The 72,089-nt window shown below is 39.4% G+C and overlaps 2 protein-coding genes and 2 long non-coding RNA genes across 4 annotated transcripts in view; 2 read left to right on the top strand and 2 right to left on the bottom strand.

Moving 5' to 3' along the window:
• The window catches only part of LOC125376989, a 12,629-nt gene extending 8,975 nt beyond the window's left edge, over window positions 1-3,654 (top strand). The window contains exons 2-3 of the mRNA XM_048389746.1: window positions 1-198; window positions 2,828-3,654. The exon at window positions 1-198 is cut by the window's left edge and continues 1,760 nt beyond it. Coding sequence (XP_048245703.1) covers window positions 1-198; window positions 2,828-3,654 — 1,025 coding nt within the window. The remainder of the gene's footprint in view (window positions 199-2,827) is intronic.
• A 22,139-nt stretch (window positions 3,655-25,793) lies between these two features.
• On the bottom strand, window positions 25,794-26,196 carry LOC125376949. The gene is made up of 2 exons (XR_007219418.1): window positions 26,107-26,196; window positions 25,794-25,890 (listed from the first exon to the last, which is right to left on the bottom strand). It is a non-coding gene; the product is annotated as an uncharacterized LOC125376949 (long non-coding RNA).
• An 11-nt stretch (window positions 26,197-26,207) lies between these two features.
• LOC124139341 (galactose-specific lectin nattectin-like) lies at window positions 26,208-30,072 on the bottom strand (the record flags this gene model as incomplete). The annotated part of the gene is made up of 4 exons (XM_046506345.2): window positions 29,995-30,072; window positions 29,112-29,197; window positions 28,089-28,179; window positions 26,208-26,332 (listed from the first exon to the last, which is right to left on the bottom strand). Coding segments are annotated over exons 1-4 (351 nt in total), but the record flags the coding sequence as incomplete, so codon positions are not given.
• A 27,145-nt stretch (window positions 30,073-57,217) lies between these two features.
• LOC125376863 lies at window positions 57,218-59,761 on the top strand. Its single transcript, XR_007219360.1, has 3 exons — window positions 57,218-57,343; window positions 57,980-58,122; window positions 59,643-59,761. It is a non-coding gene; the product is annotated as an uncharacterized LOC125376863 (long non-coding RNA).
• Window positions 59,762-72,089: the final 12,328 nt, after the last annotated feature.

The raw sequence follows: 72,089 nt of genomic DNA, 5'->3' as shown, positions 1-72,089 counted from the left end.
CTTGCATTCATGCAGTCAGGAAGCGCCTTCGTTCTTCAGTCATGACTAAACTGGATTCCTTGACTAAAAAGTGTCGTCATAAAGGTAGCATGGATTTCCGAAAACAGAAGTTTATATCTCAGCTGAGAGTGTCGGAAATGGAAGTGAAAGAACAAACAAAAGATCAATCCAGCCTGTCAGAAATAGACTTTAAACAAGGTCAATCAAGGGGTTTAATGTATGTTGCCGACAGTACCTTCAATTTCTTCTTAAAACTCCACAAATCTGTGCAGTCCAATATCACTGTGAACATACTCCATCTACGTCATGATGATATTCATCGTTGTACAAAGGAGGCAGTACTCTCTGATCCTGAACTATTCAGTGACTGGCTAAAACTGTTTGAAATTGATGACACCAAATCAGAAGATGATGACTATGTTCCAGTTTTTCATTCTCTTTTACACGACCTATTTGTTGATATTTGTGACCACTACTTGAAGATTAATCTTGTAGACTCTGTGAAATTATTTAAAGCATTATTGCCGAGGAAGAAGAAACAACCATTAAGATCAAAGATAGCTGCATTCTCTGATAAACCAGGCCCATCTACATCAAGGAAAAGGAAATCCGAGAATGACACTACACATTAGAATGAGAACTATTGATGTGTCAATTGAACCCGTGACAAAGTCTTTGTGAGAGGTTGTCAATGTGTAATGACTTTCATTTCTCTATGATGGTGTTCTCTTACAGATCATCGCTTGTGGAGATTTCAAGCAACTTCCTCCAGTTCCTGACCACTTTCATAATGATCCAGGACTTTTCTGCTTTCAGTCATGTGTGTTCAAACATGTATTTCCTCACCACCTAAATTTCCAAGATTTGATTGTTGCCATCAATGAACTCTGTAATGGACGCCCATCGGAGGAAACTCATACACTAATGAAGAATCTCAATAGACCACTCAACACAAACAAAAGACCAACCTTGCTCTTTGGGACAAATTTTGATGTAGAATATGAAAATCAGATGGCACTACATGAAGATGGGGAAAACATAAGATGTTATAGAGCGCTGGACTCGGGTGAGACACTGTTGCTGCAGCGATGTCAAGCGAAGAAGAACTTACAGTTGAAAGTGGGAGCACCTGTTATCCTCATAAGAAATGTGAAACATTCTTTGGTGAATGGTTCAAAAGGAACTGTTCTTTCTTTCACAGACAAGGGTCCAGTTGTTGATTTTGATGGCCTATGTGTACTTGTTGAACCCCTAAACTTTGAAATTTATGACTCTAACCAAAAGAAAGTGCGAGCCAACAGAAAACAGGATTTGGGAGGAGAGACGCTGCATCACTGGGCTGGGCTGTTTGATTGAAGATTTTCCAAGGAGGAGGTCCTTACTAACGTACTCAGCAATGATGCATATGGGAATTGCCTCAAAAACATAACCATTTCAGAAGTTCTCATCATTGATGAAATAGGAATGCTCAGCGCTAAACTGTTTGAGGTTCTTGAATATGTATGCAGTCATTGCCGCAGTAAAGAACATTGGTTTGGTGGCTAACAGATCATTGCTTGTGGAGATTTCAAGCAACTTCCTCCAGTTCCTGACCACTTTCATAATGATCCAGCACTTTTCTGCTTTCAGTCATGTGTGTTCAAACATATATTTCCTCACCACCTAAATTTCCAAGATTTGATTGTCGCCATCAATGAACTCTGTAATGGACGCCCATCGGAGGAAACTCATACACTAATGAAGAATCTCAATAGACCACTCAACACAAACAAAAGACCAACCTTGCTCTTTGGGACAAATTTTGATGTAGAATATGAAAATCAGATGGCACTGCATGAAGATGGGGAAAACATAATATGATATAGAGCGCTGGACTCGGGTGAGACACTGTTGCTGCAGCGATGTCAAGCGAAGAAGAACTTACAGTTGAAAGTGGGAGCACCTGTTATCCTCATAAGAAATGTGAAACATTCTTTGGTGAATGGTTCAAAAGGAACTGTTCTTTCTTTCACAGACAAGGGTCCAGTTGTTGATTTTGATGGCCTATGTGTACTTGTTGAACCCCTAAACTTTGAAATTTATGACTCTAACCAAAAGAAAGTGCGAGCCAACAGAAAACAGGATTTGGGAGGAGAGACGCTGCATCACTGGGCTGGGGTTTTTGATGGAAGATTTTCCAAGGAGGAGGTCCTTACTAACGTACTCAGCAATGATGCATATGGGAATTGCCTCAAAAACATAACCATTTCAGAAGTTCTCATCATTGATGAAATAGGAATGCTCAGCGCTAAACTGTTTGAGGTTCTTGAATATGTATGCAGTCATTGCCGCAGTAAAGAACATTGGTTTGGTGGCTAACAGATCATTGCTTGTGGAGATTTCAAGCAACTTCCTCCAGTTCCTGACCACTTTCATAATGATCCAGGACTTTTCTGCTTTCAGTCATGTGTGTTCAAACATATATTTCCTCACCACCTAAATTTCCAAGATTTGATTGTCGCCATCAATGAACTCTGTAATGGACGCCCATCGGAGGAAACTCATACACTAATGAAGAATCTCAATAGACCACTCAACACAAACAAAAGACCAACCTTGCTCTTTGGGACAAATTTTGATGTAGAATATGAAAATCAGATGGCACTGCATGAAGATGGGGAAAACATAATATGATATAGAGCGCTGGACTCGGGTGAGACACTGTTGCTGCAGCGATGTCAAGCGAAGAAGAACTTACAGTTGAAAGTGGGAGCACCTGTTATCCTCATAAGAAATGTGAAACATTCTTTGGTGAATGGTTCAAAAGGAACTGTTCTTTCTTTCACAGACAAGGGTCCAGTTGTTGATTTTGATGGCCTATGTGTACTTGTTGAACCCCTCAACTTTGAAATTTATTACTCTAACAAGAAGAAAGTGCAAGCCAACAGAAAACAGATCCCTTTACGCCTGGCCTTTGCTTTGACAGTACATCGAGCTCAGGGTATGACCATCGACCCTCTCATAGTTGATTGTGAAAGCTATTTCCTTCCGGGACAACTTGGTGTAGCTGTAGGGAGATGCATCAGCAAAGAGGGTCTACAGGTGAAGAATTACAAGGAAGATGTTGCATCAAAACAACACACAGATGAAGTCTATCATTTCTATGATGCACCCTTTTTTCCAACAATGACTGACCTAACATGCTGCAAGAAGGACAGAAACTACAATGAAATGAAGGAAACCGAAAGTGGAGATGATAGTGATGGTGACGATAGGGATGTGGATGATGCTGCTGAAGATGAAGCTGAACCATTAGTTGCGCAGGCACCTGCTGTAGAAGTTCCGGAACTGGCGGAAGATGATAAGACAAGAACTCATCTGCTGCTGGTTGACTTTTTGAAGAAAAGAGATAAGCAGAAAATTATTCTGAATCCATTGGCAGCAAATCTTCAACAGCACTTTGTTGTTTTGGAACATCAAGTCAATAAGCTCCTCAGTCAGCGGTCAGGTACGATTATTGACAAAGCTTCTCAGTGGCAGGAGGCCATCACCAAGTTAACTACTTTTCTAAATTCTCCAGGGCACCTGTCATTGAGTAAAAACCTCAGTCATTGTGATGAAATAACTGTTGAGAAGAAAATATCCTCAAAGTTGACAATGTGGATTATTGAGTGAGAGGTGGAAAAAGAGCAAGCATTATCACTTCTGAACAAAGAGAGAGAAATGTGGTCGATGTTGAAAAAATAACTGTTGAGAAGAAAATATCCTCAAAGTTGACAATGTGGATTATTGAGTGAGAGGTGGAAAAGCGAGCAAGCATTATCACTTCTGAACAAAGAGAGAGAAATGTGGTCGATGTTGAAAAAATAACTGTTGAGAAGAAAATATCCTCAAAGTTGACAATGTGGATTATTGAGTGAGAGGTGGAAAAACGAGCAAGCATTATCACTTCTGAACAAAGAGAGAGAAATGTGGTCGATGTTGAAAAAATAACTGTTGAGAAGAAAATATCCTCAAAGTTGACAATGTGGATTATTGAGTGAGAGGTGGAAAAACGAGCAAGCATTATCACTTCTGAACAAAGAGAGAGAAATGTGGTCGATGTTGAAAAAATAACTGTTGAGAAGAAAATATCCTCAAAGTTGACAATGTGGATTATTGAGTGAGAGGTGGAAAAAGAGCAAGCATTATCACTTCTGAACAAAGGAATGTGGTCGATGTTGAAGATACGACATGGTTGGAAAGAGGTGGAATTCAGATGGTGCAAGGTCAGGAGAGTGAGGAGGATGTGGAAGGATTTCATAGCCACAGGACCGCGCTTCTGTCTGGGCAACATGAGAGTTGTGTCCTGGAGCATTGTCTTGCAGGAGACGGACACCCTTGGTCAGCATGCCACACCTCTTAAGCTTGATAGCGTCCCGCTATTTCCGCAGCAGTGAAGCATAATAAGCTCCTGTAATTGTGGTACCCTTTGCCAAGAAATCCATCATCACTACTCTGTGCTGGTCCCAAAACACCGCGAGAATGAACTTGCCTGCAGAGGGTTGGACACGTGCCTTCTTTGGGGGTGGTTGACTCCACATGCTTCCATTGCATTGACTGAACTTTAGTCTAAGGATCATAGTGATAAACCCATGTTTCATCCTGTGTGATAAGTCTGTCAAAAAAGTTTGCCTGGGTTTTTTTGGCACATGTCCAAAAGATCCTTTGAGCAATTGACTCGTTCCTGCTTTTGGAAAGGTGTGAGCAACCTGGGAATCCATCGTGCAGACACCTTATGCATGTTCAAATTGTCATGGATTATTTTTCCACAGACCCTACACTGATCTTGACATCTTGTGCTTACTGGCGAACAGTTATACGTCGGTCTGCCAAAATGGCGGTCTCCACTTGATGGATAGCGTCCTCATCAATGGCTGAATGGGGGCGACCAGGAATGGCAGCTGTTTCCACAGATGTCCGACCACACTTGAACTGGCGATGCCAGTGTTTAACAACGTCATATGATTGGGCATCTTCCCCATAAGTTGCTTTCATTTCATCGAAAGTTTCTTTTGGTGTGCGACCTTTCAAATATAAAAACCTAATCACTGCTCTGTATTCTACTGGCTCTATTGTCACACCCTACTCGATCATAACACCTGTAGGGGGGCACGGGTGGCCCAGTCGTCTAAAGCGCCGCGATTCGCTGTGCAGAGTTGCGCCCCTTGGCACGCCAGAAACCTATTATTGTGGGTTCGAATCCCGGTTCGCCCCGATTGTGTTTCTAGGTTTGTCAGCACCATACCCGTGCTCGTGGGTTTCACCGAAGTGGTAAACGTCTGAGACCTGCATCACTTCGGGCTTTCCTCCCACATTAAGCTGACACGCTGCGATATAACTGGAATACTGTTAAAAGCGGCGTTAAACCCAACTCACTCACTCACTCATAACACCTGTAAAAGTGGTAAGATTAATAGTTTGGTGCTGCAAATTAAGACATAACCCATAGATACATGTATCATTACACATGTGAAATTTCAACCAAATATGATAACCCTAAGTGGTTAAGGGGAAATCTTTAATGAACACCCCTCGTAAGTACTGAATATAGATATATTTATTCAGGTGTAAATTATTCCCTCAGTTCGCCTTGTATTGTCAACTTTACATAAGAAATTAGCAATTGGGCTATAGCTTGGATAGTGTTGCATCAGCTTAATACATTTTTTGAATTTGGGATTTAAATAGAAATGCTGGTGAAGATATGTTTTCCAAAGATTGTTGTATCTCACAACATAGAAGCATATGATATTCATTCTCAACAAATACGTTTGTTTTCGTTGAACAAAATTAACATATTTGCAAAGTGGAATATTGCTATGTCTCAATAGTACTTAGTAATCAATTAGTAAGTTGAAATTATTACCAATCATGAATTATGCTTGATTAGGAAGTCTTGAATAGTCTAAATGTATGTTCTTCACTAGTATTTCACTGCTTTAGTCGTATTTATTACATTAACTGTGTACTGTTTTCATGATTGAAGAGTTATTCGCCCTCATATGGCTTAATATACAGGGTACCAATGTTGCAGCTAAAGTAATTTAATAATCCACTTTCTGTTCTCACACAAGCTGATAACTTGTTGTACATGTCACCTAGTATGTTCAGTATCTTTCCCATTAAGAATGTTTTCAGTTGATTTAATGCCACATCCATTATGATGATGTGATGTGTTTTCTCATTCAATTCATTGTTTATTATCGATAAGGGTGGTCGGGTAGCCTGGTGGTTAAAGCGTTCGCTCGTCACGCCTAAGACCCGGGTTTGATTCCCGACATGGGTACAGTGTGTGAAGCCCATTTCTGGTGTACCCCGCCGTGATATTGCTGGAATATTGCAAAAAGCGGCATAAAATCAAACTCACTCACTCAATTATTATCAATAAAGATTCATAATTTGAACATTTTTTTTGACAGTGTATACATGAATAATAATTATGCACAATGCATGAAAGCGTAGCCCCACTGAAGAAGGATGCTATTATTAGTTGTGAAACAGACATAAATGTTTTGGCCAGATATGATGTATGATACTTTGATTAATGCAATTCACAACATTACTTAAGTCATGATCAAAGGCAGTATTTTTTGGAAATGATTACAAAATAACCATTATTGTATTCTTGAATAAACATTTGTCTGTTGAACTTTAATTTTTTGTTTGTTTCTTTGCAGTTTACATAAAATCTCAGAATACTGTATCTATACAGTCGGTTCAGCTAGTTTGACTTCAGTGCCGTTATGTTCTATTTGGACATGTAAATGTTGCATTGCATTGCCAGTAAGGAAAGTATGATAGTAAATTGGGCCAGCACAGACATTTAGCTTGTTTAAATACTACCTGGTATACAGTATACTGTAAAATAACAGATTTGCATGAATAATTTGTATAATAATGTGAAAGGGGAAACTTAATAAGGGTTAGTAAAGGGGTGTGTATATAGAGACAGAAAACATACATATTTTGGGTATTTATGTGAGAATAACACTGCTGACTTAAATGTTCAATTATTTCCAACTGTCAAGCTGTGAACGTAGCCTACTGTAGTTGTTGTGGCATGTTTTGTTCGGAACCACAACTCCATTTGAAAGAAGATATAGAAGATCTTATGAGCGTGAAAATAACGTCAGTCATTATTTGTTTCCAAAAGATCAACTCATACATTGTCATCGTATTGTATCGTGTAAAATATTGGAATCAAACAGGCCTGTCCGAGTCCCTGTGTGTATGTGTTACAGTGCTGTCGGGTAAGCACCTAAGCCTGATAAAACTGATTTTATTCCCAAAATTGAGACAAAATCCCAATCTTTTTGGATAAAATATTTAAATAGCATCTGGTTGATAGCATTATAACAATTTACAAGTATCTTTATGTGTAGAATTTGCGAAATCTCCAACTAAACGGGGGCAACCCCCCTGTTTTCGTGATCGCCGGAAGTGTCAAGATCAACGAAATATTGCCTGCTACTTCGTAGTTACTTCAAATAACTGGTCCATGTTGTATTATTTCAAAGAAGGAAACATTCATGGGTAGATAACTGATGTTCAATAATTTTTTGGATTTTTTTTTATTTGCGTAAGCGGCCTTTCTCGTAACCCCCCTTATCGCCACTAAGCAAAACCAAGTTCGACGTTCTATCAGATCGCAATTTTATCCATCCGATTTTCCTTTTTAGTGAAATAAACCTTGTTACAATACAAAAAGATATTGTCAGATGATTTTACTTGTAATTCATTTTTAACGCGAAAATATCAAAACGCAGCATTACCCGACACGGCTGTAAGTCAGTGGTACAGAGAAAAATATTCTTTGCGATTGAAACAAAATGATGTCTTGACATCACATGCAATACGCTAGTAGTGTATTGAAATGAATTCTAGTGTAACATTTTGTCACTTACCAACTAATGACATTAGTGTTTTCAACCATTTACAAGAAATAGACATCGATAACGTCATTTTCACATTACGCGGACTTTTCGTAGATCCAGTACAGAGTTGCCTCCCTTAGTAGCGGTGAATTATATATTTAAAAAAATATATCCAGATATTTGCTGTTGCCATCAATAATTCTTATGACATGAAAAAATAATTTATTTCATTTTGTAGAAGAATATATTTTTTAGATGTAAAATTCACTCACCTTCAAATTGTCTCTTCATTCAGTCCGTATCATTCCGGAAGTCGTGCAAGTATGAAAGACGGACTCAGCTTCGTGTCCGATGCTTGTATATATTTTAATTAAATTGTGATGTATAGGTGGGTGTTTTTAACGTACCAAACTGGCGAAAATGCCGTTCACAAGTTAGAAAAGCAATCGGTAACTGTAGTGTCAGTGTGGGTATAATCTATCGTTCGTAGTAATTTGTTGAAAAATCGAGTCGGGCCCTGCAGTAGTTTTCTGTTGCATTCCTTCTCGCCCTTCGGGCTCGCGTGTGGAGATGGTCATGAATATGCATGAGGGCGTCTATTTTTAGATACGGACTCCTGTGATCGGTGTAATACAGCTGTATGTTTATTAAACGGGTGATCTCTTCACGGGCAAGTAATAAACTACCATAGAGGGTACATCAACCCATAACATCAACAAACATAGAGGGTACATCAACCCATAACATCAACAAACATAGAGGGTACATCAACCCATAACATCAACAAACATAGAGGGAACATCAACCCATAACATAAACTAACATAGAGGGTACATCAACCATGACATAAACTAACATAGAGGGTACATCAACCATGACATAAACTAACATAGAGGGTACATCAACCATGACATAAAGTAACATAGAGGGTACATCAACCCATAACATACACTAACATAGAGGGTACATCAACCCATAACATAAACTAACATAGAGGGTACATCAACAAACATAGAGGGTACATCAACCCATAACATAAACTAACATAGAGGGTACATCAACCCATAACATAAACTAACATAGAGGGTACATCAACCCATAACATACACTAGCATAGAGGGTACATCAACTATGACATAAACTAACATAGAGGGTACATCAACCCATAACATACACTAGCATAGAGGGTACATCAACCCATAACATACACTAGCATAGAGGGTACATCAACTATGACATAAACTAACATAGAGGGTACATCAACCATGACATAAAGTAACATAGAGGGTACATCAACCCATAACATAAACTAACATAGAGGGTACATCAACCATGACATAAAGTACATTGTAACATAGAGGGTACATCAACCCATAACATACACTAACATAGAGGGTACATCAACCCATAACATAAACTAACATAGAGGGTACATCAACCCATAACATAAACTAACATAGAGGGTACATCAACCCATAACATACACTAGCATAGAGGGTACATTAACTATGACATAAACTAACATAGAGGGTACATCAACCCATAACATACACTAGCATAGAGGGTACATCAACCCATAACATACACTAGCATAGAGGGTACATCAACTTTGACATAAACTAACATAGAGGGTACATCAACCATGACATAAAGTAACATAGAGAATACATCAACCCATAACATAAACTAACATAGAGGGTACATCAACCATGACATAAACTGACACAGAGGGTACATCAACCCATAACATCAACAAACATAGAGGGTACATCAACCAATAACATAAACTAACATAGAGGGTACATCAACCCATAACATAAACTAACATAGAGGCTACATCAACCCATAACATACACTAGCATAGAGGGTACATCAACTATGACATAAACTAACATAGAGGGTACATCAACCATGACATAAAGTAACATAGAGGGTACATCAACCATGACATAAACTAACATAGAGGGTACATCAACCCATAACATACACTAACGTAGAGGGTACATCAACCATAACATAAACTAACATAGAGGTTACATCAACCATGACATAAACTAACATAGAGGGTACATCAACCCATAACATAAACTAACATAGAGGGTACATCAACCATGACATAAACTAACATAGAGGGTACATCAACCCATAACATGAACTAACATAGAGGGTACATCAACCATGACATAAACTCACATAGAGGGTACATCAACCATGACATAAAGTAACATAGATTGTACATCAACCACAACATAAAATAACATAGAGGGTACATCAACCCATAACATACACTAGCAAATAGGGTACATCAACTCATAAGATAAACTAATATTATATATTTGAATGGGTATGGTACGGTGCAGGCGGTAGATACCAAAAGCAAGCATAACTGATTCTGCCAATGTAAGTCTTCGGCGTGATCAGACAACACTTCACTTCTTGGGCCATCCCACCGTACGACCAATTGAAATCCGGGTTTAAATAGGTCTTCAGCAACCCATGCTTGCCGCAAAAGGCGACGATGCTTGTCGTAAGAGGTCTGGCTCGCTGACTTGGTTGATGCATGTCATCGATCCCAATTGCGTGGATCGATTCTCATGGTATCTCATGATATCAATCACTGGATTGTCTGGTCCAGACTTATTTACAGACCGCCGTCGTATAGCTGGAGCATTGCTGAGTGCGGCGTAAAGCAACAAACAAACCAACCAACCAACCAACCCGACCGTACAACATATGCACTGTGCTTGCCTCTATTGGTATCCAGTTACTGTAGTTACCTTCATCAAACTTGCTGCTGGATTTGATTTTAATATAAATAAATCCAGCGATGACATTGAATGTACGCTTAATGTGTGTACTACATGTGAAGGTTTGATCTTGAACAATTATTGCACATTCGCATGAAGAAGACACTTTACTCGTAGCCGTCATGAATGTATACACTGCCATGCTTGACACAGTCTCCCAATGGGCGTCATGAATATATACCTCAAACCAACATGCATTACACAAAACAATTCTTGAAAGAAAGAGATTCTAAGATTGAGTATTGACCGAAATGGTAACTTAAAGTCTTGATGATATTCAGTATTAAATAAATCCGCCCACATGTCGATATGATTTAGCTTTTGTTGTTCCTGTTGCAACAACTTTGCGATTTATATTCCAAAGACGTTGTTACAAAAATGTTCACGCCCTAAATGCGAGTTAGACAATGACGTAAAGAAGATTTAGCTTATGAGTAATTTAACTTCATGTAGGACGATGTATCGTTGAATAGAAACGAATATCGTCGACAGGAGGAATTATGTTCAAGTTGAATCCAATTAAAGACTCTGGTCAATGCAAGTCGAGTGTACTGAAGGACCTAAATCCATACAGGGATTTAGTTTTGACACAGTACATGTAGGTACGACTCGATCCCCTTTCTCCAGGAAACAAGAGTACTTGATTCAGAAAGCTGCCTAAAATGTCCTCTATGTATCCATAGCTTCATATCTAACATTTCAGATATTTTCCAAGAAATCAGACTTCGCAAATTTGATCAGCCGTACGCATATTCCTGTACCGGGGTAAAAAATGTAACGGGATGCAGAAGCAACTAAAATAATTCATCAATGGGAAAGGAGTTATAGTTTAGAATCTATCTTGAGGGTAACGTTATTTTTCAAGAACTTTGTACTATTGGGGTCAGTCATCAAAAATGTAAGTAACTAGTGGTGTACGCCAGGGATGTATTTTAAATTCAGTTTTGTTTAATTTTTGCATGAATGAGCTCGTGACAGAGGATATTAGAGATTTAATATTACTTCTATTTGCTGATGATATTATCATGTTTTAGTACTATGTCAATGGTCTACAGAAACAATTGAATGACTTTTTGTATTACAATTATTTTGCAGTAGATGGGGATTGGAAGTTTTTGTCAAAAACAAATGTAATTGTTTTTAGAAACGGAGGTATCATTGCCAAAAATGAAAAATGGACATATAGTAATATCGCCTTAAAATTGTTACTTACTATAAATATTTAGGCTTGACGCTATCATCTAAACTATCATGGTCAGTTGCGTGCAAACAACTAGCATCCTAAACATCAAAAGCAATTATACCTATCTATTATTTTTTCAAGCAACATATACTTGTATCCTTTTCTACAGCTTGCACTATATTTGACGGCAAAATCGCACCAATCTTGCTATATTGAGCAGAAATATGGGGCGCAAAATATAATGACGCTGTTGGAAAAGTAAATGCTTCCTACTTTAAGCGCTTTTCAATGGTTGGAAAATATGTTTCGAACAAAGCTATTTGAGGTGAAACAGGACGTTATCCCATTCATGTATTAAGTCAACTTCGAATGACAAAATATTGGTTAAAATTACTGAGGATGGATCCGCAAAGATACCCTTACCAGTGCTATAAACTACTTAATGCTCTTGATGGCAAAGGCAAAACGAATTGGGTCTCCAATGTCAGATATTTCTTATTTTCTTGTGGCTATTTCTTTGTGTGGATATCCCAAGATGTAGGGGATACAAATTTGTTCTTATGCTCTTTTAAACAAAGATTACAGGATATGTATACTTAGTCAAAACTGGCATGATAGTATATCTTCTTCTCGTTTCCTTAGCCATTACAATGATATCAAGTCTGCTATAGACCCAGAGAGGTATATAAGTATGTTAGATGATAAATCGCTTGTTAGGGCATTATGTAAATGCAGAGGGTCATTACACAGTTTCAAGTAAATTTTAGACGTAGATGTGAAAAAGGGACAGTGAAATGGGTATCTGTAAAAACTGCCAATTAGGAGAAATTGAGGAATGAATTTCATGTTTTATGAGTGTTTGGTAAGTATGAACATCTTAGAGAAAAGTATAATCTGATGTTTAACAATAGGCATAAAAAACAAGATGTTAATTATCAGTCTTATAAAATCCAACAACTCGGCTGTATCCGTTCATTCGCCATATTGTTGAAACGTATATTCTGTATGTCACTTGACTAAACAAATGAAACTGAAAATGTCAAATGTACAAGAATCTATGACAGGAGAGCCACATTATCTAGGTGTTAAGGATAGCTGTCTCGCAATAGACGCAAGTGAACTGCTAAAGGGACCGTTAGTGGAATAATTATGGTTTTGGTATTTATAAAGTTTTGCATATACATGTATATAAAGGAGGGATCTTGATTATTTGTTTGTTTGTCGGATCTATCTATCTATCTATCTATCTATCTATCTATCTATCTATCTACCTCCGCACTACGATTAAACTGCTGTTCAAAACAAATAAAAATCTATCATTGCACTTATAGGCGGATAGCATTTCTTTCCATTAGAATTGAGACAAGCTTTTTTTCTTCACCCTTGTTCCAGTGAAATACAGGTTTGTGAAGGTTAATCATCATTTATTTCGCTAGATTGCGTTTACTGTGACTATGGCTACTTGGTCATACCAGCCAATCAGCAATGAACTTAGCTCCAAAGAGCAAAGGTAAAGGGGAATGTGCATGTCACAATCTAAGTCGCGTGAACGAGCCACTTTTGCGGTTTTTAAGCAAGTTGGAATACGACTTTATCACTACCTGTTCACAAGTGATAATTAATTCTGTGGTATTTTTGTGTGTCGTTGGTTGATGTCATGGTATCCCGATTGTGTGGATCGATGCTTATGATGTCAATCACTGGATTGTCTGGTCAAGACTCAATTATTTACATACCGCCGTCATATAGCTTGATTATTGCTGGGTGCGGCGTTAAACTACAAACAAACAAACATACATGGACGTCGCTTCTAAGTGCAATTATCTTGAACGCGACGTTAACCTACATTTCACCTCACCACACTCAGGCGTATCGGCGTTACGTAAGCCTTGCGTAGGCCAAACTTAACGTTGCCAGGCGAACCAAATGTGCTACCATCTTTCAAATGATAATGCCCCCGGCTTGACCAAACTGACCGCTACAATCCCTCTGTCTTTATCTAAGTATCTCCTCTAGATGTTAATCAATGCATCATTTTGTCGTGATTGGCGCTTTAGTGATAGAAGTAATCCTGTTACTTCTACAAAGAGTACGCATAAAAAACGGCTTAGCTAAACATAAGATACCGAAGCGAAGTCGTGACCCGACCTCGGCATTCACTTTGACGGGACTGGTTATGCCAGCTGCTACAGGTAGTTTCTTGTATTGGTGGATGGTAGTGAAAAGAAAACTGAACTATTTTGTTTTCAAAGATCAGCGTATTTTACATACCATCATTAGAAGTTTACTCCACTCTACTGTCAAGGAATGCTTGCCGGAAGGAAACATGCTCATGCTCTGACTTGATCTAGAAAGAGTGTGTGAGTATTGTTTTACGCCGCTTTTTGCAAATTCCAGCAATATCACGGCGAGGGACACCAGAAATGGGCTTTACGCTGTGTACTTACCCATTTGGGCGATTCGAGCGAACGGTTCAACCACTAGGCTAACCCACCGCCCCTCATTGGTAAAGACATTTTAGTTGTTTTGTTAAGTGTGGAATTTCTGTCTTATCTGTCAGTAATACACTTGGGTACTTTGGGTGATTTATGTTTCAATAACATGGCACATTGAACCACCGAAAGTGAATTGTAACATCAAGTTTGGATCAAATCATGTCTTGTGTTCGATAGTGATGAAATATACAGTAAAACATACTGTGATATTCATACGTATTTCTCTTTCGAAAGATGTCATGTAGGTTTTTCACCCTGCCTGACGCTTGGCATTAAGGGGATAAAACAAGGACTGGCACGGTATCTCAGTGGGTGAGCACTATAGAAGGTCAGTACAAGCAGGCACATACACAGGAGCATTCACGGTGCTATATACACTTCCGGACAAGATATAGAATACAACCATGTTTGATGAATAAAATGAAACAAAAAGAAATGGTTATTCGATGGTGATGTATTTGATACGGGTTTCACAGTTGTGTTTTGAACCCTAAGTTTGCAGTGTTTCGGCGACTGTTTTCAGCCCATTTTCGTTTTGACAACGTTTGTAATTGTTTTTATCAAATCCAATTTTCAAATGTATCGAGTCTGGACCAGACAATCGGACGCATTAGGTGTCGTATTCCTCTGGTATCTGTCGCGCGCAGTGCCGTGAGATTTGCTGATAAGCCAGTTTTAGGATATGTAGCATGTTAATGGAATTCAACTACGCGCCAAGAAGTCAAACCAAACCATGTTACCAAGTTTATTGTGATAACCACATATCCCTCCGCTGTGCAAAGTAACCTCTATAGGATTAAGTGTTATAACAGTAACTAATTTTTTAATGTGAAGTTTACAAGATATACAGCTATTCCATTGGTACGAATTCATACAGAAGCTTTGTTTCTCATCATTAAGACCCTTTAATTGTTGACTTAGCGTCTAAGCTTGCTCTGGGATAAGTCAGAGAGTTTGGTTGCATGCCCGTTCAAGGATACCCTCGCTACAACCCATCCTAGATATTTCCAAGCGATGGGTAATGAGAATTCTGCCCTAAAAGAACAAGTTTCATACTTGACACGTAAAATAAATAACATGGAGAGCCAAAGTAAAAGAAATAACATTATTTTTTATAATGTGGAAGAAACTACGAGAGAAACTTATGACCAAACTGATGAAAAAATAAATGAAATTATAATAAACAAATTGAAACCTTCTGATGAAAATGTAGGAGTGCTTTCAGCAAGAAGACTGACGACTAAAACCCCGGGACCCAGACCAGTCCTCGTGACGTTCACACACCCAAAACACAAATCTCAGGTGATGGGTTCTTCCCGAAATTTGAAAGGTAGTAAGATACATATCTCCCATGACTTCACGGAGGAAGAACGCAAGGTCAGAAATAAACTTAAACCTTTTATGAATGAGGCTCGACAGAACAATAAATTCTCTATGCTGAGATACACCAAACTCCAAATTGACGACGACCTCTTCAAGCTGGACGATACAGACTCGTCTAAACTTCAACTCGTGAAACACATCAAACGTCGCCCTCCTCTGCCCAGCTCTGCTTATTGTGGAGATGAAGACTCACTTTCTGAACAATAGCAGACTGGCCAAGGCCCTTCCGACAAGGAGACGGACATTAGATTCATGTGCTGGAATATAGAGGGTCTGAAATCAAAACTAAATGTGCCATCATTCAAACAATACATTGCCAAATTTCATATTGTTGGCCTCGTGGAAACTTGGGCTGATGAGACAGATGTATTTGTGTTTAATGCCTTTTCTCAATTCCAGAAATTGAGACGTAAACATCGTAATGCTATCAGGAATTCTGGAGGACTTCTGTATCTGGTGAGTGATGACATAAGTGAATTTTGCTCTGTATTCCAAACTGATTCCGAAAATATCCTATGGCTTAAATTCGAAACACGTTGTGAAACTTTATTCCTTGCACTCATATATTACTCTCCACCTAACTCTAGTGTTTACTCTCTTGAAAATATCTTTGACACCCTTGATAATGATATCAGCAATTTAAAAACTGATTCCCCAAATTGTCATATCTATATTATGGGAGACTTCAATGCCCGGACAGGTTGTGCTCATGATTATATTGAAAACGATGACACTACCCATTTGCCCATAGATGAAGATGTACTCTATGTGGAGGATAGTAATTTCATACCACGACACTCTCAAGATAACGTCTTAAATAAAAGAGGACAACACCTACTTGATCTCTGTAAAACTACAGGTCTCAGAATCTGTAATGGTCGTGTTGGTGGGAATGCTGGGGTGGGCAATCATACTTGCTTTGCTGACAATGGTCAAAGTGTTATTGACTATGTACTGACATTTGAAACCTCGTTCCCGATGATATCATCTTTTCAAATCGGAGATCAAGTTGACTCCACTCACCTACCAATTGCATTTTCTCTCAAAGTAAAAACTTCATCAAGTGCCAATTCCCGTGGTCTTTTATCAACAAGGACCATATACAAATGGAGAGATGAAAATCAATCGACGTATGTTGACAACTGGTATAACCAATCGACAGAGATACATTCAGCATTCGACGATGCAGTAGCCTGTAACAAGGTAAACAGTGCAACTGATTTGTTTACAAACATGTTATCAAAATGTGCCAGCCATTGTGAAACTAATCCGTCCACATCAATCAACTGTCAATCAAACAGGAGACGTAACTGGTTTGATCCTGACTGTGAAAGTGCACGTGCTAGTGCGTGGCGATGGCTTCGTGCATTTCATGTCTCCGGTAGCCAAGCTGACAGACTGCAATATACATCGGCTTGGCGAGAGTATAAAGACTTGTGCTCATACAAAGCTCGTTGTTACCAGAATAATTTTGCCAACAATTTGGTAAATTATTTGATTAATAATGACAATAAGAGATTTTGGCGTACTTTGCGAAATAAATCGTTTGTGATTTCAAAAGACATTACTTCCTATGAATGGATGAGTTATTTTGAATTTGTATTTCATGGAAACCGTGAATGGAAAGATTTTATTGAATTTTATAAATCTGTTGATGATTTTGTGAACTCTATTTCAGCTGAAGTGATTGATAGAACTGTTGATATAGAAAGTGAGCTAGATGAAGTTATCAGTATAAACGAGTTGTTATCAGCACTAGGCAGTATGAAGCCAGGTAAAGCACCAGGTCTCTCAGGTATATCAGTCGAGTTCTTTCAGAACGCTCCACCGGTTTGTCTGAACATGCTGTTGGATTTATTTAATCAAGTTTTGTCTACTGGTATATTCCCCGATCAGTGGTCCTTTGGTATTATTCTTCCAATCTTTAAGAAAGGTAGTTCACGTGACCCCCAAAACTATAGGCCTATAACACTCCTTGACGTAGCTGGTAAGATTTTTGCAAAAATTCTCTGTAACAGGTTGAATAACTGGGCGTTTCAGGAACGTTGTATCGTTGGAGAACAATCTGGCTTCAGAAAGGGCTTTCAGACCACGGATAACATCTTTGTTGTTGAGACATTGATCAGTAAATATCTTTCCTACAAAAAAGATCGACTATACTGTGCTTTCATCGATCTAAAAGGGGCATTTGATTCTGTGTATAGAAATGGTTTATTTTTCAAACTATGGAAGGGTGGTATCAAGGGACGAGTATTTAGAGTTCTTAAAATATGTATAAATCTGTCAAATCTTGTGTTTCATTAGACTGTGGTCTTACAGATTTCTTTGATTGTATGTCAGGTGTTAGACAGGGATGTCAGCTGTCTCCATTTTTATTCTCATTTTTTATTAATGACATTGTCGAGGAGTTAGAGTGTGATGCTCATGGTGTTACCTTACATACTCTAGAACTGTTCATCTTGTTGTTCGCCGATGACATTATTTTAATGGACGTGTCAGTTGTTGGTCTTCAAAAGCGACTTGATAAACTATCTTTATATTGTGATAAATGGAAACTTACTATTAATACTGATAAAAGTAAAGTTGTCATTTTTAGAAATGGCAGAAAACTTAGAAATCAGGACAAATTTAGGATAGGAAATGATGATGTCACCACAGTATCGAATTATAAGTATCTCGGTGTCCAGTTATCCTCTTCTGGCTCGTGGAGTTTAACTCAGAAGACATTAGCCCAGCAAGCTTGGAAGATGATTCAAATCCTCCAGTCTAGACTAGGTAAATTCTCATATCTGCCACCAGATGTCTGTTTCAAAATTTTTGATGTAAAAGTGTTACCAATTTCGACATATGCATCGGAAGTTTGGGGATTCCATGCATCACCTGACATTGAAAATGTGCACAGTAAATTCTATAAATTGACTTTGGGTTTGAGTAGAAACACACCAAATAGCTTTGTAAAATCTGTCTTGATGAGAAACTCCGTCAAAGTGTCACATTATTTAAAAATTATAAAATTTTGGCTTCGACTATTGATACAAGATAATAATTTGATTTTGAAAAAAACATATAGTTTTCAATATAAAAGGGCAGAGAATGGCAACGCTTGCTAGGCACTCAAGGTTAAATCATTGCTGTTTTCTTACGGATTTGCAGAGGTATGGCTACAACAGGGTGTTGGTAGATCTGACTTATTCTTACATCAGTTTAGGCAAAGGAGCGTAGACATTGAAAATCAAGTGTTGCACAATAATTGTGAATCTTGTTCTAAGCTTGAATTGTTCTCTGCAGTAAGGGATAAATTTTCATATAATAACTGGATACGATTAATTGATGTAACATTATTTCGAATTAATATCTTGAATTTTGTCGGATCCAATCATCGTCTTATGGTTGAAACAGGCAGATATCATAATATACCAAGACATGAACGTTTCTGTCCCCTCTGTGTTGTAAGTGCTATCGAAGATGAGTTCCACTTTTGTATGGTGTGTCCGTTCTATCTTGATCTGCGGTCTAATCTCATACCCAATTATTATCACATGTTTCCAAGTCGTGAGAAAATGTTCTTATTATTCAGCTCGACTAATCAAAGGATTTGCAACAATTTAGCAAAATATGTATTTCTTGCTGGTAAGAAACGTAATTCCATTTTCAAGGGAATACCTGTGTCATATAATTAACTCCAATATTAACAGTTTGAACACTGCATTGTAAATCTTATAATTCAGCGCTCTTTCACATTTGTATGCCATCATGCTCTGCACGTGTATAATGGGCCGGTGGCCTCATTACCTAAATAAAAGCATCACTCACTCACCCATCCTAGATGAAAAACCCCAAATAAAATCCAAACTATCGTAGTGACAATCAACAGAAATCTATGAATTTACCTTAGTATCTATTTGACACATCTTTTACAATCACCTTTCAAAGATCGGCCAATTGATCAGTGATGACAAAGGCTTTAAAAAAGCCACAGGTTAATTAATAACTTCGGAAATATCTCCCGTCACGTTTATCGTGTCGGCCATTTTTACGTATTGTACTTGATGTATGTGTATTATGACGCTCTGTCATTGTGATTGACTTTTTGGGTAATTCTTTAACAGATCTTCTCATCTAATGGGGATATTGTTTGGAATACATTTCTTGTAAACATACTAAAACAGATGTTCCTTGCTTTTTGGGGAACTATTTTATTCCTGGATGGCCTATTAAAGCTATCAGTAAGTCAAGGCACCATGCGTGTATATGATCTGTTATTATATGTGTTTAAATAACGGTTTTGGGCGTCAATAAAATACACTGACGAAAGTATATTCTAATCTAATTATTATTGAATATGCTTTCTTTTACAAATTACATAACATCACCACACAAAATTTGGACAGTTGCAGTAACACACTACGGTGATCCCATTAAACACCACTTTGAACAGTATTTCAGTTATATCACGGTGTATCAGACTGATGTGGGATAAAAATTCCGAAGTGGTTCGGGCCATCCAACGTGTGTTCGGAAAAAGGTGAGCGTATCCTGCCACGCAAGTGGTACCCGCAACAAACACATGCAAGGACAAGTCAATTGTTCACCTGAACAAAGCACGGAAACACATAATGATGCCCGTCCTCACTAATAGCGTTGATGGTTCACTTTTTGTGGACGATTTCAACATTTCTTGTCGTGGTAAGAATATGAATACAATAGAAAGACAGCTACAGCTCTGTCTTAACAAAATTCAAAATTGGCCAACGAAAACGGCTACAAATTTTCTAAATCCAAAACAAACTATATTCACTTTTGTCGTAAATACAAACCTCACAGGGATCCAGATTTATTTTTAGATGGTACTCCTATCAAGGTAGTAGAGGAGGCCAAATTCCTGGGACTCATATTTGACCGTCATCTCACATTCTTACCATACATTAAATATCTCAAGGCAAAGTGCCTGAAGGCTCTCGACTTGCTAAAAGTCGTTTCAAATTCCGAGTGGGGAGGGGATCAGACCACCCTCCTTCACTTGTACAGATCGTTAATACGCTCCTAACTGGACTGTGGTTCCATTGTCTATGGTGGAGCCTGCAAAAGCAATTTAGAAAAATTGGACACTGTACACAATCAAGGCCTAAGACTCTATCTTGGAGCTTTTAGGACCTCTCCCGTGGACAGTTTGTATGTGGAGGCCGATGAACCTTCACTCGAACTGCGCTGCATTAAACTTTCACTGCAATATATCACTAAATTGCACTCAAATAAATCTAATCCAGCATACAATTGTGTGTTCCACCCTCAATATGAAATCCTGTTTCAAAATCTATCAAACCTGGTTCCACCATTTAGAATCAGAATTCAACCACACATCACTACAGCTAAATTGGATTTAAATATTATTTCACCTCACCGTCTTCTGTATTCTCCTCCCTGGCAGATGGTGAAGCCAGAAGTAGACCTCACTCTAACCAATCTAAAAAAGTCGGATACCAATCCTTTGTTATATCAACAATCATATAACCTATTACGCTCCAAATATAGTTCTCACAGGTCCATTTTTACAGACGGGTCCAAGGATGGTGGCAAAGTTGCAAGTGCCACCGGCATTGGATCCAGAACTGTCTCCTCAAGAATACCAGATACCAGTTCAATTTTTACTGCTGAGGCCAAAGCTATCTTTACAGCTTTGACCTATATCAAACATCAAAACCAATCCAAAAATTTCATCATTTTCTCCGATTCATTATCATGCCTTCGGGCACTTAAAAGTATCCCCTCAAATCATCCTATAATCCTTGACATTTTAGAACTCTATAATGATCTTTCTACTGGCCAATATGACATCGTCTTCTGCTGGTTACCAAGTCATGTAGGCATAACAGGTAACTCAAAAGCCGATACTGCAGCTAAAGCAGCTCTTGACAAACAGTTGTCTCCACTCTTTATCCCGTACAGTGATTTCAAACCAACCATCAGATCTTATACTCGGGATCTCATGCAAAAGAGGTGGGACACCCAAGTAGGAAGCAATAAACTACACGAATTGAAACCAACAATCGGTCATACCTACTTGGGTTGTCAGTCAAGACATGACGAGGTCGTTTTACGACGGTGTCGTATTGGCCACAGTCGGTTTACACACGAATATCTGCTTAAGACAGATGAGGACGAACCTCCTAAGTGTATCCCTTGTGATGAAAGGTTCACCGTCAAGCATATATTGCTTGACTGTGAGGACTTTGCAATCGCAAGGGATTCACATTATCAAAGTGTAAATCTAAAAGATCTCTTTTCCCGTGTCAGCGGGCATTTCATCATAAATTACTTGAAAGAAATTGGTCTGTATAATAAATTTTAAATATGTATGTGAATTTGGTGTGATGTTGTTAGCACCTGACATTATTAAAGGCTCTGTTCATCAATTTACATCAATTGTTTTTAAATATGACATTGCATAAATAACTAAATTGTGTATATATTAGCTTGGTCTCGTTGCTATATGGCTGAAATAATGCCGATGCGACGTTAAATTTTAACTCACTCTCTCACTTTACCCAGCATGTAAATTATCTTGTCCATCAAAAACATCGACGAGTATAAAGAATATGTTCCCTCAGGTAATACATGTCATACATTTGACAAAATGTATTTACTTATTATTGTTAATCACAGCGTATAGAATCGGCATGCAGTTGAACTCATCACCCATCCCATTATTGATAATTCTTCTTGAAGATCTATGAAATCAGAAGCTGCAATAGCGCATTTTTACACTTGATCTTTGAATTGGCATGTTAGACTTCTATTTCATAACTCAGTTTTATTTGCATGGATCACTATGGAATGGACATTGTCAAGTTGTCGTATTGTCGCATTGACGCCCCTACAAAAACAAGCAAAACGTGTCAAAATAGAAAAAAGCGACAACGCGACATTTTGGCCATTTGCCGCATTGTCGCTCTTTGAATAACCTTTTTCTTTATTTTACAAAAGGGCGACGATGCCGTAACGCGACATTTTCAAGGTCAAAATATGTCTCGTTGTCGCCCCATCACAAATGTGTATAAAAGGCGTACATTTCAGTTAATGTTACAGTTAGGAAGCGGTAACCAAGTTATACCTGTCGTTGAAGTTCATCCTGATACATGTACGTCTTGAAATGAAAACACAAGTCCGTCCGCGAGTCCATAACGTTTTATTGTGAGCTCTTCTCCACAAGTGCTTAGTGTTTAACTCCCAGTTCCAAACACGTAGTACCTCATCAACAATCCACGTACCTCTAGTGCAGTGATCGTCCGGAAGATCTTACTCTTGACCGTATCAGACAACTGACGAGTGCACGCCTAACCTGTGACCTCGTTACAACCCCAATGAGGTGTTTGCCGAAGGGAGAGGGGTAGGAAATGTGTGCTCCATCCCAAGATTCAAGATTCAATTGGCAATTATTTCGTATACAACAGACCGCCGTCATATATCACTGGAATACTGCTGTGAGCGGCGTTAAAACAATTTGTTTTCATAATGGAATGCTGCAGTTATTTAAAATAGAACCGTATACGTATGTAGTACCAACTTACTCACTCTGTTTCGAATATTCAGCAGAAAATATATTACTAACCAGGTCTTTGGGGAGAGATATGAGATCAGATAGCAGTCAAATAGGGATGATAAAGAACCCCTCACTGATTAGGTTCTTGTTTACTTAAGAGCAGAGTTGACCATGTTAGATGATATAACCAAAATCCAGGAGCTCCGGCGGGGGGCAAACTGGTCATGTTATTGTGTGGAATGAGCTGTGACGTAGACCCAAGAGAATAATGTAAAAACTCAACTCAGCTCAAGTCTATAACGATTTGGAAAGTCTAGACTTCAACAGCTCTTGCCTGAAATTAAGAATTGTTCTGTGCTCCTTTTTAATTGTAATATTTTCATTTTGTAGACATGGATAGACCAACCAGGAAAGAAACTGATGGAATATTAATATTACATGTTACCACTGATCCAGTTAAATTCATCACACAATGATATAGTAGTATTTGATATCACGGCATTTGATTATCAGGGCATGATCATGTACATGTTCACTGTAGTAATGTACATAGTAGTCAACTTGATTATAATTTTTATTATAGTGTAGCGCGGCATTAACGATTACTTTATGATATCCTCACTTGTCATCGATGTATTGACATCGAACAATGGACGACAATTCGAAATTCTTATTCGAGCTATAAATAGCTTCAATAGGGACAGTGCCGGTGTCAGTAAAATTTTCGTTGTTAAATATATATATCTACAAAATACAATCAATCTGAAGCAGCCAAGAATAATACTTTTTATCAATGCTTACTTTCATGGATAGAATTGAGGCAATCTAGGCTTGCCGAAACGTTCTTGACTTGAGATGGATTCCTTTTAAATTTATTCTCTATGGTCTGGGAGACGTCCAAGGGCGTCATTACGGCATGGAGAATTGTGTCAGCCTGGTTCAGTGTAATCGGATATGTTGTGGAGTTTCGGGTTTGGGCTGTTTGCTGAATAGAACAAGGGTTCACGAACAAGGGCACAATGTAGAGATTAAATCATTACCACCTCTTTTTATATCAGATATGTTATTGTGATTTGAAATCGCTTTTGAACAATTGCGAGTTATTGTATTCTATGTATTCTTTCGTCATGGTAGAATATGTATTTTCTATGTTGCTTTTTTATACATCCACAAATAATGAGAACTACATTGTAAACCTCTCTCTGGAGATATACAATAAGACTACTGAAGGGCATATCTGAAAAATGGGACTAATCGACTAAATACTGTCCGTTACAGGCATTCCAATAATTATACTTTGTATAGTTTAAAAGTCAAATAATGGCAAATTGTGTATCTCTCTACATTTGGAATTCATTATAACTTCTGCAATAAAACCTTAACATCAGATAGTGAAGTAAACGAATATGATCTATACTGTGATAAATGAATTATTAATTTCGTATTATGAATTAAATAAACTGAAATATGATAGTAAAAACATTTTTTTTTAATATGTTCGTGTGAGTAGTTAACGAGAGATCTAGGCAACTCACTAAGGTAACCATTTGTGAAAAATCAAATATTCAAAGTTTAGGGGTTTGAACATGAACATTGAATGACATACAAGAAAGCAACGCAATAATTAACTTATGAATCAAATTATGTTATAAATATAACAAAATATATAGACAATATAAGTTTAATTTCTCATTGTTGGAAGGTATTTAATGATAGTTTTTGTTTGATTGTTTGTTGAATGATATGTCCATACACGCCAATTAAATTGGTTAGACTGCATATGGTTCAATGATGAGTTCTTTTACAAGTCCATATTCAAAGACATGTATTTGATATTCATAATAACTCCACAAAAGCTACACAATGACGACAAAACGGTACCAGCACCACAGATACCAATAATACATTTTTGAACATGAGATACATACAATAATATACATCTACGTTGTATACTGACACCGTGTGTGTCCATGTACCATTATATGCAGCTACGTTTTATACTGACACCGTGTGTGTCCATGTACCATTATATACAGCTGCGTTGTGTACTGACACCATGTGTTTCCAGGTACCATTATATACAGCTACGTTGTGTACTGACGCCCTTTGTGTCCATGTACCATAATGTGCAGCTGCGTTGAATACTGACACCATGTGTCCACAATCATTATATACAGCTACTTTGTATACTGACACCGCGTGTCCAAAACTGACTACGCTTGTGTCAATGTACCATTATATGCAGCTACGTTGGATACTTACACCGTGTGTGTCCATGTACGATCATATTCAGTTACGTTGTATACTGACACTGCGTGTGTCCATGTACCATGACATGCCCATGTACCATTACATACAGCTACGTTGTATACTGACAACGTGTGATTACATACAGCTAGTAGAATCCATCCAGGTTCACTGTTACAACATCTGAGTGAAAATGCGGTCTCTTATCTATATCGGATGTCAATTGTCTCTCAAAAGAATCAATTTGCCAGGTTTTACACTTTAATATGAGAACATTTTATGTCCCGCCTGTTGAATATATCACCATGGTGATTATCCAACAAGGCCTCCGTCAGTAATCCTGAAAAGTAAAGGAATGCTATGCAATAATCTAACACAGTGAAATGAAGTCTTGCAATTGGTAATGTTTGTAGCCGTGAACAATTATAGAATATAAATGAAGGTTACGATGTTTAAAAGGCAGTCGAGGAACCAATTGATTGCATCGCTTCATGATAACAGTATAGTTTACTTGAGCACCAAACTCATTACGGGTAATATCAGCAATAAAACATACTGTTTTTCGCAGATGAACCTTTCTTGTATGTGGCACGGTAGATCACCCCATTTGTAGTTGTAATCGGGCCAAATGACCATACAGTCTCCACAGGTTGCACAACCATCAGGCTGGCCGGGTTCCCAGTTTGTGTATGTCACACGTTCTCCACTCGGGGACCATTTCCATATTCCCTCTATCTCGATGTCATTGCCACCTATCCATGTCTTCATATCAGCACCAATATCTGCATGTGCATTAAAAATTAACCGAATGTGTACTATCATGTTGAAATAATTTATTATAACTGTTTGCACAAATGAAATTGCACTTGATCTAATACATGGGAAGTGTCATAACAACGTAAAATAAACTCAGCAAAAATAGAAACGCAAACGTATTTTTAAATGTATATTTGATGTCTCATATACATATTAAGCAGATGGTAATCGATTGTTCAAAATTCGCACTCATCATTGTCATTGACCCAGGTTCCAATATAGAACAGTAGATTTTCAAGGTGAAGGTCATCTCTTCTCAATATCTTGTTTGGCCACCATTAAAGTCCTAAACTGGCTGGCATCGTCGTCCGATCCCATGGAAGAAATCAGATCCCGAATTGTGGCCTGGGGAATGACTGCAGTGCTTGTGCCAACTGTTGGAGTGGCACACTGTTCTGTGGTTGTTGCTGACGTGCTCGCAGTCGTTGATACAGTGCATCCCCCACATGTTAGTTTTATCTTGAGACCCGGAGGGCCATGGCAGGATCTGGATGTTGTGTTTCCTGAGTGAGTGAGTATGGTTTTACGCCGCTTTTAGCAATATTCCAGCAATATCACGGCGGGGGACACCAGAAATGGGCTTCACACACTATACCCATGTCGGGAATCGAACCCGGGTCTTAGGCGTGAAGAGCGGATGCTTTAACCACTAGGCTACCCGACCGCCCCTGTGATTCCTGTTGTCAGTCTTGCCGTGTGAGGACGGGCGTTGGATAACGGGAAGGACGGGTGGCGAAAAATCTCATCCGTGTAACGTTGTGCCGTTAAATTCCCCAGCACTTGTACCAAGTCTGTTCTACACGTCTAAAAGATGGCTGCCCACATCATCACACTACCACCACCAAATCTGTCCACTTCCTGTATGCAGATCTTGCAGAACGTTCCGAGACGTATGTAAACACGACGTCTACCATCCGCACGGCGAAGCATAAAACGTTACTCGTTACTCTGCCAAACTTGTCTCAATCGCAGATGCGGCCATGTTCTGTGACATTGACACCATTGACGTCAAGGCCGACGATGCAGGTCCGTCAAAATGACACCTCGAACTGGTCGTCTAGCGACTTCAGCTCCGTAAAACGGTTCCCAAATGTCAGGGCTGATATCCTACGCAATCCTGGCATTGTCGTAGCTGTAGAGGTGGCCGAGGTGATTCGAGTGACGTAGTGGTATGAATCTGTCCTGTGCTCTAGTAGAGATACTTGGTCGACCGGATCTGGGAAGGTCACTTGTTGTTCCGTATGTCCGATAACGGTTCCACTTTCTTGTAATTGTGCTTGGTGCTTCGTGGAAAAACCTGGCTACGACCAAAATGATTCTCGGTAGGCTGATGACGTTGAAGCGTGAGGATTAAGTTAGTGGTGGCATTTTTTAGCTGTTGTCTTGCTGTAAGATTAGGATGGCATGCAAATGAAACCCAACGTTTTCATAGCTAACAAGTGATGATGCACGTGCATGTCATGTTGGTGTGTTTCAGCGCCAGGCACTCACGTGGTTGTGTTTTTGCGAGTTTTCCATCTGGGCATTAAATTTCTGCAGTACCTCATTCTTTCCAAATAAATCAATCCCAATATATGCAGAAATAATCAATTCATTTTCGGTATTAATTTTGTATTGACATCGACAACACTCTGTAAGATATTTACGACTTTACTAATTTTGCGTTTCGTTTTGTGCAGAGTATATATAGTTTGCATTCATCATGTGCACTTTAAGTATTACCGCCAAACACCTTCAGATAACCAGTTATGAATGCATTTTCTTCGACAGTCTCGATAGCTGCTAAAGCCGCTCCCATCGACACACATTGTTGCTGAAAAACGTCAAGATATTTAAACATTTACCACCAGTGTCACTGGGTTGATATTGTGCATATGTAAAACTTTGATATTCAGTATGAATACAAATATACAATTGTGTAACACTAGTCGCCAACAAAATGTTTCATGTCAGTTTTCCTTGACGGCACACCTGATAAGAAAATGCAAGCCACAATATGAGTTATCACTATGACCACCATAAGGGGACGTGCTGTATTACGTTTGTTATTAATAAATAATTGCTTTTCCATGTTAACATTTTTTCGTTAGCCACAATGTTCATTTTGCTGAAGCATCACAATAATGGTCCATGTATGTCGCACAAACGTGAATAAGTGATTTCATGTACCTGCTTATTTAAAACATTTTCACTATATATAGCAGACGTTATGTTATTAAAAATGTTATTTGTATTTTGTTCCTTTATATTTCAAGGCCTGATCAATGCCTTTACAGCTGACATTGAATGGGATTTAAGTGGCAGTCCTCTTTGGTGGATTTGTAGAATGTTTACCTCTGTAAATGGTGGTGAAATGGTGTTTTACGTCGCGTTCAAGATTACTGCACTTATAAAGCGACGTGACCAATAAAATGAAAATTATGTAAGTATGTGAGGTTCCTTCTTAGATATACAAAGGATGTCATGTCAAAATTGTTTTCGCTTGAAAAATTTGAAACCGTGAAAAGGAAATTAGCTTTGTTTGTTATTTGCTTCTTCACACGTTCCAACGTTTAGTTCTTTAAACCAAAATCTATGAACATGTTAGGAAGCAATATTATAGCAATGGTACAATGTTTAGGTAAAAATTCCGGTTCATGATACATATATGTCTGTCTTAAAAACTGATGAATTACATAAATATTTACATAAATATTTTTATTTTTTGTGTATTACAACCTTTATGGATATCATACATATACTTACCGATGCCTCCATCCATGTCTCCGGGGTACCAATAAACATGTAGCAGGAATTACCGTACCGGATCCATGCATCTGGACAGCGATCGCCTGGGAATTAAGCGTATCCGGTATCTATGGTGACCAATATAAATCTAACATATGTCTGAAAGCTTCTTGTAAAATATTCAAGAGGAAAAAACAACAACTACACAATTCTATGGAAATGGAAATCTTAGTTTATGCTCATTGTATGTATCAAATCAAATTAAATCATGTCTCCGATATTGATACTACGCTGGTGTGGCGTAACTGTCGTTCTTTTATACTTATATTGTGATAGAAATCCTTATATTCTATAAAATGTGGTGACCATCTTCAGAGGTTCAGGATAATTTGATTCAAAGAACGTCGTACAGATCTTGCTCAAAAGTTGTGTGTTTGTTACACTAATGAAGGCCTCAGTAAAACTTTCGAAGTGTTTCATAGGAGACATGCTGATGGCATTCCAAAATAATGTCCGATCAAATTCCCTTTGTTGACTTCAATTTGTTCAGCTGCACTTACATGTTTTTTATGACGGGTGCCGCCGGTGGAGCAGGATAAAGGCATGCTAACCTTTTCGCGAATACCTGCTATCATCACTTTTTGATAGTACTTCACAAACACATGCTTATGAGTGAGTGATTTGGGTTGATCACCACATTGAACAGTATTCCAGTTAAATCACGGTATTATTTATGTTTATGCTTATGAGTGAGTGAGTGACCGGGTGAGTGAGCGAGACGAGTTACACATGTTCATGATGCAGTCGGAATTGTACAATGGACACTGCTTTAGCAAAGAATACCCATTGTACAGATAAAAATCAAATTCGGATGAATATTGACGATATTCTACGTTTGTACCTTCAATATGTACTATCTGAAGTAGTAGCAGAAAAATAAACACCAACATCCTGTTAATTCGACAAACACATCCACCAACGAAATATTGTCCTTATCTTACTTCAGTGTGACGTCATTGCATGTAACATAACAGCTGTTCTTATTGACCAAACTTTTATCGCATATTACGTTTCTTTTGTGTAAATTAATGTAGCTGTCTATCTGCACCTACAACAGTACTGTCTCAGATCACGGTGTTCTTAATAATACAGCTTTAATTCCATTCTTTCTTATCAAAGTGTTACGAAAACACAAACGTGCAGTAATTATGTATACAAGCCTCACTATCGAACATGAATTTGCTAAATACTTTTTTTATATTACGTTAATAATAATGATAATAATATACTGAACCGCAAAATAAACGTCACCATTGATAAATATACGAGAAACCTTATTTGTCCAAACTCTGTAAACATACGTTGAGAGATACTGAAAAGATGAAACTAGGCAAAACTGATCATCAAGGTTGAAGTGTCAACTGTTCTTAAAGTGAAACACAACACTATCACTGCAAACACGAAAACGTCGTTTTTATCCGTATATGGTCATTGGACGGAAAAACGACAGAAAAGCATGCATTCCATGCAAAAGTTGACTTTTATAAAATGCAAGCCCCATGCATTTCACTACCCAAGAATGGGTATGAAAACATGTGCGTTAACGGGATTCCATATGTATTGTTTAGCACCTTGCTGACAACAACAACTCAGAAAAACAACAAAGTGACACTGCAAACACGAGAACGTCGTTTTTTTCCGTATATGTTCATTGGACGGAACAAACGACGTTATTTGGACGTTTTCAAACCATCGTTTTTCCGTCCAAATAACGTCGTTATTTGACATCGGAATTTACTGGGAGATAACGATAGCGTTAAGCTCCTCCCTTTCTTGATTGACATTGTCAATCAAGCAACAGCGTCTACCGGTATTTCTACTTCTCAGATTTCATTGGTCAGTCCCCGCGTGTTAGATTACAGGCCCGCGTTTGACGCTGCACTCGAAGCGCTTAGCGGAAGTACTGAAATCAATCGTTCTGCGCATGCGGATTACTTAATGCCTTGACCAAATTTTCCGTTCTGTGCATGCGCAATTTCGCGAATTGTTTCCTAGATTTAATGTCACCACTATTTGACAATGGTTCATAAACACAGTCACGTGAAGGTTCGGAATCGTAACGAGTAACTCCATTTAAATTGAAGAGGATCCCCAGTGATATGGGAGATTCCAAGATGAAACTATTCTATGGCTATCTAGGCTGCCACCCAAACCGATCTAAACGGGACCCGATAGCTTATTGTATGCTATATAGTCATATGGAAGTGGACAAGAACTATACATTGTATTCCGGCCGATTGTTCTTGCATTTACTTATAAGTCAGGAAAATGGACTTAAAAGGGGAGTTGTTGAATGTAATTATTTTAATTATTAAATGTTCCCTTTACACTAATCTGGACGAACTTCTCATTGTTCTGTTTATGTCATCCTATATACTATTAGTATGTTACCGTTCTAAAGTCAACCTGTCACATAACATTATATTGTTCATAGTATCAAAGTTTAATCAACAATATCAAGAGCAGCGATTTAAACCACTGAAACATCCAAACACAAGGCTGTTATCAAGCGCTAGTGCAGACGTGATGCATCGTAAAAACTGTATCGTGATGTCTTCAGAAATTCAATTATACTGCGAGATAGTACGGCTAACGCTGACTCACCGGTGGAACAAAGACAATATCGCTAATACAGATATAACGTATACTAAAGAAAAACGATCATTATTTTTGCAGTGACGATATAACACGTATACACGTTTATTGTTAACTTTCATCAGTTTTGCTCTTCATTTTAATAACTTTGTTTTCACATATATATGTAGCAATATCCGACAAGCATGTCATACATAATTATGGGGCAGTTTTCAATCTTGTACTGACTTACTCTGGTGTTAATGAGCGAAGTTTATTGGCTTGTGTGTAAAACCCCGTTTTTCTGGTAATCCTATTATTACTTAGTTTATTTCTATCTAATGACACCCTGTTCTCTGGATCATGGCCCTTGACTATCCATAACAATTAAGATGAACATTCAGTTCAAGTAAATGAATGAGTTTGTTTTGACGCTACATTTAGTCAAAAAACCAATGCAGTGAGGTTTGATAATACACTTCTACCAGGTCGAACATCGTGGATCCTCATTTTCTGCCTGAAGAGAATCATAGTTCATATGCTAATCCATCTGCGAATACCCTCCCACTCAAGATGACCTTACTTGTTGCTAAATCTATCATCTATCCCCCCAATCTCACCCCCCCCCCCCCCCCCCCCAACACGCCCCAACGCCCCCACACGCACGCACGCACGCACGCACGCACACACGCACACACGCACGCACACACACACACACACACACACACACACAACTGACCTAAATAACATGGACAGGAAATACTGCTGATAGACTCTGGTCAACTCAGCCGCGCCACCGCAGAATGTTCGTCCAACTCTACAGGGGGCATTCTCAGTGGCTTCAAACGCGCTGAAATGTTTTCGCCTTGCTTCCAAGATGGTGGACAAGTGAAATCGTATGAAATTTGGCTATTTTAGGTCCTATCTCTTTTTTGATTACCCAATAAAGTCAATTCATAGTTACACGGTTGTGAAGAAGCTTACAACTTTATAAGACTTATTCATCTCATTCCAAAAAAGCTACTCGCGCTCACATAAAGTTGTAGTTATTATGTCCCTGTTTTATTTCTTTAAAAATATATTTATTACTGTAACGTTAAAACATGTATCTAAATAGAAAATTAGAAGAATTAAAAATATACACTTGCGACATTTTTTGTAATTTTTTTTCGTTTGGATAGGGAGAAGTAGTGACTAGTATCTGATGGGTTTTCCCTTGCGCCGAGGCCTTTCTGCAATGCTACAATCCCACATGAAATAAGCCAAGATGATCAACAGGGGCTCCTTTTAAATTCAAATATAGTTTCGCGTTTTAATCAAAATAATATATTTTCAGAGACTAAGCGTTAGTCTAGCCGTGAAGTACAACTATCCAAACGATCCCATGCATGTCTATATATCTTCAGCCAGACTCTCCATGTTCCTATCGATATGTGTCAAAAGACAAATGCATTAAATATTACATCACAGGTGAATAGGTTGTATGCGCATGTCTGCGTCGATCCTACAATATCCTTTAGCGCAAAATACATATATACCGATGAATTAACGTAGTAATACTACGCAAATATATGCCCAGATGTATACATCAGTATCATCTCATGATCCTTATTCGTGCTTTAAGCTATTTTTCGACAGGAGATTATGGGGCGTTACATCACACCAGAAAGCAAGGTCCAAATTCAAGTCATAATTGCATGGTCCGTCTTGTGTGTTGGAAACAAATATCGCAATATGGCTGAATATATGCTAAACGTGGTATTAACCCGATTACTCACATAATTATTCTATTTTCTTCATTCACATTCAACAATCATCTACGAACACTTTCTGTAAGGAAATATCTATATTCATCCAAATGTCCATACATATATGTCCATATACGTATATATGTATAACGCAAGTCATCCTGCACTCTTCCTTAAAAGGTAAGTGCTAAGCATTTCCTCTATATGTATTTATATATGTAAATATCGTTTTAATGTCAACGCTGATGCAGTGAACGTACCACAGACCTGAAGCTGGAATAACATCTAATCACTGAAATGAACATATTTTACCGAAAATACCTGTTGTTAAACAATAGTTATAAAATATAATAAAAAGGAGCCAAGAGACTTTCTTCATTTTGCCAAATATTGGGCTGTATTGGACATATTTGTTTCGGGGTCTGTATGACAGATAAGTGAGTGAGTGAGTTGGGTCTAACGCCGCCCTTAACAGTATTCCAGTTATATTGCGGCGTGTCAGCTTTATGTTGGAGGAAAGCTCGAAGTGATGCAGGTCTCAGACGTCTACCACTTCGGTGAAACCCACGAGCACGGGTATGGTGCTGAGAAACCTCGAAACATAAAGAGGGCGAACAGGGATTCGAACCCACAATCATAGGTATCGGGCGTGCCCAAAGGACGCAACTCTGCACAGCGAATCGCGGCGCCTTAGACGACTTGGCCACCCGTGCCCCCTCTATGACAGGCAAACCTGATGCTTTTAAGTATGAAGATAAGGAAGTATAGCTGTTGTATATATTCAAATATGTTTGTTATTAACCCAACCTTGAAAAATATTGAAAGATGAGTGGTAACTATTTATGTTATTATTTCAAATTAAAATGATAGCGCATCAGGAAAGCATGTCACTTTAATATACGTATCTTGTTAATCTTGTTAAGTAAGAGCAGCATACTATATTGAGAGTATAGGTTTGGTGCGTGACTTATCACACATTACTTTCAGAAAGTTTGCATATTCTGTTTACCGACAATAAATGACATAAGACGATTCATACGGGTAAAACAATTTACTTCAGAACTGGTATAGATTACTTAAAGTTAGGGGAAAATGTATGTAATTAACAGAACTTTGTGCGGGTTTAAAGGATTTCGGTCCTGGCTTGGGCTTTGTTGGACGTGTAGACGGCATTTCCGGGTTTGACGTATCATTGACCAAAATGATGTCTGATGCAATTCTCTGCCTTTTCGGGTGAACAATTGGCTTGCCTTTGCATGTGTTTGTGGCGGGTGCCACCAGTGGATCGGAATGAGCTCGCGCCTTTGCGAGCACCCAGTGTCATCATTTTTATCGTGAATCATGAAACATGCTCCTGGTGTTGTCGTGATCGTGCAGTTGCCGCTACTTTTGGCAAGGGTTTCTTATGATAATGGAAATGCTTATGTCGCTTTTGTTGACTGATAAACATGAAAAGATATAATGTCAGTGTATATGGTTATGTAATTAAGACGACGATAAACAAGGACCCCGACTCATGTATTTCTATATGCGATATCAACATTACGTACAGCGTCTGTAAGGGTGTTAAATTAGGAAAAAGTACACGCTTTAAAATATTTACCCGTACTTAAAAAATGATGACTCCTTGAATAGAATCCGACCGCAGCCATGTCAAACAGGAGGGTTTGAATTTGGTCTTTCCCGCATATTCTCACCATTTTCTCGTCGATTATCTGTACCTTTTCTCCCAATACCGATTTTCATATCGCTCTCACTTTCGGATGCGATTGTTTGGGCATTGCGTTTATCTACCTTCCCCAGTTACATCTATTTGGAACAACTCACTAGATACACACCTCTCAAAAATAAGGTCAAATTTACGACGTTTTCAAGTTGCGAGTGCATGTTCGAATCTCCATGTCATGATAGAACAATGTTTTAACGTGAAATAAATATCGTTTCCTTCTTTGTTCTCTGTGATTTATCTTATATCATCAAATGTCAATTTCTCATTCCTTTATCATGACGTATCCGTGTCAATACCAATCATGTAGCAATAGCATACACAAATACCGTTGACTTCGACGTAGAATAGTGTCATTGAAATATGATTATCCTTTGGTGTGCAATATTTCTGGTACACATTCTTACTTTTAAGAATAGCGAATATACATCATTATATCACTTTTCAGGTGTCTGTAATATTTGCAAAATAATACAAATTTAAAAAAAAAAAACTGAACCGAAATGTATGTATGTTGCAATATCCTTAAGTTGCTGAGTGCGGCATTAAACAACAAACAAACAAATCATAATATCTTTAAGAATTATGTTAACAATTCCGATGCTAAAAAATAATCGCCACAATCTCCATACCTCTTTCTCTATGTTTAATATGAAAACATAATAACTTTGTTTTAATAATCTGAAGGAATAATAATGGTAATACCATCATAATAATATCATCATTTTTTATGTTACTTATCCTACAGTGAAGTAGTCCTCCACACTATACATCCAGTGAAGAAGCCCATGAACATGTTTACTATGTAACATACAATAATGGAAATTAGATGAACAGTTGAAGTTAGCAACTGATATTATTCGGTCGAACGGCTAACAGCCAATACTACATTATTAAATTGTGAGTCTACTGTGATTTTTGCAAGGATACTCTGTTAAATGTCTTGACGCATTTTAGGCCAGGGTTCTATACTCGCATAAATGAGCTGACTTATTATTGCGTTAATGATTTACAGTATATATGAAGAACATTTCACGTGGGACCAACAGAGGGAGTTTTGACTATCCACTTGCTAAATATTTTTAATATTCATACTAGCTCAAACGATCCATTGGTTTGATTTATTGTTATGGTATCAACAAAATAAGTAGGATCCGACTTTTTCCGTTTTTGTTGAAATAAAACTGACTTGTATTGGCTGTTGCCAAATTGTTACAAAATGTATGGCCACAGCAGGCTACGTATTCACAACATATTGTGCTAGGCACAGTACAGTTGGACTGAGGGAGGGCGGTATTCCTCCTTGTGGGTGACCTGCTTGGCAATATGGGACGGGAAAACTGCAGGGGGTGAGGGCAGTTAAGTTGATGGTACAGGCAGATAAGAGAGGTCATTTTACAAATGTGAAACCTCATTCCAAAGAAGGAAGAGGCGAAAGCTGAAACTTAGTGAGATTTACAGAACAAAGGCAGTTATGTCTAGTTTCTTACTGAGTCTCGAGGATACATTTAATAATGTGTGTGTGTGTGTGTGTGTGTGTGTGTGTGTGTGTGTGTGTGAATGTGGGCCTGTTGGAAATTACATAAAACATTCATCTTGAAGAAGAAGAAGCAGGAGAAGAAGATGAATTGTACAGCCATGGGAGCCGTGCCATTTTTCACTTGTCAGTGGGGTACACAAAATACATGATCGGGACTAACAGTTGTCAGACTTTTATTTTTGGTTCGGTGGCTTGGTTAGATCGCTGACTTTGTGTGCCGGCGAATGGGTGCCTCACAGTGCGAGAGCTTCGTAACGCACTTCTTCTCAATTCAGTGATTGGTAAATCAAAATTATTTAGGTCCGTGCTACCTGGTAGATTGTGTGTCATCAAACCGGACAATGTTGGTCTTTGACTGATTGTGGCGTAAAACACACTTATTCATTTACTTGCATCGGAAATTGACTGTTAAGATGATATATCGTGTATATCTAAATTATATATAGGATGACATAAATAGATCAATGAGTAGTACGTCCAGATTAGTGTAAGGGCAACATTTGATAATTAAATTCAACAACTACCCTTTTATGTCTTTTTCCGGACTTAAAAGTAAATGCAGGAACACAATCGGCCGGAATACAATGTATAATTCTGGTCCACTTGCATATGACTATACAGCATAAATAAGCTTTCGGGTCTCATTTGGATTGGTTTGGGTAGGAGCCTAGATAGCCAAAGGATAGGTTCATCTCGGAATCTCCTATACCACAGGGGCTCCTCTTCATTTTAAATGGAGTTACTTGTTTCCCTTTTTTAGTTTTAGAGACAAAGCATTAGTCCATTAGACATCACCAGTTTGGAATTGTACGACTTATCACGAAACTGTTTATGAATCATTGTCAAATAATGGTGACATTAAATCTAGGAAACAATACGCGAAATCGCGCACGCACAGAACGGAACATTTGGACAAGGCATTAGGTAATCCGCATGCGCAGAACGATTGATTTCAGTACTTACGCTAAACGCTTCGAGTGCAGTGTCAAACTCAGGCCTGTAATCTAACACGCGCGAACTGACCAATGAAATCTCAGAAGTAGAAATACTGGTAGACACTGTTGCTTGATTGACAATGTCAATCACGAAAGGGAGGAGCTTGATGATATCGTTCTCTTCGAGTAAATTCCGATGTCAAATAACGACGTTATTTGGACGGAGAAACGATGGTTTGAAAACGTCCAAATAACGTCGTTTGTTCCGTCCAATGAACATATACGGAAAAAACGACGTTTTCGTGTTTGCAGTGTCACTTTGTTGTTTTTCTGAGTTGTTGTTGTCAGCAAGGTGCTAAACAATACATATGGAATCCCGTTATCGCACATGTTTTCATACCCATTCTTGGGTAGTGAAATGCATGGGGCTTGCATTTTATAAAAGTCAACTTTTGCATGGAATGCATGCTTTTCTGTAGCAGTTGCGTTTTTGGGACTTTGTGATTCCATACATGTACTACAATATTGAAAACCAAACTTCACTTGGTTGAAAAAAACACTAAAATATTGGTGTCACAGGAACTTTTGTTGTTGAGTATATTTGAGATGGGATAAAACCACGTTGCCACTATCAGTGGACACATCATTAATATTACGTACGCGTTGCTGTTTTGTTTCCCAAAATAAACATGTTTTGTACACGAAGGACTCGTTATAGATGCATAATTGAGCAGACTATGCTTGTTGATATCTTGGTCTCTAACGGGACATTCATTTTACATCTATGATGCAAGCGTAAGGTATAAGATCAGACAATATGCAGTTCCAGTGTGGTATTGCAATTTTGATAACATATGTTATTGTTGCAAAAGTGGATAGTTCCATTCGTTTTTCTGGCTTTCGAAGGCTACATGATGTTACTGACGGGTTAACTCCAGTGCACAAGTCGTACACGTGTCAAACTGACCTTAGTTGTCTTGTTGACAGTTTGACTCGGGGAAATCCAATGTATCTCAACTTGACCATCATACAGTGTCAGTGCCCTGGAATTGGACGCGATATTCTATATCCCGAAAGGAACGAGAGTTCTTGGATACTCTTGCTATTCGGAAGTTGGCGATGGCAGGTTGGTTGGTTGGTTGGTTGGTTGGTTGGTTTGTTGTTTAACGCCGCATTCAGCAATATTCCAGCTATATGACGGCGGTCTGTAAATAATCGAGACTGGACCAGACAATCAAGTGATTAATATCATGAGCATCGATCCACGCAATTTGGATGAATGACAGGTATCAACCAAGACAGCGAGCCTGAGCACCCGATCCCGTTAGTCGCCTTTTATAAGCATAGTCGCCTTTTTCAACAAGCACGGGTTGCTGAAGACCCATTCTAACCCGGAATCTTCTTGGGTCGCGATGGCAGGTAGTGTATTACTAACATTTACGGACGCGTGAAGATCCGGGGTAGAATAGGTCTTCAGCAACCCATACTTGCTGTAAAAGGCGACTAACGGGATCGGGTGGTCAGGCTCGCTGACTTGGTTGACGCACCAGACAATCCAGTGTTTGACATCATGAGCATCGATCCACGCAATTTGGATCGATGACATGCATCAACCATGTCAGCGAGCCTGACCACCCGATCCCGTTAGTCGCCTTTTACGACAAACATAGTCACCTTTTACGGCAAGCATGGGTTGCTGAAGACCTATTCTATCCCGGATCTTCATGGGTAGTCTTGCATGGATTCCCTAACCATTCTAAAACGACCATTATGGATCTTCTATATATTTAGTCTTTTGTTAAATATTGCTGAAAATGAACATTTTATGTCTTTCAGGAAACGGAGAGCAATGGCACCAATACAACTAGTGTACCACCAGCGCCTACAGGTACCACCAGCGCTGCAGCCCGTGAGGATCAAGGTTAGAATTTGTATTCAGCAGCCAATGCTTGTAGTGAGAGTCGATTAACGGAATCGGTTGGTCTGGCTCGCTGACCATCTTAATGCATGTCATCGTATCCAAATTGCGTAGATCGATGGTCATGATTTTTAATCACTGGGTTGTCTGGTCCCAATTCGATTATTTACAGACCGCCGTCATATAGCTGTAATATTGCTGAGTGCAGTGTTAGACAACAAAGAAACAAAAAAAAGTCATAAGTTTATTTAACAAGTGTACTACATTCACCTAGCTAGAGGTGCCTTTAACGTGGCAAGCCAAGGTTGCAAGCCAAGTGACCCGTGAAGATCTGGGCTAAAACAGGTCTTCAGCAACCCATGCTTGCCATAACAGGCGACAATGCTTGTCGTAAGAGACGACCCGTGCTTGTTGTAAAAGGTGACTATACTTGTAAAAGGCGACTAACGGGATCGGGCGGTCAGGCTCGCTGACTTGGTTGATGCATATCATCGATCCCAATTGCGTCGATCGATGCTCAAGATGTCAATCACTTGTTTGTCTGGTCCAGACTCGAGTATTTACAGACCGCCGTCATATAGCTGGAATATTGCTTAGTGCGGCGTTAAACAACAAAGAAATAAAACTTGGAAGGAAATAAATTATTATTTTCACTGATATCTTCACCTTCAAACATGTCATCTTCTCGGCCGCCTCCGTGATCTTGTGGTAGAGCGTCCGCCCGGAGAGCGGAAGGTCCGGGGTTCGATCCCCGGCCGCGTCATACCAAAAGACGTTAAAAGATGGTACTTGTTGTTACCCTGTCTGGCGCTCGGCGTTAGGGGACTAAAACAAGGACTGGTCGGCTCGGATTCTGTTTGCTGTGCCCGAGTGGGGTAGTCATGTTAAACTGGGGCATGGTATCTCGGTGAGCTAGCACTATAGATCGGCATCAGTCTGGACTAGTACAAGCAGCCACACACGCACGCACACACGGCCATGCATGTCGCTACAAAAGTGCAATAATCTTGAACGCGACGTTAAACCCAATTTCACCTCACCTCTATTAGTCCTAGATGTCCCTAGAAGAGATGATGTCCTTCTCATCAAAGACATGGACACGAAGAAGGTCTACATGTACATTCTACCGTATTACAACTGCTTCGGGTATCAGGAGACAAAGGTCCCAGGAAAAGTTATTGGCATAGAGTATTGTACGGCTGATCTTCAGCTAAAATGGTTATTCCAAAATGGCAGCGTGTGTCATTTCAAGGACACGCAATGGCACTGTAAAAGGATTCCTATACGAGGTATGCATATCTGTAATTAGTTGGGACCCATGAATAGGTTTTCAGCAACCCATGCTTACCGTAAAAGGCGACTAACGGGATCAGGTGGTCAGGCTCGCTGACTTGGTGGATGCATGTCATCGACACCAATTGAGTTGGTCGATGCTCATGATATCAATCACTGGATTGTCTTGTCCAGACTCGTTTATTTACAGACCGCCGTCATATAGCTGGAATATTGCTTAGTGCGGCGTAAAACAACAAACAAACCAAACCAATTGCGTGGATCGATGCTCATGATATTAATCACTGGTTTGTCTGGTCCAGATTCGATTACTTAATTACAGACCGCCGGCATATAGCTGGAATATTGCTGAGTGCGGCGTTAAACAACAATCAATCTATGTAATTAGTTTGTGGTATCTAAAACTTCGATTGTTGGAATAAATTGTTAGGTTCCACTGAACAGTACCAATTGCGTGGATATTCAAGCTATATGACGACGGTCTGTAAATAATCGAGTCTGGACAGACAATCCAGTGATTAATATCATGAGCATCGATCCACGCAATTGGGACCGATGACATGCATCAACTAAGTCAGCGAGCCTGACTACCCGATCAATGTTTTATGATATAGGATTGATGAGGTACACGTTAAAAAAATATACTTGTGATGTTTACACGCAGACAATAAATGACGAAAATGGAGAAAAATAATACAGAGATTTAGTTACCTTTCATTAGGGGGGACGCGTGTATTGCGGAAAACAGGAGACATGTTAGAAAGAGATGCCCTGACACAGACATTTTGCAGTGCTGACACGATCAACTCACTGTTCTGAGGTCACGGATAACATCAACGGCCATCTCAAGATCATCATGGTTTCTGATAACGAACAGTGTGAAGGCAAATAAACCTCTGCAATGGATTTGCACTACCTGTGATACGAATACTGTTTTGCGCCGCACTCATACACATTCCAGCTATAAAAAGCGGGACCCGTGAAGAATAGGTCTTCAGCAACCCATGCTTGCAAAAAGGCGACTAACGGGATCGTCTGGTCAGGCTCGCTGACTTCCTTGATGCATGTCATCGATCCCAATTGCGTGGATCGATGCTCATGATGTCAATCACTGGATTGTCTGGTCCAGACTCGATTATTTACAGACCGCCGTTATATAGCTGTAGATTGTCGCCATTTACCCCTGGTTTCTTTATAAATTTGGATTACGCTTAAGCTTGATAACTAGGTACATTATATGGTTATCCGAAGAACATGACTACAATTTCACTATTTTTTCTTGTGGGAAATTTGCAGGCTACCTCAAATTCCTCAAGTGTGATGAGGATGTCGTATTTTACATGTCGTCCGCAGTGCTGATGATGCAAGTGGGGAAAAAGAGTCCTGTACTTGTAACAAATGTCTACATGCCGATTAATATGATCATCCTAACTAAAGAAAAGTAAGCAGTACAGCATAGTAGGTACAGTAAGTATGAAAGTGACAGGGATAATCGATGACTTATAGAATGGGTATTAAAGCCATTGTCGATGCCTGTAATATTTGTTTGTTTGTTGGTTGGTTGTTTAACGCCGCACTCAGCAGTATTCCAGCTATATGACCGGGTAGAATAGGTCTTCAGCAACCCTTGCTTGTCATAAAAGGCGACTAACGGGATCGGGTGGTCAGGCTCGTTGACTTGGTTGATGCATGTCATCGATCCCAATTGCGTTGATCGATGCTCATTATATTATTCACTGGATTTTCTGGTCCAGATTCGATTATTTACGGACCGCCGTCATATAGCTGGAATATTGCTGAGTGCGGCGTTAAATAACAAAACAAACCAACCAACCAAAATAATCGAGTCTGGACCAGACAAGCCAGTGATCGATATCATGCGCATCACTCTATACAATTTGGATATATACGATGACGATATCTGTGATTAAATAGGTAGAAAGTGATATGCGATACCTCTGTTAGAAGAAGTAGTAATGTCCACAGTGACACATAGGGTAAAAGGGTCAAAGTGAGCGTCGAAACACGTGGTAGAATAGATATGAGGGCGAAAGAGGGATTCTCCATATCGTGAAAGAATATGTATCAAAGTGAGAGTTTTCTTCAATATCTGTCGTAGGAAGAAAAGTGATACAGTGATCGTCGATAACTGTCATCTTATAAGCTTCAATGCGATAGATAGGTCATAGATAGATTACATTTATCCATATTGACAATATATTGGTTGAATATCATTATTAGATATAAACTTTGTATACCATCATACTTACAAACTGACCCGTGAAGATTCCAGGGTAGAATAGGTTTTCAGCAACCCATGCTTGCCGTAAAAGGCGACTATGCTTGTCGTAAAAGGCGACTAACGGGATCGGGTGGTCAGGCTCGCTGATTTGGTTGATGCATGTCATCGATCCCTATTGCGTGGATCGAGGTTCATGATGTAAATCACTGGAATATTGCTGAGTGCGGCGTTAAACAGCAAACAAAAAACATCTGACATACTTAACAAACATCGGAAAGAGAAAGCGCTCTCGGACTTCACGATAATCGTACAAATGCCAAATATACAGGTGTCTTATATACCCTAGATTGGATTATGGCAGCAATGTGTGTGTAAGAACCTAAGACTATATCTTTGAACATTTAAGACATTTCCTGTTAGCAGCCTGTGCGTGGAAACTGCAAAACCGCAGTAAACCATCTCGAGAATTATACATTATTGTTATATATATATAGCACTAACATCCGTTTTAAATACTCTGTTTTTAGGACCAGTTTTATAATAAACCGCTTGAGATCGGAATCCTACTGCACATCACCGCGTCTAAAATTGTCTTTCTATAGATTCTTTAGCAGGGGTACATATTATTCTTTCTGCTTTTAAATTTACCTCAACTGGCTTTAAATCGAATCTGTGATACTCTCGTTGTCGTATTGTCCTTCGATGACAGGTTTTTATAAAGCCTAAATATATGTATCATTAATGTATAACTTCTCGTCACGATATGGTTGAAATATTGCCGATGTGACGTTAAATATTAGCTCACTCACTCACATCTTATTTGCATATGTCCTGGTGTTTCTCACACAATGCATTGTGTGAGAAGTGCCCTCGATTCATTTTGAAAACGTTTACATGAGGATATTAAGCGACAATTGCCATGATATGAGAGGATGTAGAATCCGAGCCAATGACAATGTATTTCTTATCGATAGAATGATGATAATTTTGCACAATATCACCTCACTCAGTTCTGTTGCAATGAAAAATCTAGATCTACAATATACATATAGGGTAATTGTTATGTGGCTACAATTCAATCACGAATTAAAATCTACGGCTAAAGAATACATCATCATTATGTTATTGCTCTACTGCACTTGAAGGTATCTATTCTGGTCAGAGACAAGCCGTTGGCGCCGAAGCGATCCCGTGCTTTACAAACTGGAATATGGAAACACAAAGAACATGTCCACCAGAATGACCGTGAAAACTGACAGATATGTTTCACACATAAAGTATATCGATCCTAAAGGTAAGAATGTATGTAATATTTACAGCCACTCTTATGTTAAACAGGGCAGTATATGTGTACATATAATAACAACACGTCAAGACAACCTCTCTGGTCAAGTGGTAGAGCGTCCGCCCGCGTCATATCAAAAGACGTTAAAGTATGGTACCCTGTCTGGAGCTCGGCATTAAGGGGCTAAAAGGACTGATCGGCTCGGAGTCAGAATACTGTGTCTGAGTTGGGTATTCATGTTAGACTGCAGAATGGTATCTCATTAGGCTAGAACTATAAATCGACATCAGTTCTGACTAGTTGGTTGGTTAACGCCGCACTCAGCAATATTTCAGCTATATGACGACGGTCTGAAAATTGTTAAGTCTTGACCAGACAATCCAGTGATTAATATCATGAGATCGATCCCCGCAATTGGGATCGATGACACGCATCAACCAAGTCAGTGAGCCTGACCACCCGATCCCGTTATAGTCGCCTCTTACGACAAGCATATTCCGGACTAGCAAACACACACACACACACAAACACACACACACACACACACACACACACACACACACACACACACACACACACACACACGGTCTGTATGGAGTTGTATCATAATCGTAGGATGTAACGGCATTTTGCTTGACATCAACATTGAGGTCTGTTGTACGTTATCCATGGTATTTGCACATGGAACATTGATGTAAGACACAGGTATTAAATAATGCACGTGCACGTGCGAACGTTTTAACCACTGGGCTACCCGACTGCCCTGTACTTATATAGCGACGTGCATGCACGTGTGGGGATGTGTGTGTGTGCGTGTGGCTGCTTGGCTGAGAAAGGCTATATATGTTTGTCGTTTGTGATCTCTTTACTTAAAGGGACCGCCTCCGTAGTCTAGTGGTAGAGCGTCCGCACGGAGAGCGGAAGGTCATGGGTTCGGTTCCCGGCCGCGTCATACCAAAAGGCGTTAAAAGATGGTACTTGTTGTTACCATGTCTCGCGCTCGGCATTTAAAGGCTAAAACAAGAACTGATTGGCTCGGAGTCAGTTAACTGAGTGGGGTACTGGTAAACTTTGGCTCGGTATCTCAGTGAGCTAGCACTATAAATCGGCATTTGTCCGGACTAGTACAAGCAACATAAACACGTACATGCACGTTGCTATATAAGTGCAATAATCTTGGACGCGACGTTAAACCCAATTTCGCCTCACTTCTTCGCTTAAAGAGGAGTATAATGACTGAGAAAGGCAATATATGTTTGTCGTTTGTGATCTCTTCGCTTCAAGAAAAGCATAATCATATTGCACCTTTTGGTGCAAAGGACCGTTACCGTTGCAGAAATATATTATGGATATTTGCTTGTCGTTTAATGGCACACTCAGCAAAATTCTAAATCGATGACGGCGGTCTGTAAATTAAGTCTGAATCAGACAGACAAATGATTGATGTTATGACCAACGATCCACGCCGAAAAGGGGATTGGGGAATGTTTACGACAAGTATAGGTTGCAGAGGACAATTGGGCCCGGGAATCCCCATGGGGACTCCATGTTGTGTCAATTTAAGTTCGGTAAGTACATGCATTCATTCATCATTTTAGGCCACCATGCATATCTGTGCGACCCCTCGCCGAAACTGAAGACCTTGGAAAGGACGGGAATCGAACCTTACTCAGTGAAAGACTTCAAAGATCCATGCGTTGATATTGCCAAATTCAAAGGCACAATGTACTTCTTGACCACGTCAAGGTAAATGAGTTGTCTTTGCGGTAAGAGGAGATATCCTTTCTTTGTTTGTTTGTTATTTAACGCCGCACTCAGCAATATTCCAGCAATATGAAGATGGTCTGTATATAATCGAGTCTGGACCAGACAATGATAGACATGAGCATTAGTCCCCGCAATTTCGACACGGTGACCGCGCCTCAACACACGATCCCGTAAGTCGCCTCCCACCACAAACATAGTCGCCTTTTACGGCATCATGGTATCAACATTAGTAGATAAATGCTGTTCAGAATGCAAATCTGATCACAATTGTACCACATGTTCTACAAGAACGAAATCATAATGGGGTCCTGAAATAATGTTTCAGAGAAAATAGTTGTATGCCTTGATAAAGTGACGGTTAAACTCCCAACCCATTATATTAAATGGTCGGTTTTTTAGTATTTAACACTAATCTTTAGAGCAAGCCTGAAGACTTTGGGGTTTTTTCACCTATCAAGAAATCGACATTTAGCTAATCTTATTTGTACTACCTTTTCTTCTCATAGGAAAGTAATTAGTGAGCGGCATAGGAATAACTACGTTTACCATGTGCTGCAGGAGTCAGGAAGGATCACACGTGGAGGGCTACAGGTAAGTGTTGCTTTGTACATACTGTATTCGACGCAATAAGCGCCCACGGCGACATTTGCTAAGATATTGGCAAGTGAACAATCCCAATTAGCACCCCTTCCGATTGATGAATGTACACAAGACTTATTTATTCGCGTATAATACGCACTTGTGTGTTATATGCACCCTTAATTATGGGCATTTAATTTAGAAAAATATATCTGTCGTACATAAACATTTCAGGCTGACAGCATAAACAACGAAATTTATCTTTCAACCTGACAACACACGAGAACATATGGTACAAGTCTAAATAGGGAATTGCACCGGGTAAAATTTTTGCCTGTGATGCGTTACATCCTCCACCTGTCTACCATAAAACTTTTTGAAAGTTTTACCTTGAATGTTGTAAACTGGATCAAAGAACATTTGGACCCGTAAAGATCCGGGGTAGAATAGTTCTTCAGCAACCCATGCTTGCCGTAAAAGGCGACTATGCTTGTCGTAAAAGGCGACTAACGGGATCGGGTGGTCAGGCTCGCTGACTTGGTTGATGCATGTCATCGATCCCAATTGCGTGGATCGATGCTCATGATATTAATCACTTGATTGTCTGGTCCAGACTCGATTATTTACAGACCGCTGTCATATAGCTGAAATATTGCTGAGTGCGGCGTTAAACAATAAACCAACCAACCAACCAGCCAACCAACTTGGTGACATCGCCGGTCTGCCGACGGTTTCCCTGTTCTAGATGAACTGCTTCTTTACTAACTTTCATGTTGGTTTGCAGGCGGTGCCTTCCAAATGAACCCGCATTTCTTCAAGAGGTAAATGAATGTCTGTGTACTAATCATGTAGTATAGAGGATTGCCTCAAATAAACTGATTGAATCTGTTCTGTGTATCAGTGGTGTTTTAATCTTTACCTTTCACATGCCCAATCGCGTGGATCGATGCTCATGATGTCAATCACTGGATTGTCTGGCCCAGACTCGATTACTTACAGACCGCCGTCACATAGCTGTAATATTGCAGAGTGCGGCAAATAAACAAACAAACAAACAAAACCTTTCACATGCATGTCTGATTCTGATTAGCTGGGACCCTTTATATTATTCTCAGTATGCCCCGCTAATATGTATGGTACATTCTTATAACCCCCTCAGAAATTACGAAACTATTGGCATTAAACAACATTAGCAATATCTTCGTAATGAAACAGATCAAGTGGAAAAACTCATAGAGTGTTTTCCGTCACAAGGTTGCGTTACATGCCTAACTGTATTATTCTTAGCGATTCGGACTGGGGACCATAAACTAGCATAGAGGGTACATCAACCCATAACATAAACTAGCATAGAGGGTACATCAACCCATGACATAAACTAGCATAGAGGGTACATCAACCCATAACATAAAATAGCATAGAGGGTACATCAACCATTAACATAAACTAGCATAGAGGGTACATCAACCCATAATAAAAACTAGCATAGAGGGTACATCAACCCATAACATAAACTAGCATAGAGGTACATCAACCCATAACATAAACTAACATAGAGGATACATCAACCCATAACATAAACTAGCATAGAGGGTACATCAACCCATAACATAAACTAACATAGAGGATACATCAACCCATAACATAAAGTAAAATAGAGGGTACATCAACCCATGACATAAACTAACATGGAGGGTACATCAACCCATGACATAAACTAACATGGAGGGTACATCGACCCATAACATAAAGTAACATAGAGGGTACATCAACCCATAACATAAAGTTCATAACATAAACTGACACAGAGGGTACATCAACCCATAACATAAACTGACACAGAGGGTACATCAACCGATAACATCAACAAACATAGAGGGTACATCAACCCATAACATCAACAAACATAGAGGGTACATCAACCCATAACATAAACTAACATAGAGGGTACATCAACCCATGACATAAACTAACATAGAGGGTACATCGACCATGACATAAACTAACATAGAGGGTACATCAACCATGACATAAAGTAACATAGAGGGTACATCAACCCATAACATAAAGTAAAATAGAGGGTACATCAACCCATGACATAAACTAACATGGAGGGTACATCAACCCATGACATAAACTAACATGGAGGGTACATCGACCCATAACATAAACTAACATGGAGGGTACATCGACCCATAACATAAAGTAACATAGAGGGTACATCAACCCATAACATAAACTGACACAGAGGGTACATCAACCCATAACATCAACAAACATAGAGGGTACATCAACCCATAACATACACTAACATAGAGGGTACATCAACCATAACATACACTAACATAGAGGGTACATCAACCCATAACATAAACTTACATAGAGGGTACATCAACCCATAACACAAACTAACATAGAGGGTACATCAACCATGACATAAAGTAACATAGAGGGTACATCAACCCATAACATACACTAACATAGAGGGTACATCAACCATGACATAAACTAGCATAGAGGGTACATCAACCATGACATAAAGTAACATAGAGGGTACATCAACCATGACATAAAGTAACATAGAGGGTACATCAACCCATAACAAACACTAGCAAATAGGGTACATCAACTCATAAGATAAACTAATATTATATATTTGAATGGGTATGGTACGGTGCAGGCGGTAAATACCAAAAGCAAGCATAACACATTCTGCCAATGTAAGTCTTCGGTGTGATCAGACAACACTTCACTTCTTGGGCCATCCCACCGTACGACCCATTGAAATCCGGGATTAAATAGGTCTTCAGCAACCCATGCTTGCCGCAAAAGGCGACGATGCTTGTCGTTAGAGGTCTGGCTCGCTGACTTGGTTGATGCATGTCATCGATCCCAATTGCGTGGATCGATGCTCATGGTATCTCATGATATCAATCACTGGATTGTCTGGTCCAGACTTATTTACAGACCGCCGTCATATAGCTGGAGCATTGCTGAGTGCGGCGTAAAGCAACAAACAAACAAACCAACCAAGCCGACCGTACAACATATGCACTGTGCTTGCCTCTATTGGTATCCAGTTGTTACCTTCATCAAACTTGCTGCTGGATTTGATTTTAAATAAATCCAGCGATGACATTGAATGTACGCTTAATGTGTGTACTACATATGAAGGTTTGATCTTGAACAATTATTGCACATTCGCATGAAGAAGACACTTTACTCGTAGCCGTCATGAATGTATACACTGCCATGCTTGACACAGTCTCCCAATGGGCGTCGTGAATATATACCTCAAACCAACATGCATTACACAAAACAATTCTTGAAAGAAAGAGATTCTAAGATTGAGTATTGACCGAAATGGTAACTTAAAGTCTTGATGATATTCAGTATTAAATAAATCCGCCCACATGTCGATATGATTTAGCTTTTGTTGTTCCTGTTGCAACAACTTTGCGATTTATATTCCAAAGACGTTGGTACAAAAATGTTCACGCCCTAAATGCGAGTTAGACAATGACGTAAAGAAGATTTAGCTTATGAGTAATTTAACTTCATGTAGGACGATGTATCGTTGAATAGAAACGAATATCGTCGACAGGAGGAATTATGTTCAAGTTGAATCCAATTAAAGACTCTGGTCAATGCAAGTCGAGTGTACTGAAGGACCTAAATCCATACAGGGATTTAGTTTTGACACAATACATGTAGGTACGACTCGATCCCCTTTCTCCAGGAAACAAGAGTACTTGATTCAGAAAGCTGCCTAAAATGTCCTCTATGTATCCATAACTTCATATCTAACATTTCAGATATTTTCCAAGAAATCAGACAACGCAAATTTGATCAGCCGTACACATATTCCTGTACCGGGTTAAAAAATGTAACGGGATGCAGAAGCAACTAAAACAATTCATAAATTGGAAAGTAGTTATATTTTAGAATCTATCATGAGGGTAACGTTATTTTTCAAGAACTTTGTACTATTGTGGTCCGTCATCGAAAATGTGTACGTAACAAGTGGTGTACGCCAGGAATGTATTTTAAGTCTAGTTTTGTTTAATTTTTGCATGAATGAGCTCGTGACAGAAATATATAACGAATGTCATCATCCTGTGTTTGTCACACAAGATATTAGAGATTTAATGTTACTTCTATTTGCTGATGATATTATCATGTTTTCGTACTATGTTAATGGTCTACAGAAACAATTGAATGACTTTTTGTATTACAATTATTTTGCAGTAGATGTGGATTGGAAGTTTTTCTCAAAAACAAATGTAATTGTTTTTAGAAATGGAGGTATCATTGCCAAAAATGAAAAATGGACATATAGTAATATCGCCTTAAAATTGTTACTTACTATAAATATTTAGGCTTGACGCTATCATCTAAACTATCATGGTCAGTTGCGTGCAAACAACTAGCATCCTAAACATCAAAAGCAATTATACCTATCTATTTTTTTTCAAGCAAAATAAACATGTATCCTTTTCTACAGCTTTCACTATATTTGACGGCAAAATCGCGCCAATCTTGCTACATTGAGCAGAAATATGGGGCGCAAAATATAATGACGCTGTTGGAAAAGTACATGCTTCCTACTTTAAGCGCTTTTCAATGGTTGGAAAATATGCTTCCAACAAAGCTATTTTAGGTGAAACAGGACGTTATCCCATTCATGTATTAAGTCAACTTCGAATGACAAAATATTGGTTAAAATTACTGAGGATGGAGCAGCAAAGATATCCTTACTAATGCTATAAACTACTTAAAGCTCTTGATGGCAAAGGCAAAACGAATTGGGTCTCCAATGTCAGATATTTCTTATTTTCATGTGGCTATTTCTTGGTGTGGATATCCCAAGATGTAGGGGATACAAATTTGTTCTTATACTCTTTTAAACAAAGATTACAGGATATGTATACTTAGTCAAAACTGGCATAATAGTATATCTTCTCGTTTCCTTAGCCATCACAAGGATGTCAAGTCTGCTATAGAACCAGAGAGGTATATAAGTATGTTAGATGATAAATCGCTTGTTAGGGCATTATGTAAATGCAGAGTGTCATTACACAATTTCAATGTAAATTTTAGACGTAGATGTGGAAAAAGGGACATTGAAATGGGTATCTGTAAAGACTGCCAATTTGGAGAAATTGAGGAATGAGTTTCATGTTTTATTAGTGTGTGGTAAGTATGAACAGCTTAGAGAAAAGTAAAATCTGATTAATGATCAGTCTTATAAAATCTGACAACTCTGCTGTATACGTTCATTCGCCATATTGTTAATCGTATATTCTGCCATATAGTATATCACGTGACTAAACAAATGAAGATGAAAATGTCAAATGGACATCGTGGATCGATGCTCATGATATAAATCACTGGATTTTCTAGTCCAGGCTCGATTATTTACAGACCGCCGTCATATGGCTGGAATATCGCTTAGTGTGGCGTTAAACAACACATCAACTAACCAACATGTATGGTGTACTCGCCTTGTCGCACTAAACAATATTGCAGTTATATGATGGCGTCTGGAGATGATCGTGTTTGGACCAGGTATACCGACCACCATAATATGGCAAGAATATTGAGAGCAGCGTTAAACAAACTAGGCACACTGGCGATTGATATACTGACCCACGCGACCCGTGAAGATTCCGGAGTAGAATAGGTCTTCAGCAACCCATGCTTGCAGTAAAAGGCGACTATGTTTGTCGTAAAAGATGTTTGTCGTAAAAGGCGACTAACGGGACTTGGTTGATTCATGCCATCGATCCCAATTGCGTGGATCGATGCTCTTGTTGTCAATCACTGGACTGTCTGGTCCAAACTCGATTATTTACAGACCACAGTCATATATCTGGTATGTTGGTGAGTGCGGCGTTAAACAACAAACAAACAAGGGACCAGACTCGATTATTTACGGACCGCCGTCATATTGCCGGACTGGACCAATTGCGTGGACCAATGCTCATGTCAATCATTGTCTGGTCAGGACTCGATTATATACAGACCATCTTCATACAGCTGGAATATTGCTGAGTGCGGCGTTAAATAACAAACAAACAAAGAAAGGATATCTCCTCTTACCGCAAGGACAACTCATTTACCTTGACGTGGTCAAGAAGTAAATTGTGCCTTTGAATTTGGCAACATCAACGCATGGATCTTTGAAGTTTTTCACTGAGTAAGGTTCGATTCCCGTCCTTTCCAAGGTCTTCAGTTTCGACGAGGGGTCGCACAGATATGCATGTTGGCCTAAAATGATGAATGAATGCATGTACTTACCGAACTTAAATTGACACAACATGGAGTCCCCATGGGGATTCCCGGGCCCCATTTGTCCTCTGCATCCTATACTTGTCGTAAACATTCCCTAATCCCCCTTTCGGCGTGGATCGTTGGTCATTATATCAATCATTTGTCTGTCTGGTTAAGACTTACTTTACAGACCGCCATCATCGATTTAGAATTTTTGCTGAGTGTGCGGTTAAACAACAAGCAAATATCCATAATATATTTCCCGAAACGGTAACGGTCCTTTGCACCAAACGGTGCAATATGATTATACTTTTCTTTAAGCGAAGAGATCACAAACGAATAACATATATTGCCTTTCTCAGTCATTATACTCCTCTTTATGGGAAGAGGTGAGGCGAAATTGGGTTTAACGTCGCGTCCAAGATTATTGCACTTATAAAGCGACGTGCATGTACTGTGTGTATGTTGCTTGGATGATGCCGATTTATAGTACTAGTTACTGAGATACCAAGCCACAGTTTAACAGTACCCTACTCAGACACAGTATCCGAGCCGACCAGTCCTTGTTTCAGCCGCTTAATGCCGAGCGCAAGACACGGTAACAACAAGTACCATCTTTTAACGCCTTTTGGTATGACGCGACCGGGAACCGAACCCCGGACCTTCCGCTCTCCGGGCGGACGCTCTATCACTAGACCACGGAGGCGGTCCCTTTAAGCGAAGAGATCACAAACGACAAAAATGTGTATCCTTTCTCAGTCAAGCAGCCACACGCACACATACATCCCCACACGCGCATGCACGTCGCTATATAAGTGCCTAGTGGTTAAAACGTTCGCACGTGCACGTGCATTATTTAATACCTGGGTCTTACATCAATGTTCCATGTGCAAATACCATGGATGACGTACAACAGACGTCAATGTTGATGTCAAGCAAAATGCCGTTACATCCTACACTTGCATGTGTGTGTGTGTGTGTGTGCTAGTCCGGAATATCCTTGTCGTAAGAGGCGATAAACGGGATCGGGTGGTCAGACTCGCTGACTTGGTTGATGCATGTCATCGATCCCAATTGCGTGGATTGATCTCATGATATTTATCACTGGGTTTTCTGGTCAAGACTAATTTTTTTACAGACCGTCGTCATGTAGCAGGAATATTGCTGACTGCGGCAACAAACCAACCAACCAGCCAACGATGATCATGATGTCAATCACTGGATTGACTGGTCTAGACTTCATTATTTACAGGCTGGAATGTTGCTGCGTGCGGCGTTATACAACAAATAAACAATTTTAACTCAGTTACTCAGTCTGGTTAACTGCTTAACTGTTAATTGAACCTGTGACCCAGAACATGTCAAATCATTGGCACTTGGCAACTGTCGTACAGCAATGTAATTGAGATGGGGATAAAACCACGTTGCTACTATCAATGGACACGTCATTGATATTAAGTACGCGTTGCTGTGTTGTTTCCCCCAAATAAACATGTTTTGTACACGAAGGGCAATGTTCGTCTCAAATGTTTTTGTCTCAAACGGGACATTCTGTTAACATCTATGCTGTGAGAGTAAGGTATAAAATCAGACAGTATGCAGCTACAGTGTGGTATTGCTATGTTGATAACATATGTTACTGTTGCAAAAGTGGATAGTTCCATTCGTTTTTCTGGCTTTCGAAGGTTACATGATGTTACTGACGGATTAACTCCAGCGCACAAGTCGTACACGTGTCAAACTGACCTTGCTTGTCTTGTTGACATATTGACTCGGGTAAATCCAATGTATCTCAACAACTTGACCATCATACAGTGTCAGTGCCCTCGAATTGGACGCGATATTCTATATCCCGAAAGGAACGAGAGTTCTTGGATGCTCTTTGTATTCGGAAGTGGGCGATGGCAGGTAGTGTATTACTAACATTTACGGACCCGTGAAGATCCGGGGTAGAATAGGTCTTCAGTAACCCATACTTGCTGTAAAAGGCGACTATGGGGATCGGGTGGCCAGACTCGCTGACTTGGTTTACGCACGTCATCGTATCCAAATTGCGTGGATCGATGCTCATGATGTCAAACAATGGATTGTCTGGCGCAGACTCGATTATTTACAGAATGCCGTCATATAGCTGGTATATTGCTGAGTGCGGTGTTAAACAACAAACCAAGCCAAAACTTACATTAACGCCTCCTCCAGTGAATAGCAAAGTACATTTAGCATCTATCATTTTTTAGGTTTCAATGGGATTGCATGATCCATTTTGTGGATAACAGGTGATAATTAAGAAACAGAAACAAAAGTGGCTATTATAAAAACTCGATGTATTTACTTTCATAAAAACAGACGAGACACTCCGTTTGCAGCAGTCACAAACACATGCAAAGGCAAGTCAATGTTTCACCTGACAACACACGGGAACATATGGTACAAGTCTAAATAGGGAAATGCACCGGGTATAATTTTTGTCTGTGATGCGTTAGATTTTGAAATGTCCTGCACATGTCTACCATAAAACTTTTTGAAAGTTTTACCTTGAATGTTGTAAATTTGATCAAAGAACATTTGGACCCGTAAAGATCCGGGGTAGAATAGGTCTTCAGCAACCCATGCTTGCCGTAAAAGGCGACTATGCTTGTCGTAAAAAGCGACTAACGGGATCGGGTGGTCAGTGTTCCGGTGTTCCGATTGTTTTTGGTGTCTTGCATGAATTCCCAAAGTATTCTAAAATGTACCTTCTATATATATTTAGTCTTTTGTTAAATATTGCTGGAAATGATCATTTCATGTCTTTCAGGAAACGGAGAGCAATGGCACCAATACAATAAGTGTACTTCAATCACAAACTGGTACCAGTGTATACGCCAGCCATGATATAACAAGCGTGCCACCAGCGCCTACAGGTACCACCAGCGCTGCAGCCCGTGAGGATCCAGGTTAGAATCAGTCTTCAGCAGCCAATACTTGTCGTAAGAGTCGACTGACGGGATGGGGTGATCTGGCTCGCTGATCATCTTGATGTATGTCATCGTATCCAAATTGCGTAGGTCGATGCTCATGATATGAATCACTGGATGGTGTGGCCCATACTCGATTATTTACAGACCGCCGTCATATAGCTGGAATATTGCTGAGTGCGATTTTAGACAACAAACAAACAAAAAAAGTCTTAATTAACAAGCGTTCTACTATCACCTACAGGTGCCTGTAACGTTGCAAGCCAAAGTTGCAAGCCAAGGGACCCGTGAAGAACTGGGGTAGAATAGGTCTCCAGCAACCAATGCTTGCCAAAACAGGCGACTAACGGGATCGGGTGGTCGGGTTCGCTGATTGGTTGATGCATGTCATCGTATCCGAATTGCGTGAATCAATGCTCATGACATCAATCACTGGTTTGTCTGGTCCAGACTCGATTATCTACAGACCACTGTCATATAGCTGGAATATCGCTGAGTGCGGCGTTGAACAACAAAGAAACAAACTAAGTAAATAAATTATTATTTTCACTGATATCTTCACCTTCAAGCATGTCTTCTTCTATTAGTCCTAGATGTCCCTAGAAGAGATGATGTCCTTCTCATCAAAGACATGGACATGAAGAAGGTCTACATCTACACTCTACCGTATTACAAGTACGTCGGTTATCAGGAGCCAATGGGCAAAGGGAAAGTTTTGGGCATCGAATATTGCACGGGTGATCTTCAACTAAAATGGTTATTACAATTTGGCAAAGTGTGTCATTTCAAGGACACGCGATGGCACTGTGAAAGGATTTCTATAAAAGGTATGCATATCTGTAATTAGTTGGGACCCGTGAAGATCCGGGGTAGAATAGGTCTTCAGCAACCCATGCTTGCCATAAAAGGCGACTGTGCTTGTCGAAAGAGGCGAGTAACGGGATCGGGTGGTCAGGCTCGTTGACTTGGTTGATGCATGTCATCGATCCCAATTGCGTGGATCGATGCTCATGGTATTAAGCACTAGATTGTCTGGTCCAGATTCGATTATTTAGACCGCCGTAATATAGCTTGAATATTGGTGAGTGCGGCGTTAAACAACCAACCAACCAAATGGATTACGCTTAAGCTTGATAACTAGGTACATTATATAATTATCCGAAGAACATGACTACAATGTCACTATTTTTCTTGTGGGAAATTTTCAGGCTACCTCAAATTCCTCAAGTGTTATGAGGATGTCGTATTTTACATGTCGTCCGCAGAGCTGAAGATGCAAGTGGGAAAAAATAGTCCTGAACATGTAACAAGAGTCTACAAGCCGATTCATATGATGATCCTAACTAAAGAAAAGTAAGCAGTACAGTACAGTAGGTACAGTAAGAATGAGAGTGACAGAGCGATAATCGATGACTTATAGAATGTGTATTAAAAGCGATTGTCGATGCCTGTAATATTTGTTTGTTGGTTGTTTAACGCCGCACTCAGCAGTATTCCGACTATATGACCGCGGTCTGTAAAAACGACAGAAGGACAGAGTGTCAGGCGATATCTGTGATAAAATAGGTAGAAAGCGATATGCGATACCTCTGTTAGAATAGGTAGCTGGTAAGATGGGTTGTTGTTTAACGCCGCACTCAGCAATATTCCAGATATATGACGGCGGTCTGTAAATAATCGAGTCTGGACCAGACAATCCAGTGATTCATATCATGAGCATCGATCCACGCAATTGGGATTTTGATATTTAGCGATAATTGCCATGATCTGCGAGGATGTAGAATCCGAGCCAATGACAATGTATTTCTTATCGATAGAATGATGATATATTTTGCTATATATATTCTAACTCAGTTCTGTTGCAATGAAAAAACTAGATCTACAATATACATATAGGGTAATTGTTATGTGCCTACAATTCAATCACGAATCAAAATCTGCGGCTAAAGAATACATCAGCATTATATTATTGCTCTGCTGCACTTGAAGGTATCTGTTCTGGTCACAGAAGAGCCATTCAGGCGATCCCGTGCTATACAAACTGGAATATGGAAACACAAAGAACAAGCCCCCTACCACGATCGTGAAAACTGACAGATATGTTTCACACATTAAGTACATCTATCCCAGAGGTAAGAATGAATGTAACATTTACAGCCACTCTTATGTTAAACAGGGTAGTATATATGTACATAATTACAACACGTCAAGACCACCTCCCTGGTCATACCAAAAGACGTTAAAAGATGGTACTTGTTGTTACCCTGTCTGGAGCTCGGCATTAAGTGGCTTAAACAAGGACTAGTCGGTACACTGTGTCTGTGTTGGGTATTCATGTTAAACTGCAGAATGGTATCTCATTGGGCTAGCACTATATATCGACATCAGTCCGGACTAGTTGGTTGGTTTGTTGTTTAACGCCGCACTCAGCAATATTCCAGCTATATGACGACGGTCTGTAAATAATCGAGTCTGGACCAGACAATCCAGTGATTAATATCATGAGATCGATCCACGCAATTGGGATCGATGACAAGCATCAACCAAGTCAGCGATTCCGATTCCGTTAGTCGCCTCTTACGACAAGCATATTCCGGACTAGCACACACACACACACACACACACACACACACACACACACACACACACACCTTTGGTCTGTATGGTAAGTGTAGGATGTAACGGCATTTTGCTTGACATCAACAATGACGTCTGTTGTACGTCATCCATGGCATTTGCACGTGGAACATTGATGTAAGACCCAGGTATCAAATAATGCACGTGCACGTGCGAACGTTTTAACCACTAGGCTACCCGTCTGCCCTGCACTTATATAGCGACGTGCATGCACGTGTGTGGATGTGTGTGTGCGTGTGGCTGCTTGGCTGAGAAAGGCTATATATGTTTGTCGTTTGTGAACTCTTCGCTTAAAGGGACTGCCTCCGTGGTCTAGTGGTAGAGCGTCCCCCCGGAGAACGGAAGGTCCGGGGTTCGGTCCCCGGCCGCGTCATACCAAAAGGCGTTAAAAGATGGTACTTGTTGTTACCCTGTCTGGCGCTCGGCATTAAGCAGCTAAAACAAGGACTGGTCGGCTCAGAGTCAGTATATTGTGTCTGAGTGGGGTACTGTTAAACTGCGGCTTTGTATCTCAGTGTAAATCACTATAAATCGGCATCAGTCCGGACTTATACAAGCAGCCACACAAACATACACACGTACATGCACGTCACTATATAAGTGCAATAATCTGGGACGCGACGTTAAACCCAATTTCGCCTCACCTCTTCGCTTAAAGAAGAGTATAATGACTGAGAAAGGCAATATATGTTTGTCGTTTGTGATCTCTTCACTTAAAGAAAAGTATAATCATATTGCACCTTTTGGTGCAAAGGACCGTTACCGTTGCAGAAATATATAATGGATATATGCTTGTCGTTTAACCGCGCACTCAGCAAAATTCTAAATCGATGACGGCGGTCTGTAAATTAAGTCTGAATCATACAGACAAATGATTGATATAATGACCAACGATCCACGCCGAAAGGGGGATTGGGGAATGTTTACGACAAGCATAGGGTGCGGAATCCCCATGGGGACTCCATGTTGTGTCAATTTAAGTTCGGTAAGTACATGCATTCATTCATCATTTTAGGCCACCATGCATATCTGTGCGATCCCTCGCCGAAACTGAAGATTTTGAAAAGAACGCAAGTCGTATGTTACTCATTGAAAGACTTCAAAGAGCCATGCGTTGATATTGAAAAATTCGAAGGCACAATGTACTTCTTGACTACGTCAAGGTAAATGAGTTAGAGGGAAAATACTTTCTTTGTTTGTTTGTTATTTAACGCCGCACTCAGCAATATTCCAGCTATATGAAGATGGTCTGTATATAATCGAGTCTGGACCAGACAATGATAGACATGAGCATTAGTCCCCGCAATTTGGACACGGTGACCGCGCCTCAACACACGATCCCGTTAGTCGCCTCCCACCACAAACATAGTCGCCTTTTACGGCATCATGGTATCAACATTAGTAGATAAAAGCTGTTCAGAATGCAGATTTGAGCACAATTGTACCACATGTACATGTCTACAAGAACGAAATCATGATTGGGTCCTGAAATAATGTGTTTCAGAGAATTTAGTTGTATGCCTCGATTAAGTGACGGTTACATTCCCACCCCATTTTATTGAAGGGTCGGTTTTTTAGTATTTAACACTAATATTTAGAGCTAGCGTGAAGACTATTGGTTTGTTTCACCTATCAAGAAATCGACATTTAGCTAATCTTATTTGTAATACCTGTTTTTCGCATAGGAAATTAATTGGTGAGCGGTATAGGAATAAATACGTTTACCATGGGGTGCATGGCTCAGGAAGGATCACACGTGGAGGGTTACAGGTAAGTGTTGTTTTGGACATACTGTCATATTCTTTTCGATGGGCACCACTTATGGTGGTGGGCAAAGGTTCGAATCGTAGATCTTGGTTTTATTAGGACAAATGATTTTTTGTTTGTTTGTTTATTGCTTAACGCCCCACTCAGCAGTATTCAAGCTAAATGACCGCGGTCTGTAAAAAATCTAGTCTGGATCAGACAATCCAGTGATTGATAACATGAGCAACGATACACGTAATGGGATACGATGACATGCATCAACCCGATTTCGTTAGTCGCCTCTTACAACATGCATAGTCGCCTTTTAGGGCGAGCATATGTTGCTGAAGACCTATTCAATCTCGGACCTTCAGCAACCCATGCTTGCCGTAAAAGGCGACTATGCTTGTCGTAAAAGGCGACTAACGGGATCGGGTGGTCAGGCTCGCTGACTTGGTTGATGCATGTCATCGATCCCAATTGCGTGGATCGATGGTCATGATGTCAATCACGGGATTGACTGGTCAAGACTCGATTATTTACAGACCGTCGTAATATAGCTGTAATATTGCTGAGTACGGTGTAAAACAACAAACAAAACAAAGATCATGCCACAACATGAACAGAAAATAGTCTTCAAAGTGGCGTTTTAATCATATGTTTACCATTGTTTCATGTGCATTCCTTATTGCAGTATATGTTCATTACCTGTTATTGAGTAATGTGTATTGGTTTTCGTACTATAAGGAATTAGGGAGGTTTGGATGATGCACACTAATGCCCAATCCATATAAATACATTATCGGGAAATGGTAGTTGCCCCAAATACACTCAGGACAGCCATCCTCTTGGAGCGAAGGGGTAGTTAAAGCGTTCGCTTTTCACGCCGAATACCCGGGTTCGATTCCCGACATGGGTACAATATATGAAGCCCCTTTCTGGAGTCCCCACCGTGATATTGCTGGAATATTGCTACGACCTATAAGCGGTGTAAAACCATACTCACCCATTTATTGGGTTCACGCATTTTATCCATACTGTGAATTGGCTCTTTTGGAATTCCAGGTTAGAAGGGGGCACGGGTGGCCCAGTCGTCAAAGGCGCCGCGATTTGCTGTGCAGAGTTGCGTCCCTTAGGCACGCCAGAAACCTATGATTGTGGGTTCGAATCCCGGCTCGACCCGATTATGTTTCTAGGTTTGTCAGCACCATACCCGTGCTCGCGGCGTTAAACCCAACTCACTAACTCACTCACTCCAGGTTAGAATACATATTGGGTCCAAGCAACCCGTATCAGTTAATGACATATAACTGATACGGGTTGCTTGGCCCCTACATGTATTCTTACCTGGAGTGAGTTAGTGAGTTGGTTTTATCATGACTTAATGGACCCCTGAAGATTTCGGGGTAGAATAGGTCTTCAGCAACCCATGCTTGCCGTAAAAGGTGACTATGCTTGTCGTAAAAGGCGAATAACGAGATCGGGTGGTCAGGCTCGCTGACTTGGTTGCTGCATGTCATCGAGGCCAATTGCGTGGATCGATGCTCATGATATCAATCACTGGGTTGTCTGGTCCAGATTCGATTATTTACAGACCGCCGTCATACAGCTGGAATATTGCAGAGTGCGGCGTTTAACAACAAACCAACCAACCAACCATGACTTAATGGTTCGGGTTATCAGACTTGGTGACATAGCCGAGCTGCCGTCAGTTTCCCTGTTCTAGATGAACTGCTTCTTAACTAACTTGCATGTTGGTTTGCAGGCGGTGCCGTACAAAAGAACCCGCGTTTCTTCAAGAGGTTAATGAAATATGTCTGTGTTCTTATCATGAAGTACAGAGGATTGCCTCAAATAAACTGATTGAATTCGTTCTGTGTATCAGTGTGTTTTATCGTTACCTTTCACATGCATGACGGATTCTGATTAGCTGGGGCCCTTTCTATAATTCTCAATATACCCCGCTCACATGTATGGTACATTCGTATGATCCTCGCTCAAATTACGAAACTATTGGCAATAAATAACATCAACAATAACTTCCGAATGAAACAGATCATGTGGAATAACTCATTGAGTGTTTTCCGTCACAGAGTAGTGGTTACATGCCTAACTGTTGTATTCTTAGTGGTTACATGCCTAACTGTTGTATTCTTAGTGGTTACATGCCTAACTGTTGTATTCTTAGTGGTTACATGCCTAACTGTTGTATTCTTAGTGGTTACATGCCTTACTGTTGTATTCTTAGTGGTTACATGCCTAACTGTTTTTTTCTTAGGGATTCGGACTGGTGAACATAAACTAACATAGAGGGTATATCAAACCATAACATAAACTAACATAGAGGGTATATCAACCCATAACATAAACTAACATAGAGGGTATATCAACCCATAACATAAACTAACATAGAGGGTATATCAACCCATAACATAAACTAACATAGATGGTACGTCAGCCCATAACAGAAACTAACATAGAGGGTACGTCAGCCAATAACAGAAACTAAAATAGAGGATACGTCAGCCCATAACATAAACTAACATAGAGAGTACGTCAACCCATAACATAAACTAACATAGAGGGTACGTCAGCCCATAACATAAACTAACATAGAGGGTACATCAACCCATAACATAAACTAACAAAGAGGGTACATCAACCAATAACATAAACCAACAAAGAGGGTACATCAACCAATAACATAAACCAACAAAGAGGGTACATCAACCAATAACATAAACCAACAAAGAGGGTACATCAACCAATAACATAAACTAACATAGAGGGTACATCGACCCTTAACATAAACTAACATGGAGGGTATATCAACCCATAACATAAGCTAACAATGATGGCACATCGACCCACAACATAAACTAACATGGAGGGTACATCAACTCATAAGATAAACTAACAAAGAGCGTACATCAACCAATAACATAAACCAACAAAGAGGGTACATCAACCAATAACATAAACTAACATAGAGGGTACATCGACCCTTAACATAAACTAACATGGAGGGTATATCAACCCATAACATAAGCTAACAATGATGGCACATCGACCCACAACATAAACTAACATGGAGGGTATATCAACCCATCACATAAACTAACATAGAGGGTACATCGACCCTTAACATAAACTAACATGGAGGGTATATCAACCCATAACATAAGCTAACAATGATGGCACATCGACCCACAACATAAACTAACATGGAGGGTATATCAACCCATCACATAAACTAACATAGAGGGTACATCAACCAATCACATAAACTAACATAGAGGGTACATTAACCAATCACATAAACTAACATAGAGGGTACATTAACCAATCACATAAACTAACATAGAGGGTACATAAACCAATCACATAACACGGGTCACTTGAGCACAGCTGATTTGACGACCGCATCACCTCGTAGGGTAATGTTTACAGAACAGTTGTCGGTAGGCATGTTTATCAACCATTGTCGGTAGGCATGTTTTTTAACCATTGCCAGTAGGCATGTTTATCAACCATTGTCGGTAAGCATGTTTATTAACTATTGTCGGTAGGCATGTTTATTAGTTTAGGTTTGGTTGGTTGTTTAACGCCGCACTCAGCAATATTCCAGCTATATGACGGCGTTATGTAAATAATCGAGTCTGGACCAGACAATACAGTGATTAATATCATGAGCATCAACCCACGCAATTGGGATTGATGACGTGCATCAACCAAGTCAGCGAGCCTGACCACCCGACCCCGTTAGTCGCCTTTTACGACAAGCATAGTCGCCTTTTACGGCAAGCAATGGTTGGTGAAGACCTATTCTCCCCCGGATCTCAACCACCTTAGCGAGCCTGATTATTTACAGACCGCCGTCATACAGCTGGGGTATTGCTGCGTGCGGCGTAAAACAACAGACCAACCAACCAACCCGAACGTAAAACTTATGAACTGTGCTTGCCTCTGTTGGTATCCACTTGTTACCTTTATCAAACTTGCTGCTGGATTTGATTTTAAATAAATCCAGCGAAGACATTGAATGTACGCTTAATGTGTATATTACATGTAAAGGTTTGATCTTGAACAATTATTGCGTATTCACGTGAAGAAGACACTTTACTCGTAGCCGTCATGAATGTATACACTGCCATGCGTGACACAGTCTACCAATGGTCGTCTTGAATATATACTTCAAACCAACATGCATAACACATTTTAATCGTAATCGTCATGAATGTATACACTGCCGTGCGTTACAAAGTCTACCTATGGGCATCATGAATATATTCACACAGTTCAAGTTATTGGGCATATATTTTGATGTTGATTTGGAAAATATGCTCAGTTTAAACTATACAAACAAGTTTGATAAGATAGAAAAGGAAATGAAAATGTGGGAAAAGAGAACCCTGACACCTATGGGTAGAAATGTTGTACTAAAATCATTGTTGTTACCCAAACTCACCTGTTTTGCAGTATAGCAAGCCCTCTCAAAATTGTAACAGAAAAGTGTCAGTCAAGGTGCTTTCACTTCATCTGGAGATCTAAACCGGACAAAGTAAAGAGGAAAATTATGTCATTGCATCCTAAATATGGCGGCATCGGTGTCCCAGTGGTGGAAATGGTTATCGCCGCACAAAAATTAAGGGACTGGTTCATGGTAATTCCACATAGACAGCTTTCTTTTTTTTAAATATTGCTAGCGCAAATGTAATTTACCTGGTTGATGCTGCCTATATTAACGAAAAGATTATTCCAAACATCAAAAGCATGCTTGCCGTAAAAGGTGACTATGCTTGTAGTACTAGTAAAAGGTGACTAACGAGATCGGGTTGTCAGGCTCGTTGACTTGGTTAATGCATGTCATCAATCCCAATTGCGTGGATTGATGCTCATGATATTAATCACTGGATTTTACCGGTCCAGACTCGATTATTTACAGACCGCCGTCATATAGCTGGAATATTGCTGAGTGCGGCGTTGAACAACAAACCAACCAACCAACTTTCCCCTCGCTCACCTTCGAAATCCTTGATCATGAAATTCATTGACAATGTTGCTGATCAGTAGACTCTGATGGACGTATTGTGCAGAACCTGTTTGACACTATTGGTTCCAGGACCAGTAACACTGGGAAAACTGGCACTCTGAGCTGAAAAAGTTTGGTCCTAACCGCCCCAACATCTACAAGTTTGTATGCTTGTAGACATCATTAAGAAGAAATTAACAGTCCCATGCTGAGAACTTTCTCAAAATTCAGACCGGTGGCAGGCTGCCAACAGAGAGAAGAAAATATCGCAACCCCGACACAAGTGTGCTCAGTCAAACAATGAACTTACGACCGACAGAAAACGCCTCCAGTTGAGTTTGCCGATGCTGTATCTCAACCGTGTTGGCCTGAAAAATTAAACATGCTAATTAAATCCATAATCGTATAATTATTTTTGATAGAAACCGTATCTTAATTTGTTCTTGCACTGTATCATATCGTGTATTTCATATGTATATGTGTAATGTGTATATGTATAAATGACTACACTTATACCGCATATTCTGCAACAGACTATAATTAATAACCTTAGTATTGTCTCTCCATTTACCACTGGACGATACACAAATACACCGGTGGAGGAGAGAACGTGCTTTTACTGTAGGGATGAAGTCAAGAATGATATCTATGTTTTACTACACTGTCCCCTTTATAATGATAATGTCATGCTCCTGATGTAGTCTGAATCGTACAGTCGACCCTGCTTTTGGAAACGATTTCTCATGAATATGAAAAGGGTTTTTCCTTTTTATTTCAGCTTAATGCTGTAGAACGTGTGCTGGTACAGAAGGATAGAAAACCTTTTCGTGGTGTTTGTGCCAGAAATTGAACATATAACAGTACTAAATAAAATGTTTCATATTTTCTACGGCCAATCCCATTTAGCATTTTTGCTCTTTCGATAAATATGTCAAAGCTTAAAACATGGCAATGAAAAGACCGAAATGACTTGAGCTGAGTTTTGAGTTTTGATACGTACTACAAATATTTACACCAAACCTATACACTCTGGCTCGTAGATAGACACTTACATCTCGTTAGCTCAGTGATCTTAGGACTAACATAAATATTCGAGTCACCCTCTGTTCATGATACGGAGAATGCCAGTATTAAACGATGGCGCAGTGTCTACTGGTTTTTATAAGGTACATGGTGGAACCAATATTTGGAGATAATGGAGTTTTAATTAACCATGTTTCGCTCTACTATAGTAATATTGAAACTTAAACGATCACTGTACACCAATAAGCATTGTTACAATGCCCTGATTATCTAATAAGAAGATAGCGAGATGGACATTGTTTCTGACGTATGACCGCCATACCGATATTACGTGAATGAGTCGTATTTACCAGAGACGTAAATTTTTTACTACATTTGAAGACAAGTTGAGGTGTCAGCAAACTGACCTCAACAGAACGGCTGGCTATTCGTAGTTCATATGTCTGAAAATGTTATTACTGGAGAGTAGATAACTTACGAAGATTGTCAAATGACATCTATGTCAAATAATCCTTGATTGATAATTTTGTGTGTTGATTTCACCGATCAAAAGACTATTATTCGTCATATGAAAAGATGATGAAATCCCGGTTACGTTCATTCCAAGTTTAGTGTCATGATCCGTGCTTTTCTTTCATGCCACCTTTGAGGTAATTGCCATCGTAGATTTATGAAGTCCATCGATGGATGATTTTTGGTTTGGTTGGTTTGGTTTGTTGTTTAACGCCGCACTCAGCAATAGTCCAGCTGTATGACGGCGGTCTGTAAATAATCGAGTCTGGACCAGACAATCCAGTGATTGATATCATGAACATCGATCCACGCAATTGGGATCGATGACATGCATCAACCAAGTCAGCGAGCCTGACCACCCGATCCCGTTAGTCGCCTTAAACGACAAGCATAGTCACCGTTTACGGCAAGCATGGGTTGCTGAAGACCTATTCTACCACGGAATCTTCACGGGTCCGATGGATGATAATCCAGACAATTGTCACAATGGCATCCCTCAATAGGGGACAACTTATGCCTCAATTACTAATCAAATGAAACATGCTTTCTGTCACCAATGACAAAGTACACGTATTTTTATAATAAATTGCGTTTTGATTGGCAACAAAGATATTTAACTTTATTTATTATCACTCGCAACTCAGGCGAAATATATTACAAGCATCACTTAGATATACTTCGTGTGTTATATAATAGGGTGTGGTTAATAGTTATCCGATTTGTAAAATCGTTCGTGTTAACTGAAAGCAAAAGAAAACTATTTTACCTGCAACTGATGATATATTTTATCAATGCAGTTAAAATCAAATTTAAGAGAAAAGAGAAACTTTCACAAATATTACTTTCTTTGATTAAGGTCTACGTAAAAGTGGTCTGTTAATCAATAAATGAACGCTGCTAGTTTTGAATATATAAATCTTTAGCTCACCTTATATATCAAATATGCTAAATAACAGATTAAATAGCAGAAACGCTTAAGTAATTTTCATAATAATACATAACGCAATACATGAGCATAAAAACGATATATGAAGCATGAATATTGTATGGTACCATAGTATTTATGTTATTGTTGAAATATTAACAACGCAACAACTAAATGCATAATACAAGCATAACGACACAGACAAATAATGCACACACAAAATAACACGATGTACTGCAATGATATATTTTCCATTAATTCCCTTTAATAGTTATGTAATGTACATCAAAACGATTCTCGAGGATATTACTGTATGTAAATATTACTTTGACATTAAATAGTTCACATTACGAATCATATGATCAAGTCAAGTTCCTATTTATCTACCACGACAGGTCTGATAATTGTCAAAAATGTCCGCCCCTATCAATCTTCACAAATCATTGTATCATTCAAAGAATTCGTGCTTGTAATCCTTATAGAAAAGTAGGGGATAAATCACCCAAATATTGTTAACCTCCAGCTTGTCAAGTTTTGCCAATGAAATAACTATAATTCAAACTATAACCTTTAATTTGTGTTGCCAGGTACGTACACTCGGGTCATTGACACATACACCAAAGAATGGTGATGCCAACGAGAGCTATCTTACATTCATGCTTTAAGTAAGACCGTATAAATATGAATAACATGAATCCGATGTCAGTTTACAACAGCCCTTATCACACTTTCTTTTCGCAGAAACAGATTTCATCCTATGTTATGTAAAGTCCTGCGGAGGAAAACAGTTAAAATAATGTTACTGTTTCCATATACAATGGTCACATATTTTCCCCCGCATGTTCTTATTAAGGCACACATTGTCAAGTGATATTGATAAATTATATGCATATAATCATAAAGTATTCAATCAATGTTGATTTGCTGACAAAGCAATCGGACATCACTTACCTGATGTTTCAAAAGTACATTCTTTGTCATCTCCAGACGCATACAAAGACCTGATAACAATGTCCTTCAACTGTCTCAGACCAGTTCTATTCTCTACACGTTATCATGTATCACATAGGAAGAGAATGTGTAGCCTTATCTTATTTATGAATGAGTACTCCTGCGCGTGTACATGAAACAATTGTACAATTGTACCATGAGAAGAACACTCATTTGCTGGTTTTTCTCCATCATGCCATTCGTTATTGAGCAGGTTTGTGGGCTAAAGTGCGGAAAGAGAAACCTGAGGTTAAAATTGTCTGTGCATAAAACTGAAAAGGGTACTAAGTAAAATGCTCCAGATTTTCTCCGACCCTCTCGCTTAGTGGTTGAGAAATGAGATAAGTAGAATCCAATTTTGCACTTTAACAATTAGGACAAAAATGTCCTTTCTTAAAAGGTAACAACGAAAAAGACCAAATGTTTCGAGCTGAGATCAGTTTTGATACGTACTACAAATATTTAGACCGTTACATCTCGTTAGCTCTAAAAACCAATATCAATATTAAAGTTGTTCATGAAAAGCGGAATGCCAATATTACACATTTGAGACCTCATTCTACTGGGATTATTACATACATGATTCCATCACCATTTGGAGATAATGTTTGCAAGGTTTTGATGTACAATAGTAATATTAGAGCTGGCATAGTAACTAAAATATGAAACAGTGTAACCTTATAACACTTTACCAAGATTGACATAGCTTCTGACATATTCACGAAACACTGATGTTACCTAGATGAGGAGTGTTTACCTCATGATAACACTCTACATTCAGTTAAGGTTTTCAGTGAGTGCAAATAGCACAGTGATATTCAACACAGGTATTTGACTAAATCACGGAGAGACGTAAATATTTCTCTACCTGGTGTCAGTAAACTGACCTGCACAGAACGGCTAGCTACTGTTTGAAAAACTGTTGAGGTATTCGCAAACTGTTCCGAATGGACAGGCAAAAGAGGACAGCGTAAATAATTTGTCCCCTTCTGAGGCTGTGTTGAAGTATCCAACAACAGAACAAACCCACAGATAGATTAATCTAAGCGGTTCTCGGTCAATCTGCCATCATCATGTCTAGACTAACAAGTGGACTGGCGGTTGTGTTCATTCTGTACCCACTGATGGCAAAAGGAAGATCTAATCATGAAGGTATGTGTTCAGCGCCCATGTCTTTACCTCCAATGTGTGCTGACATGCCCTACAATATAACGAAGTTCCCAAACTCATTTAATCATGTGAACATGGAAGACGCAGCCCTTGAATCACATCAGTTCTATCCATTAATAAAAGTTCAGTGCTCAAGCAGTTTCAAGTTTCTCGTGTGTTCTACGTATTTTCCCTACTGCAGTCCACTGGTTGGCACCATGCCAACGTGTAGACACATATGCGAGAACAGTAAACGTGACTGTGAAAGTTTGATGAACAAGTTTGGTTTCGAATGGCCGATTGCATTCAACTGTGACCAGTTCCCGGATAAAAGGGACAGTGTGTGCTTAGATATGGAACCTACAATCGTCAAACCAACGACAACGACAACGACAGTGAAGCCACCTAAGCGGAAAAGGCTTAGATACCGCAGGTTACTGGTTTTGCTTAGGAAAACTGCTGGAGACATTCATGATAGCATGCAGTTCCTCTACAGTGCACTCTCCCCATAGAGACTCGCAACATTATCCCATTTAAGCAACGGGGATGTTTGAATAAGCTATGCTTATGTGTATATTGTTATGTGTATTATGTTAATTTGTCGGGTAGATGATAGTAGACCTCTGACAATTACAAGACTTTGTGTTTATCCAAGGAAGAGATCCTGTTTGGAATGTTGTTATGGGATAAGGTTATATTACCTGTAAGCATGTTGATTAAGATGTAGTAATTTTGTTCATTAATCAGAAAATGGCATTCTAACATTTGTTACTTGGACATGTTGGCTTGTAAACAGTCTCAAGAAGAAGGTAATCGGAATGGATATAAAATGTTAGATTTTCCTGAAATATGTAAATTAGGTATTTTATGCATTTATGTAATAAATGTTAGACTTGCATCCAATTTTGTTTGGTGAGAGATAGGGAGGCGTACAGGTTCGTATAGGTGGCCATTAGCAAATGCCACATGTTCAAGTCGTACAAATTACAATAAGCGCACCTTAATATATGCTGTACAAGTCACAAAAACATGATAGTATTTGTTAACAATGGAACTGTTCTCTTGTGAAATATATGATACAATAGTAGAGATAGCTTAAATAGGAGATTATCATCATCAGTCTGTATTGGGATCAGAAACGTTCATTGCGAGGGCCTGATTACAACGTACTGGGGTAAGTATTTCAGTCTTATATTACTGTATTCGGAGCAAATCTTTAAACGTGAGATTCGTTCTCTGTAACATGGTTCCAGTATTAGCATGTACTATTTTCCATTTCAGAAGTGAGTGAGTGAGTTTGGTTTAACGCCGCTTTTATCAGTATTCCAGTTATATCGCGGCGTGTCAGCTTAATGTGGGAGGAAAGCCCGAAGTGATGCAGGTCTCAGAAGCTTACTAATTTGGTGAAACCCACGAGCACGGGTATGGTGCTGATAAACCTAGAAACACAATCGGGTCGAACCGGGATTCGAACCCACAATCATAGGTTTCTGGCATGCCCAAGGGACGCAACTCTGCACAGCGAATCGTTATCGTCCCCCCCATTTCAGGAGTTTTGCCCCCCCCCCCCCCCCCCCCCCCCCCCAGAAAAAATGGCAGCCTAGGTATGCAAATCATAACAAATCTAAATAGTGTTAATGTTTGGAGTATGTTTAATGTTTTATTGCTACTAGATATCTCTCTGACATGATTTGAAGTTTGAAATCTGAATAGTAAGTGAAGGATTTCGGGTCTCTAATATCGGTGTACCACTCGTATTGGTAAATTTGCATGTCTGTTTAAACAGACACATGAATTGATCTGGTAGACACAATGTTATGGATAACAACTTCTTTAACACTGTAAAAAGCGACGTTTCGGTGTAGATCCTTATACCGTTGTCAAGCAAGACTGAATGAGGGACTTAGTACAGGATATATATAGTTGGTGGAGGATTAACAGTAGAGGATTAACAGTAACAACAATTGCATATAGGAGTGGGATAACATAGGTAAGGTGTTGACAGCAAGGGGATTACAGTATTAAAGAAGTTATTATCCATAAAATTGTGTCTACCTTGTCATCCGTCAACTTCTAAGTAATGC

This window comes from Haliotis rufescens, unplaced genomic scaffold (assembly GCF_023055435.1).
Source record: "Haliotis rufescens isolate VD_foot unplaced genomic scaffold, xgHalRufe1.0.p SCAF_8, whole genome shotgun sequence".
NCBI lineage: Eukaryota > Metazoa > Mollusca > Gastropoda > Lepetellida > Haliotidae > Haliotis > Haliotis rufescens.
Note: the sequence above shows the minus strand (reverse complement) of the source record. Positions and strands in the feature narration are given on the sequence as shown.